The following is a 63,150-nucleotide window of genomic DNA, read 5'->3' as shown; positions in this document are numbered from 1 at the left end:
GCAGGTTTCATAAATCCCCTTGGTCATCACCATCTCTCAAAAATTTCTCTTCCTGGTGTGTTAGTAAGCTTTCTCAGACTAATAATAGCAAACTCTTTTTGGCTCCTGCCATTGTTCTGAGAGCTTTACATGCATTTTACTCATTTAATCCTCACAAGGACTCTATGTGGTGGAAATAGTATTACCCTATTTAATAGATGAAGAGACTGAGGCACAGAGAGGTTGAGTAACTCTCCCAAGGTTGCACAGACAGTGGGTGGCCAAGCCAGGATGCAAACGTAAGCACCATGGCTCCAGAGCTGAGCTCTAACTACTACGTTGCCCATGCCCTCTCAGAGGGGAAAAAAATTTGATTTTAAAAAGCAGAACTAGTACAAGACACTGATAAAGTCCATAAGGCTGATACATTCTCCTTTGCCCCCACCAGAAAAAAGAAAAAACCGATTCTGCTTTGATTTTGCTCTTCTAGCCATCACAGAATCTTAAAAAAAAAAAAAAAAAAAAATCCCTCCAGCTTCTCCCAGATGCCATCTGAATATGATGAGTGCTGGGAAGAGTTGTGCCATTCTGTGACTTTAGGAATTATTCAAATGTCAGATGAGAAACAAGACTTCATTGTATTAATTTCCATATTAATAGCCTATATGGAATTTTAGTTGAAGTTCCAGAAGTTCTCACTCAATTCCAAATTCCCTTTGAAATCCAACAGAAGGAACTAGAACTAGCTGGCTCCATCAAACATCATCAGAATTCAAAGTTCTCACTTGCAGAAAGCTCGAGTTGCCTGGCCCTTGACAAAGGACAGAAGAGCATAGGAGACTCCATGTCAGACCCAGAAAATCACATTTGGCTAGCCTCCAATAGCCAGATAAAATTAGACTTTCTGTTAGGCAGTAAAATTATTTCTAATCTCCAAGCCTCTTGACAAAAATGTTTCTAGTCGGCAATAACTTGTAAGGAGAGACACCTGCAGTGTCTAACAGATCTATGTGGCAAGGAACTGAGGGTGATATCTGGCCAAAAACCAGCTAGAAACTGAGGCCATCAGTCCAGAAGTCCTAGAGGAAATGAATTCTGCAGACAACCACATAAGCTTGGAAGCAGATTCTTCCCCAGCCAAGCCTTCAGCTGAGACCCCAGCCTAGACTGACACCTTGATTTCTGCCTTGAGAGAGACCTTGAAGCAGAGGACCCAGCTAAGCCATGCCCAAGCATGACTTCTGACCCACAGAAACTGTGATATAATGTGTTGTTTTAAGTTGCAAAGTTTGGGGTCGGTCATTTGTTGCTCAGCAATAGATAACTAACACAGGGCCTTAGCACTCTCCAGGGCCAGACATTCTTATCAACGGCCTTCCCCAGGGCATGCTGGAGGTGCTGGAGGAATTGACACCCCAGGGAGTCGGCTCTCAACCTGTGACCATCAGGAGTTAGTGGATAAAGAGCCCGGCTCCCTCCTCTGTAAGTGTGGGGCGGACCCCCTGAGGTGTGTTGTGCATATTTTCCCAGGGGGCCCCAGCAGGACTGAGCCCCAGCTGCCCACAGCATCACCTGCTCAGCATGCATCTTTCATTGTCTGGCTCTTCTTACCTATATCATTTTCCCACTCCCCTATTGGTATTTCCTGGAATTGCCTCCCAGATAAACTATAAATTATGGCCTCATTTATGGAAATCAAATTTAAGACAGGAGAGAGCAGGGAAGACAGGGCTTTCAAAGCAAGACCAAGGGTAAATTCTAAGTCTAGATCTCCTGAAGACACCACTCTCCCAACAAGTAAAAGGTCAGCCAACCCCATGGCTGAGGCCTGCCATGGAAAGAGAATGAAACTTGGGTCCAGGGCCTGGGACTCCAGTCTTGGTCCCATGGACTGTGTGGCCTCAGTAAAGACTCTGACCCCCGGGTCCAGCTGTAAAGTGAGGGTAACAGCACTTGCTCTCTGTTATGGGCTGACTTGAGCCCCCCAACCCAAATTCCTATGTTGAAATCCTAACCCCTAGTACCTCAGAATATGACTGACTGTATTTGGAGTTAGGGTCTTCAGAGAGACAATGCGGTAAATTAATAAGACAATTAAGAGCTTAAAAAACTAGGTCATGTGAGTAAGTCCTAATCCAATAGGATGCTGCCTTTTTAAGAAGAGGAAATGTGGATACAAACTGACACAAGGAGAAGACAGCCGTCTACAGCCAAGGAGAGAGGCATCAAGAAAACAATCCTGCTGACCTCCATCTCTTGATCTCAGATAAATTTCTGTGCTTCAAGCCCCCCAGTCTGTGGTATTTTGTTATGGCAGCCCTAGAAAATGAATAGTCTCCTACCACCCAGGGTTGTCATGGAGACCGAATGGGACAAGTGAAAGTACTTACAGTCTTATTATTGATGCCAAAAGCTCAGCCTCTGTGCACTGGTGCTGAGTCAAATCTCAGTGGCAGAGTTTTGCATGAAGTAGAAAATAATAGCTTTATTGCTTTGCCAGGCAAAGGGGGACACAGTGGACTCGTGCCCCTCCAAAACTATGTGTCCCAACCCAGGAGGATTTAGTGAGGAGTTTTATAGCAATAGTTCAAGGGTGGGGTTGCTGACAAGATTAGGGTGTGTGCAGGGCCTGCACTCCTCTAATCTGGTCTCAGGTAATCTTCCTGATGAGCTTCTCTGGTTCCTTTGATCTGGCCTCAGGTGGTCTTCTCTGGTATGAAGAATGCTGACATCTTCCATTTGTTGGGTTTTAATTCTATAAAGAGTTTAAAGATATTGTTATGTGTATCCCTTGAGGTGGAACCAGGACCCTGCCCCAAGGCTGCACTATTGTTTCTTAGCTGCTCCTCCCCTGTCTCTGCATCCCCTCCCTTCCTGGATGACCAACTGTTCGAGTCTGCCCTTTGGAACTCAGGGAAGGTCCTGGAGGCTGGAGTCTGTTCCCTACAAGAAACGGGGAACACGGAAAGGCTTCCGTGCCCAGGAGCCCCACAGGGTCCTGCTCAGTTTCATTATCGCTGATTAAAATGAGGCCACCAGCAACGGTAACCCCACCCACATGGGAAGAACCACACAGGGCAGGGAGGCAATACACACGATTGGTGTGGAGAGGCCCCAGACTCCAGAGGCAAGGCAATCCTTGTTATAAAGTGGCAAAGAACTTGGCTAAATTGTGTATTAGTGATTTGTCAAAGGTAGAACTTGAAAGGAATGACCTTGGATATTTAGCAGAGGAGACTTTTAGGCAAAATATTGAAGGTGCACCCTGGGTCCTCCTTACTGCTTACAGCAAAATGCAAGAGGTGAGAGATAAATTAAAGGAAGAACTGTTAAACAAAAAGGAACCAGAGCTTAGACATTTAGAAAATTCTCAGCCTATCTCTATTGCAAACGGTGAGAAAGCTTGCTCTGAAGAGAGCACTAAGGGTGTGGCTGAACAACCGTCTGATAAAGAGATCACGGGTGCAACTCATAGACTTAATCAGCTATCTCAACAGAGGCCGGGAAGAGAGGTGGGATTAAGAGCAGCAAAGACACCGCCAATATGAACTAAAGGGGAAAGATAAAGCAGGACAGAATGAAGGAAGGTTGTCAGGACAAGACCACAGAGCTATTCAGTGGCAAACATGCACTGTTCTTCAAGGAAAGGGAAGAATGAGCCGCAGGCGATTCAGAGAGCATCTGGGCTGCCACTCTGACCGCAGGCCCAGGGGGCAAGTCTGCTTCCTGTTAGTTTCAGAGGGCAGGGCCACTGCAGAGAGCTGTGTGGGGTTATGCTGCCATCCCAGTGGACCTGGAAGGTGGGACGCGGAGACAAATAGGATTATTCTGAAACCTTAAAATATAATGGAATTTGCCTTGCTAAGTTCAGGGCTTGCTTGGGACCCATCACCACTTTCTTCCAATCTCTCCCTTTTGGAATGGGAATGTCTATCCTGTGCCTGTTCACCACTATAGTTTGGAAGCACATAACTTGTCTGGTTTCACAGGTTCACAGCTGGAGAGGAATCTTGCCTCAGGATGAATCATACCTCGAGTATTACCCAAAAGTGCTTTAGATGATATTTAGATGAGCCTTTGGACTTTAGAGTTGATGCTGGAATGAGGTAAGACTTTGGGGGCTGTTTGAATGGAATGAATGTATTTTGCATGTGATAAGGGCATGAATTTGGGGAGTAAGGGGTGGAATGCTATGGACTGAACTGTGTTCCCCCAAAATTCATGCACTGAAGCCCTCACTGTGACTGTATTCAACGACAGGGCTTTTAGGAGGCCATTAAGGTTAAATGAAGTCATAAGGGTGGGGCCTTAATCCAATAGGATTGGTGTTCTTATAAGAAGAGGAAGAGAGACCAGAGTTTGCTCCCTCTCTCCACCATGTGAGGACACAGAGAGAAGGCAGCTGTCGGCAAGCCAGGAAAAGCAAACCAAACCCTTCAGGCCTTGATCTTGGACTTCCCAGCTTCCAGAACTGTGAGAAGTTTCTGTTAAGCCACCAAGTCTGTGGTCTAGGTTATGGCAGCCTAAGTGGACTCCACACTCTCTATGCCTCAGTTTCTCCATCTGTAAAGCAAGGATCGTTGTGCCTATCTTGCAGGACTGTTATGAGAACAAATTAACATATGTAAAGTATGGAGAAGAGGCCCATTTATTAAGCGCTAGGTCTTGGTGAGCAGTCGTTATAACGACAGCTGTCTGTGCTCAAGCTGCTTGAGCTTGCCCGAAGGTGCCATATGGCCCTAGCTGGGTGCATGAAATTGAGAAAGTAGAGTCAAGTAAATTTGTGACAGGCAAGGCCATTTAAAGGGTAATTGTTAAACTCTGAATTATGACAATTTTTTTTTTAAAGAGACTCTAAAACTTTCAAGACTGCATTTATTTGTCTGTAGAAGATAGCCCTGGGCCAGCCTTTTCACTTTGCATACTTGAGGGAACCTGAAACAGAAGAGAGCCCATCGTAAATGGCTAACAGACAGTTTAAAAACAAACAAAAAATTAGTTAGTAATCAAAGATGTTTACATTTAAAGATACCATTTTTTGTCCATTACAATTCTATCATTTTAATAGATCTCATCGTTGGCAAGGATATGAAGGGCTTGGCACTCTTACATAGCTGGTAGTATTATAAACTGGAACCAAGTGGGACTTCCCTGGTGGTGCAGTGATTAAGAATCCGCCTGCCAATGCAGGGGACAACGGGTTCGAGCCTTGGTCTGGGAAGATCCCACATGCTGTGGAGCAACTAAGCCCGTGCGCCAAAACTACTGATCCTGCGCTCTAGAGCCCGCAAGCCGCAGCTACTGAGCCCGCGTGCCACAACTACTGAGGCTGCGCTCTAGAGCCTGTGAGCCACAATTACTGAAGCCCACACGCCTACAGCCCGTGCTCCGCAACAAGAGAAGCCACCGCAATGAGAATCCTGTGCACCGCAACGAAGAGTAGCCCCTGCTTGCTGCAACTAGAGAAAGCCCGCGCACAGCAACAAAGACCCAGTGCAGCCAAAAATATATAAATAAGTAAATAAATTTACGTAAAAAAAAAAAATTGGCACCAAGTCACAGATTGTACCTACCTGTGACTCAGTTCTACTTCTGGGAATCTATCCTAAAAACAAAATGAAACACAAAAAAGAGCTAAACACATCAGGTTGAGAACAAAAAACTGAAAACAAATGTCCAACAATTAGAAAACTGTCCCATTTAATGAACCATTAAAACTTGTTATAAAGACTATATAATAACCTCCAAACATGCCAATGATAGAATAAGAAAACAACATACAATGTTATACACCTTATGATAATTTCTTAATTCAGTTGTAGGAAAAAATTTTGCCAGCATAGTAGTAGATTTCTATCTGTGGCTTTTTTAAGATGGTAAGATCACCCTGGGCTTCTCAATTTTCTGAAATCTCAACTTAAATCCATGAGCTAAAAAAATAAAGTCACTCAAATCCTGGTCAGGCACTTCAGAAATGGAAACCTGGATGTATATTAATATGAAATACTGCAAGCAAATGCTTTAATTTAGCTTTAAAAAACATTTATTTACTTCCTAGTCCACTCATTTACATTTCAAGGGTGAGCTCTGTTAGAATGAAAGACCATTAAAAGGTTTAACACTATTTCCCCACATCTCCCAGGCCCAACCCTTTGTCCACACACTGGATGTTGGGCCAGTTACTTAACTTCATTCCTTAGTTTCCTGACATGTAAAATGGGCAAAACTGTTTGTACGTCACAGGACAGTTATGAAAATTAAATAGGTTATTACGTATAAACTGCCAGGAATAGTGCCTGGCACAAAGTAAGTATCAATATCTATTGTTTCTGATCTTGAACAAGTCTTTTCACAATACATGTCATCAAGCTTTCTTTTTTTTGAGTTCAAATTTAGCTTTAGAAGTTTTATTTAAAAATTTTAAAACTTTTTACACAACCAGAATGTTCTAAACCTAGAAGACAATTCATGTATTGCTGTGTTTACCTAGAAGGTTAAAGGATAATTTCATCTTATCAGCCTACAGTCCAGTGTATTACAGATTGTTGTCTTAGTTTCTTTTCTTTTTTTAAGTTAGCTGGGAAATTCCAGGATTGTAATATTTAAGTATCGGAATACAAAAACTCGAAGTTTATTGATGTCTTACTCTCACAGTTCACTTAAAAATGTTGGCCTCATCTAAGTCAAGGAGTTGAAGGTCCAAGAAGAAGGGCGTCTGAGGAATAGACACCCAGCCTGCAGTTCAGCAACTTTACTAAGGTGGGTGTAACTCCTGCTGTTGGTTGTGTAGCTGGATAATCTGACATACTATCCAGTGTACCCTTCCCTCCACCCACTGAGTCAAGGCTGGGGGGGTGGAGTGACGGGGCGGGAAGGGATGGATAGATACCGGCCAGAAGTCCTCAGAGTTCATTTCCAAGCTTAACAACAGTCTGAAAAGCAAGACTCTCATTTGAAAGAGGCCAACTTTGTCGAAAGGGAGAGCTCAGATGGCTGCTCATGGGGTGTCACAGTGCAGGGAGGAGGCAAGATATGCCAGCAGAAAGCCTACCACAACCGAGACGGAGATGAGATTGAAACAGCGGGAGGTGGTTCCTCAGGGAGGACGGACCAGTGTGTAGAAGCTGCCTGACCCCTGGGAAGGGTCCTGTACTGTGCCATCCCGGCCTTGACCAGGGGACAGGGGAGAGTTCCAAAGGTAACAGAACCCAGGAAAGGCAAAGTAGAGTCTGAGGAAAGCAAGGATCAGTACCCACTTCTCAGGATACAGTCTCTCAGAGGAGCTGGTGAGCACTGGCTGAGGGACATCCTTAGGAACATGGGCCTGAGGGCAGCCATACAGCCCATCTGGAGCGGGAAGGCTGGGGATACGAGAAGAGGCCTGGGTTCTGAATGGCGTGGCTTAGACAAGAGAAGCCACAGGGGGGCCATGGACACCCACAGCGGATGTCAGCTCAACCACACCCAAGATCAGGGGCCAGAGAACTAGCTGGGCCAGAGGTGGGGCAACACACGAGGCTCCCACCACAGCCTCTGGAGTGTACACACTCCTCACGGTACCAGAGGAGGAGCAGAGGGAGGAGGGAGATCACTTAGGAGGCAAAGGAGCCCCCACACGGAATATTCTGAACGCTGAACTGACTCTGCTTTACTCAAAGAAGACAGGCCTTAACGGGGCAAGATAAAGAGTTCTCCCACCATCTGCGTCATAAGGGGTTCTCAAGAACAAGTGGAGAACAGTGTAGAAAGTAAAGTGGCATTTCTTCCCATCTAAACTGTGCTCTCATTGTTAATACTGCTTCAGTGTGTGAAAGTCCAGCCAGGACCCAGAGATCAGAATCCAGCCTTGTGGCCACAGCCTCACTGCCTCCTGTCTGGAGGGAAAGCCACACAGATGATCTTACAGCAAATGAAGCTCATTCTGAGCAAGGCTTTGGCCACAAAGCCCCATGTGGTCTGTCTCCTCTCCTGGGGACCTGGCCCAAGTAGCATGAGGCAGGGGGACTCTGCCCCTCGGCGCCTCTCACCTCAGAGCAACCCCAGTGAGGCAGGTGCCCCAGGCCTGTCTTCTACACCAGAGGTACTGGAAGGACGACTCCTGGAGGGAAAAACCTTCCAAAAAGGAAGAGAGCGATCCAAAGAGGACCGGAAGAGTTCTGAACGATAATTGAGTCGTATTTCTAATCCCTTTACCCTCCCACTAAAAGATCTACATTTAATACTGTGTCTTTGGCGTACATTTTATCCCTGATCTGCTCTGGATAGCCCCGGAATTAGAACAGGGGAGAAGGTGGCAGGTGGGAGGATACACTGACCTCCCTCAGGGGCGGGTTTATGTGGTCCGAGCATTTGGTGGTTTTCTGCTGACCCAAAGGAGCTGTCTGTCTCCAGGGAGGTCCCACAGCACATCAGAGAAGTCCTGCCTCTAAGGACGCTCTCAGAGAAGGGTCTTTGAGAGATCCTTCCATCCAATTCTTGCCATTCTCTTCCTTGTTCATGTGGGACCAATGAGGTGGATCTTTCATAAAACTCATATAAATAATCCCTCCAAAAGTCCACAAGAATAGATGAGCACTAACTTCAATTTATTTAATCACCAGACCCATTATGTGTCAGACAAATGGAAATTGCTGGCTTTCTCAAATGACTCTCAGCTCACTGACAGACCCAGGAGCACATACCACATAGAGATCTCCTCAAACACACCAAGCTTCACGTCACACACACTCACATGCATACACACAGACAAAACCCACTTCCATGATTGATTCAATCTTTTGTCCCCATAGAAAAATCTGAGTTACGACAAAAGAAATCTCCCTGTCTTATTTTCACAAAGAAATAAGGATGTGTCTTCCCTGTAACATTTTCTTCTTACTTGATCAGATTGGGCCTTAAGGGTCTTCCTTGGGTGCTGGTTGGAGCTCTTCCTAAGTAGCTGTAGCCTGGGGAACACCCCACCAGAGGTGGCATCACTCCAAAGTTAGATGGATCCTGTCCTGCGTGCACCACATCTCACCTTCCCAAAGTTCCAGACAGAATGACCAGCATTCATATCATCAGAGCACCAACCCCTAAACCCCCGAAGTTCAGAAAACGATAACGTCCCAGAGCCAAATGCAACCACTCGTGCAGCCTTTCCTCTGTGCCCAGTGCCCTTGGTCCATACGGCAAAATTAAATGCCTACACTGGAGATGCAGCATGAGGGGGTGGGGACTGACCAACCAAAGAGCACCTACCCCATCAAAAGGGAAGTTCAATTGTTTAAAACTCATCAGAATATGCCCACTAGGCCACAAGTAAATACTGGGGCAGATAAAAGTGATTCCCAAGGATAAGCCTAGACCTACCCCCTGTCCCGCCACACACACACACACACACACACACACACGCTCTACTATGGTGGAATTCTTGCTACCACACATAACCACTACCTGGAGGAAATGTGAGATGGAAGACAGAACATAGTGCTTCAGGGCTTTCTCAGGAAGCTAATAAATTCATCCCAACTAGCCAGACCATCTCATTTCAGAGCTTAAATTGCTATTAGAAGAAATGTCCCCAGTGGTTAATTTCACACACAGATGACCACAGCCTGAAGGAGGGGTCGAGGAAATCTACCACCCACCAGGCTTCCTTCTCTCAGAAACTCTTTCCAAGGAACGCTCCCATGACAGGCCAAAATTCAGAGGTGTATAATGGCGGCACACCCAGGTCCCGTAACAGGCACCTACGTTCATGCATATAACGCTTTCCAGAGCTCCTCTGGCCCCAGCACAACTGGCATCTCACTTCAACACTGAGGGGGTTCTGTGTCCAGGGACACAGTCTCTACAGGATGACAGGCAACTCTGAGCAAAATTCAGAGCCTTGCATCATGTGAAATGCCCAAGCCATAGCCACGGTGACAAATAGAAGGAATAAACAATGGTGGGTTAGTGAACATCTTGCCACCCAGTAATGTCTAATCCCAAAAGAACAAAATCCTACACCTTGAAAGTCCAATTTTAAACAAGCCTCCCTGGACCTTGACATTAATCCCTATCCCTACCGAGGCCAGATGCATGGCTGGCCCACGTCCTCTCCATCCACACACACACTTATTTGCTGATTCAGTCCCCAAGTGAACCCGCTCTGGCCCGAGCAGTTCATCTCCCGTCCTGCCATCAGCAGATTCTTATGTGCTTCACTGGGGATTTTGCCTCTCAGGAATGTTGTTGATATTGCACAGCCTTTTCTGACCACACCCCCAAGTCCCTCCAAATGCCCATCTCTACCAGCACCAGATTCCACTCCTCAGAGATCCTCTCCAAGAGCAGGAAGAAGGGTGCCATTCCTGCAAACTGAAGCTGGAGGGGACCTGCCTCCCAAATCCTGAGCCCCTCTGTATATGAGCATTTCAGTCCAATGTGCCACATCGGCTGTCCCCAGGTCTCCAGTTAGGGTATCTGGGCAGATCCTGAAACCCTATGTAGTTGCCCTTCAAATAAATGGGAATGACCCCTTATGACGATTGTTTGGCAAATAGAGACCAGTCTGAGCTTTGTTTCCTTGGCCCCTTTATCTTGATCCATCCTAGAGAGGGTTATCATGGAGGGGCAGCCTGTCATGGGTGTTGTTATGGGCTGAACTGTGGTCCCCAAAATACAATGGAAGTCCTAACCCCCAGTACCTGTGACTGTATTTGGAGTTAGGACCCTTAAAGAGGTGATTAAGTTAAAATGAGGCCATTAGGGTGGGCCCTAATCCAATCTGACTGGTGTCCTTATAAGAGGAGGAAATTTGGACACATAGAGGAGAGACACCAGGGCAAGCACACACCCAGGAAAGGCCATCTGCAAGCCAAGGAGAGAGGCCTCAGAAGAAACCAAACTTGCCAACACCTTGATGTTAGACTTCCAGCCTCCAGAACTGTGAGAAATAAATGTCTGCTGTTTAAGCCACTCAGTCTGTGTACTTTGTTACGGCAGCTCTAGCAAACCAACTACAGGTACTAAAGCCCAAGAGGGGTAAGGAGAACAGCCATGCAGGGAGGAGATGGTATGGAGATGGGAGGTGAGTTACCCACTGGATGTCCTTGAAGAAAGTGATTCCAAGGCTGGAAAAGTACAAGATGCTCGAGCTTGGACCATCTTCTGCCAGAAAGGAAGTGATCAAAGAATGATGGTGACATTCAAGTGGAAAGGCAGCCCACTTACAAGGGCTGTCACTGGCCACAATGAGGACAGTTTGAGTAACAAAATAAGTCATGATATTATATGATGATGTAATAATCCACTGAATGGAAAACCACATGTCTATAGTATTAAAAAGTTAATATAGAAACAACCAAAATGTTCTACAATAATCATTAAACTGTGGCACATCCATCCCATGAACTAATACTCACCAATAAAAAGGCAGAACAGACTACTGATACAATAACTTGGATGATTTAAAGCACATTGTGAAAAATAAATAAAGCACATTGTGCTGAGTTTAAAAAGGCCAGTCTCTAAAGGTTTTGCACTGTATGATTCCACTTATACAAAATTCTTAAAATGATAAATTAGAGAGATGGAGACCAGATTAGTGATTGCAGGGGTTAGGGAGAGTGGAGGAGTAGGGGTAGTGGGTGGGTGTGACTATAAAGGGTAGCATGTGGGACAGCTTTATGGTGATGGTTCCACAAAACTACATATGCAATAAAATGACATGGAGGGCTTCCCTGGTGGCGCAGTGGTTGAGAGTCCGCCTGCCAATGCAGGGGACGTGGGTTCGTGCCCCAGTCCGGGACGATCCCACATGCCGTGGAACGGCTGGGCCCGTGAGCCATGGCCACTGAGCCTGCGCGTCCGGAGCCTGTGCTCCGCAACGGGAGAGGCCACAACAGTGAGAGGCCCGCGTACCGCAAAAAAATAAAATAAAATAAAAATGACATGGAACTATACACACATAATACCAATATCGACTTTCTGGTTTTGATATTGTACTATAGTTACATAAGATGCAGCCATAGGGGGAAACTGAGTTAAAGGCAATATTGGACTTCTCTGTCGCAAAATAAAAAGTTTAATAGAATGTTTGATGGGGCTTCCCTGGTGGTCCAGTGGCTAAGACTCGGCACTCCCAATGCAGGGGACCTGGGTTCAATCCCTGTTCAGGGAACTAGATCCCACATGACGCAACTAAAAGATCCCCCATGCCGCAACTAAGACCAGGCCCAGCCAAATAAATAAATATTTTAAAAATAAAACAATAGATATCACTTTAAGAAAAAAAATAGAATGTTTGATGAATAATGAGATCTCTAGATAATTTCAAAGCACCTTCGCACAAAATACAGATTAATTACAAAAGAAAAGGTCTAACTTTAAAGTGGAAAGGCCTGGAAGTCACTACGTTAAGCACATGATCAAAGTGAATATCCTTAGTAATGGGACAAATCAAAATCTGCCCCCCTTTGATAGGGTGCAATGAGTAGAAAACCACAGCACTTCCATATTGCTGCCAAAGATGCATATCTGAATCTAATCAGGAGGAAATAGGCAAGCCCGGATCAAGAAACATTCTACAAAACAACTGGCCTGTAATCTTCAGATGTGTCCAGGTCATAAAAATTACCTGAAGACCAAGGAATTTTTCCAGGTAAAAGGAGGCAAAAGGCAAGGGACAACTAAACGCAATGCATGATTCTTAACTGGGTCCTTTTGCTAGAAAGGACATTTCAAGACTGTTGGCGCTACTTGAATGGGGCCTGAGGATTACATGACTGTAATGCCACATAATCTCCTGATTTAATGGCTGCACTGTGGTCATACAGGTGAACGTCCCCATTTCCCATTTGAAGGAAATGCATGCTGACGTCATTAGGGGCGATGGCCATCAGGTTGGCAAATTACTCTCAAATGGATCAGGGAAAAAGTTCTTTGTACTATACTTGCAACTTTTCTTAAGTTGATTTTTTTCAGAATAAATGTTTTTAATTTTTTAAATGAATGATCTGAATGTCAAAGAATGAGAAACCCCTGACAAAACTGATGAAATCCTAAAATCCTTCTGCAAAAACTGGCACTCTTTACCTTCAGGCCTTGGAAGTCACACTTGACAGAAGTTATACACATACGTAAAAAATCTCAAATACGTGATTCTCTGTTCATTCTAAGAATTAGCACACTCTTCCAATTAACACCTTAGACGTGGTTAGCTAAAAGACTAAAAATTGAGTGTTGTGTTCCCTTTTTAAAACATTTCCAGCCAGAACTTTCCTGTTTCCTACTAGAAAATGATGGTCCCCACTTTAAATCAAGTTACCATAAATTGGCAAATTCAATGATCAATTATCCTTGGAAAAGCAGGACTTCCGTTGTACATCCTTGGCGCTGGCACAGGCCTGCTCTGTACCAGGCCCAAGGGGACTGGCTGGAAGGACTAGCCAGGCACCTCACTGTGAGAATGACATGGTGATGCCTACCTGATAGGGACCAGTGAGGATTAAGTGCAAGCAAGATTCTTGCCTTAATATCTAACACACTAAAACCACATTTGGGGAAGCATTACCATTACTAACTTAGACAGCCAGGTTCAAGGTTCAGTTCACTCTTCTCCTTTTCAGTTTCGCTCTTTGTTCTCAGTCATTCCCTGTCAGCTCATGTAATAGAATAGGAATTCTGTATCCTAAGAGTTGACTGGAGAGGGAAGTTTTAAATCTCAAGTGGCCAGAACTGGAAAATCTAGACTGAGCATGTGCACAAGTGGGATCCTTAGAAAACAGTAATCAAATCAGAAACGAGGCCAGCCAGTCAGCAGAGAGCCTGTAAGACCTCAAACCACAGCGGGGCATTGGCAAGAGCCAAGTGAGAAAACCCAGACCACTTGTTGCAAACAGAATGACAATGCCTGGGGCCCATTGTTGACTGCTCACCAATCAGTACTGACTGCTTCAGAAAGAGAAAAGCAAGTACCGTATGCTAACACATATATATGGGATCTAAAAAAAAAAAAAAAAAAGGTCATGAAGAACCTAGGGGCAGGACGGGAATAAAGATGCAGACCTACTAGAGAATGGACTTGAGGATATGGGGAGGGGGGAGGGTAAGCTGTGACAAAGTGAGAGAGTGGCATGGACATATATACACTACCAAATGTAAAACCGATAGCTAGTGGGAAGCAGCCGCATAGCACAGGGAGATCAGCTCGGTGCTTTGTGACCACCTAGAGGGGTAGGATAGGGAGGGTGGGAGGGAGGGAGACGCAAGAGGGAAGAGATATGGGGATATATGTAGAGCTGGTTCACTTTGCTATAAAGCAGAAACTAACACACAATTGTAAAGCAATTATACTCCAATAAAGATGTTAAAAAATAAATACTGATTGCTCATGGCGTGGCAAGCAGACTTAATAAAGTCCAAGTGAACACTGACATGCCAGGTACTATGCTAGACACTCTGCTGACATGATGTCATTTGAACCTCACAGTTACCTTATGTAGGTACAATTATCATTCCCATTCTACAGATGGGGAAACTGACGGTTGGAAAATTTTAGCAGCTCACTCAAGGTCACACCGCAAACAAGTGGTAAAACCAGGGTTTGAACGTCAGCATTCTGTCTCCAGAGCCTGCACTCAACTGATCTTCTAAACCGCCTCCCACCACCACCCATCATTTGTTACTCCACGGCCCCCACTGTTCCTTATACCACGCTGAGCAACTTGCTTAGTCCCAGACTCCTGCAAGCCTTTCTTGTTTCAGCAGCAATCGTGTTGGAGGATGGAACAAGGGGTCTTGCTTGTGTAACACTGAGACACAGCCAGAGCAAAACGTCCACTCTCTAGACTTGGAGAAGCAGACTGCTCCAGGCAATGGCTTCCTTAGTTTGGCAAGGTAATAAGTGATAATGTTACAATAAACCCCTTTGTTATTACTTAGAAAACTGTGTCTTCCAACAAGGCCAACTTAAAAACAAATGCGCGTGTGTGAGTGCGCATGTGTGTGAGTGAGCGTGTGTGTACATGGGATCACCATTCAGCTTTATGGAGGGCAAGCTACTTCTTTTTCTGGAGACCTCAGAATCCGGAAAACCTTTTGATGTATTAATTAGGGTCGTAAAAAATTAAGCTTAGGTCCCTATTGGGTGATTTTGGAGGAGTTGCCTTCCCCTTGAGCAGCTTTCCAATTAACTTGGGAGCATAATAACAGACCTTTCAAACTAGCAAACTCACCTCCCCACCTAGGTACTTTCACACAATGATCTTGTTTCAATCATGTTTTAACATGGAAAATATCTCATGCCCAAGGGATGCATTATGAGTTTTTGGACATCAACATGACTAAGAAGAAACACTTCACCAGACTCCTGGCTGGAGAGATAACTCCCATTGTAGACATCGCCCCCTGGCGACAAGTGTGTGCCAACTCACCATTGCCGCCATCTGCCCAGGACCCTTCCTCCTCATTCTTCAAGCCCACAGCACAACTGGCGTGTGGTATATTTCTCGATAGCTCTCTAGCCAAGGACATATGTGGTTCAGAAGTATTGTTGCTACAGTTCTGATGATCTGGGTCTTGTTTCTAGAAACCATATTTAGTTGTCAAACAGTATGACAGATTTTAAAGATTTAAATCAATATATTTCAAAGTTCTAATGTACGAAATTGTATTTAAGTAATGAGGGCAATGCTTAAGTTATTATGGAAAGAAAATCATTGCTCAACAGACTGTATTTTGTTCTACTATAACCTTAAAATGTTGTGTGATTGGCAACTGCATTAAAAAGACTATAGCATGGGACAGATTCTATGTTTTATAATGAATGCAGCACAAAACAAAGCACTTCTGCTAGACAATTCACATGCAAGAAAAAACTAAGGCAGCCACCTGCACCTGTCCAGGTATTACGACCATGCCACAACCCAGCCATCCAGTTTGGCCAGTAGGACAATCCATTCCCACCACTGCAAAATGTATCCTCCCAGTAGTCACGTAATTAGGACTAGCAGACAAGAGGAAGAAAACTAAAAAGTACCATTATACACGTGGCTATTTCTGCCCTAAGTTCCTAGAATGAATATGCTTCTCTTCTCTCTACTATCTGTCCTCTTTTGTCCCTAAACAGGATCACATAGCTAATTAGAAAAGGCCTTCATGGATCTAACAACTGTTGTTCTTCCATCCTTTTGATTCTTCTCTCCAGGCTCAGACTTCCAAGTTGAATGAGCTTGAAGTCTGCCACTTCCCTCTGCTTGGATTTCAGATATTTACCACCCACATACCCTCAACGCACAGCAAGGTGACTTCCAGCCACCCCGGCCCCCCTGCAGCTTCTCAAACGACTTCCCATGCTCACATTCCCAAGATGCCCCCTCCCTGATTGTAGGACCCCATCTTGCTTCTCCACCTGCCCCTCTCTGATGGCTCCTCCTTTAGCGCTCATTTCTAAGGCCTCTTCTCTCTTCATAGTTTACCTCCTCTGACGACTAACCCATTTTCAAGCCTTCTGCATTTGCCTCTCCATAGAATGAGCCCATGAAACCAGCCCACACCTTCCACTGCCTAATGGACACCCCTGAGCTATGTGCCCCGGTAATGGTTGTGACATCATGGTGCCTCACAGTTTACAAAGCAGGTTCACTTGTGTCATCCCACTGGATGGTCACGAAACCCCATGAGATCAGCATCACCAGGAAATCAATGAGCTCTCCGGCAGGGTTGCCCCTCAGGGAGGGCCTCTCCCAAGGGACATCCCTCTTCCTTTCTGTGTCCTGCCTGAGGTGCGTCCTGCTGAAGGAAAGCGCTGCCGTAGAGAGGGTTTAAGGAAACTCCTCTCATGCCCCTGCTGTCAAAGTCCCAGTAAAGGCTAAGCAGTTCGGAGCTAGATGCCCTGGACAGCAACAGGAGGTAGGGATACAGATGGCCAGGAACTTGGCTCCAAAGCTTGCACAGACCTAGATTCAGACTCCAGTTCTGACATTTCTTAGCTGTGTGGACTTTACCTGTATTTTGGCATCTTCTTCAGTAAAACCAGGGTCATAAATAGGTCAAAGGACTGTATAAACTAACTAGAACGGACACATCAATTGTCTGGCACCTAGACAGGGCTCAATAAACGGTGGGTATCGCTGTTCTAACTTCTTAAACCTTTACCTCAGAGTCTTTGGCTCCTTCCAAAACATCACTGAGAACTTGTATGTATTCAGCTGCACCTTTGAGGATATCAACTTTGCTAGGCTTCCTGCTTTGGGGAAGAAATGGCACCAGCGTCTTCAGTTTGGCAAAACCACGGTTGAGATTTTTTATCTGGAAAGCAAAAAGGCACAGTGACACACAGGAAGCTAACTTGTAAGGCATCCCCCCAAACCACGGAAGGCGGTTGTGAGGGCTCGTTTCCACAGCTCTCTTGTCTGGGCGGGGAATCTAGGCAGGCACGTGCCGAAGAGCCATCGCTCCACTGGCAGTACACTTCCTGGCAAGGGGAGAGGGAGGGGCATGAACCTGGCAGCAGGGATGGATGGACTGGGAGGCGTGTCTAGGTCCACACAGACCTCCTTCTCTTCCTCTGAGAGCATCCCCACTGCAAGGTAGAGGCGGGCTGGGTAGTGGTTAAAAGCTCTGAGTCAGTACCTCAGGATTTAAAACCCAACTCTACCATTTAGCTTTACAAAACTGTGTAGGATACTTCATATCGCCAAGCCTTGGTCTGTTTACCTGCAAAGTGGAAAATACTCCCCTTGTTGTGGTGTAGCTTTTTTTATGGTGATTAAGTGACATAATTACACACCAAACACTTCCTCCTGGCACACAGAAAGTCTTCAATAAGTTGTACTAACGATAATGAATAAACTGTACAAACACTCGTCTATTCAGGTACTGTGCCAGCAACTCTTCAACCTCTTTCCCAGCGGAGTTGATGATATAGAGTCCAGAGAGTCTGCGCGTTGGCAAGACTTGAAAAGTAGAATGAAGAGCCTTTTTTCCTTCATCTCCAGGGTCTAATTACTTGGCTCTGAAGGCCTAGAATTCTGATGATCAACCCCCCGCTGGAGGACTCAGGCCCTCGAAGAACCGGTTCCCACTACACCATGAAGCCAATATACTCACTCACTTATATTGAGAGCTCTCTCCTACCCCACATCAAAGTGGGCAAAGGACATAGTCAGCCCATTCACAGCAGAATACAGTGAATGTATTTCATAAGTTTACTGGTCATAATGTATTTCATAAGTTTATTGGTCATAAGTTTCAATAAACTTATGAAAATATTCAACTTTAATAATCAAAGAACTACAAATTAAAACAGAAATTAGATACCATTTTTCATGTACCAAGGTGGTAACATTTTTGTTTTGATTATTGTACCCAGCATAGGGGATGGAAAAAGGGAACAGTCCTATAGCCTGCAAAAGGGGATAAAAATTAATAAACTTTTCTAGAAAGCAATTGGGCAACCTGTATCAAAAGTCACAAGATCGTTTATATCCCAGTAATTCCACTTCTACTGTTTTGCTCTACAGCAATTATCAGACATGGGCATAGATCTATGTACCAGTAAAAAGCTGCAAAAAATCATATATGCCCAACACTAGGAGACTGAATAAGTAACAGTCCATTTATATGTTGGACTATGCAGTCAAAAGCTGCTCTGCCTAGAATATGAGGAAATGCTTTTGATAACGTTAAGAGAAAAAAATACAAAGATATGTACTAAACCATAGCAACTTTGTAAGATTATGAATACGCACAAATATAAGTAGAAAAAAGACTAGGAGGATATACACAAGAATGATAGTTCATGGTAGTTATATTTGCATTGTGGGTGTTTCCATTCCCTATTCAGTCATTTCTCTGTCTTCCAGGTGTACTAATTTCATCATTATAAAGAAAACTAAGGTCATTAGTTTTAAAATAGTAGGTAACACCAGGACCCATTCTCTGCAGAAAGCAATTCCTTCCTGGTGGGGAAAGCCCAACTTAAAATGCAAAATATCGGATCAGAATCTTGTTTGAGAGCCACATCAACACATCAGATCACAGGGTTATCATAAAGGGCTCCCAACTTTCCCTTAAGTCTTCTACACCTGCTTGGTCCTTTCTCCTCACGCCCGTACCCAAACAAAGCTCCGAGCTGATTGACTGGGGCTACGTTTCTAAAGGGCCCAGGAGTGTGCAGGAACAGCCCCCAGCAGAACTTCCTCCTCAAGTCCCAGGCCGGAATGTGCGCGCACCCTCTTCCAGCGTTCGCCCTTCCCTCTCTCGGTAGCCTCTGCAGCAGCCCGACCCAAAGACTGCAAAGGGCGGAAAGGAGACGGAATCTCACAAGTTTGGGGCCCGAGTTTAGTTAGTAATACTAAAAGCTACCAGTAGATGGCGCTCCAACTCCGCCCGAGGGACCATCCCCGCGGGTGAACCCGCGTACCCGCCAGGGTGGGAAAGATCCACTTTCTGTCCCCCGCCAGGGGTTTGAGTGGGAGTCTGGGTGCACACCCAGGCTTTGTTTAAATTCTTTGTTTAAAGTAAGGAAAAGAGTAACTTCCATTAGGCTCCCTGTGCCTCGCCCTATTTGTGCTTGGAGGCAGAGCGCTGGGAAAAGGGGACCCCAAGCACCCACCCAGCGCAGGAGGTAGTGAGACGTAAGCGCACTGCCGCCTCTGAGGGTTCAAAGCGCCTGCCAGGGGGAGACGTTTCTGAAGTGGTAAGCGGCCCCCTCGGCCTTCCCCAGACCCGCTTCCCGCACCGGTCCAGGTGGGTCGCAGGTGAGGCGCCATCCCGGCGCGGGTGGAGGCGAACACGAGCGGCCCTCGGGAGGTCGAAGTCGCCCCGGGCCCCCGGGCGGGAAGTGGGCGCCCTGGGCCCCCGAACGTGTCCGAAATGGGTGGCGGGTCTGGGGGGAGCCGGGAGAAAGGCGGCCGGGTCTCGGGACAGGGACCTCGCGGGGCCGGCGCTCACCCGCTCGCGCTCCTTGGCGTTGGCCACGCGCCGCCGCTCCAGCACCAACTGCAGGTCCTCCGTGGACGAGTAGCCGCCCGACGGCAGCCGCTTGAGCCGGCAGACGGCGGCCAACTGGGGCAACGGCCCGAACTGCTCCCGCAGCACGTCTTCCAGCACCTCGGCCGGTGGGGCCCTCAGGAGCGCCGGCGCGGCGTCCATGGCGGCGCGCGGGGGCGGGAGGCCGGGTCTTCCCGCGCGGGTACCTGGGCCACGCGGGGTCGGGGGCGGCGGCGGCCCGGCCACCTGCCCCCATTCCCCTGCGCGCCTGCGTACCTGCCCCGCCCGCTCTGGGGAAACCGCTCCGGGACGCTCGGTTCAATAAGCCCCACAGGTGATTTCCGTGGAGCCTGGATTACAGCGCTGGCTCGCAAATCGGCTGCACACTGGAGTCACCTGGGGAGTTTTAAAAAATCCACCTGCTCGGGTACCAGTCCCCCACATTCTGACTCAACCAATCTGAGTTGGGACCTGAGCGTCTGGACATGTGTACACACGTGTAGGCAAATATACATACGAACATATATACGTTTACCAGAAAAAAATTGATGGATAGGGGCTTCGCTGGTGGTGCAGTGGTTGAGAGTCCGTCTGCCGATGCAGGGGACACGGGTTCGTGCCCCGGTCCGGGAAGATTCCACATGCCACGGAGCAGCTAGGCCCGTGAGCCAAGGCCGCTGAGCCTGCGCGTCCGGAGCCTGTGCTCCGCGATGGGAGAGGCCACAACAGTGAGAGGCCCACGTACCGCAAAAAAAAAAAAAAAAAAAAAAAAAAATAGATGGATACACACAAAACGTTTTTCAATTTCATTTTGAAATAAATAAAAGTTGCAAGAGCAGAAACAAAAAGGTCCTATATCCCCTCACCTAGATTTCCCACTTAACTTTTTTCACATGTGCTCCACCACTACCTTTCTCTCTATGTGTATTCCCGTTTTCATTTTCTAAAGTTTTTCCTTAGTCTTGTCCTGTCTTCATGGCTTTGACAATTTCAGAGAGTAGAAGCCTTTCAGTGTGGAGGATGTCCCTCAACCTGGGTCTGTCCAGTGTTTCCTCATGTCCAGACCCAGGTCCTGCCCTCTTGGCAGGGACTCGATAGGAAAGATGCTGAGCTTTTCTCAGTGCCTCACATTAGGAGGCGTGATGTTGACCTGTCCCACCGCTGGCAATGTTAACTTTGATCACCCAGTCAAGGTGGTGTCTGCCAGGTTCCTTCACCATAAATTGACATTTTTTTCCCTCTTAATTGATAAATATTTTGTGAGGAGATATCCTTAGCATCCATTACTGACTCCTGCCTGAATTAACCGCCACTCTGATAACAGACAAATGGTCAGCATCCTCTTTGAGGAAGAGCTCTCCCTTCTCCCCAGTAAGTGTTTCATTTTGTGTTATGTCAGCATGAGCTCATGAATTTCTATTTTATTCAATAAGATGTAATTCATTCATATCATTTATTTTAATGCTCATACTGTCCCAGATTTGGCCTGTGGGAGCCCCTTCAAACTGGCTCCTCTGTCCTTTTGACATGACCCCTTCATTGTTTGAGCACTTACTTACTTGTGCCAAAAAGACAACATGTTCCAGGCTCATCCCGAATTCTCCTAGCCCCTGCCCTGAAATGGGTCAATTCTCCTTTTAGTGGAAGATAGAATTTAGAAACCAAGTTTGGATGTTCATTCCTTTTGGGATGTCATTACTTCTAGGCTCTTTTTGCAGACAGGAAATAGATGTATGCATGCACAGAAGCAGACGCACACATACAGCTGTATCTATCTCTATATAGATGGACAGATATATTTAAAAAGCATGAGTTCACACTAATACCTCCAGTTCCAATCCAATACCTCAGGTTTCTCTCTAGTTTCCCCCTTTCCCCCTTAATTCCCTTCTTCAACAGTGAGAAACTTCACTCTGGTTACTTATTTGCTCGGTTCCCACATAGAACTAATTTCCTAGCCACATCAGCCACCTCCTCAGCCCCATCTCCATGGCAACTGCCTTCAAGGGCAAGGTGAGGGGAAAAGAAGAGGACACACCAAATGCTCAACCAGGGTTCCCCTGAGCAGTGGGCCTGGGAATGGGGAGCTTTGATCTGTGAATCTCATCTTCTGTGTTGCTTGCATTTTCATAGCATGAAATTACTTTTATAATTTTTAAAATATATTTTTTAAAGAAGGAAAATTATGTGCTCTGAGTTCATTTGGTGCTGTCTGCTGACAGGCAGAGAGAAGGCAGCAAGAGCCAGGTGTGTGGGGATGAAGCTTAAAATGGAGATGGTGGGCTTCCCTGGTGGCGCAGTGGTTGAGAATCCACCTGCCAATGCAGGGGACACAGGTTCGAGCCCTGGTCTGGGAAGATCCCACATGCCACGGAGCAACTAGGCCCGTGAGCCACAACTACTGAGCCTGTGCGTCTGGAGCCTGTGCCCCGCAACAAGAGAGGCCACGACAGTGAAAGGCCCGCGCACCGCGATGAAGAGAGGCCCCCGGTTGCCGCAACTAGAGAAAGCCCTCACACAGAAACGAAGACCCAACACAGCCAAAAATAAATAAATAAATTTATTTTTTTAAAAAATGGAGATGGTTTACCCCTTTACTTAACTTTCCTTGGGCGTCAAAAAGAACATCACCGACATTATTTTATTGCCAAAAGCTCGAGTCGGCAAGCTGGTGTGCGTCAGAAACCCAGTGTGAGAAACCCAGACTTTACTCTTTCAGACCTGCTCCCCTCCATCAACTCCAACTATCATTTTCTGGCCCCTTGGCTGTTTGATTCCTCAACTGAGCCATCTGTTCTGAGGGAGAGCAATTACATACACCAGTCTGAGCTGAGGGGCCGACACCTTTCCATCACACAATAATGCAATGGCCTGATGAACAAAAAGTTTATTTCTCTCGCCTCTAACAGTGTGAAATGTGGAGGTCAGTAGTGCATCTCTGCCCCTCATGGTCACTCAGGGATTGAGATTCCTTCCAAATCACTGCTCCTTCATCATCGCCCCTGGGGGTCATTTCCCAAAATGGAGCTGTCCCGTTTGAGGCTTCTGCCGTGGCTGGTGTCCGACAGGGATCACCTTCACAGCAGCAAAGTCCTCAGGCCACTTGCACCAGTCAAGGTCCAGAAAACTCTTCTAGGGTCAGAAACTCTTCTGGGTATTTCAAGCAGATGCCAAGGGGTTTATAAAGGTGCTTACACAATCAGTGGGAGGGCGGGAGAAGCAGGAGGGGCTCTGAGTCCAAGGACACACCTCCAAAGCAGCAGCCAGGCAGCAGGGAGCCCCTGCCCCTGCAGCTGCCACTCAAGCCTCCGAAGCTGGGGGAGGGGCCCGGGAGACTGCTGCAGAGAAACCCCAATTTCCCATGCCCTGGCATGTCCACAGGAAACAGGTGGTGGGACAGGGAGGGGCGCTCTGCCTCACTTCCATGCTGGTAATCTCACACACCTGTTTCTAACTAAATCTTTTTTTTAATAAATTTATTTAGTTAGTTAGTTATTTTTGGCTACTCTGGGTCTTCGTTGCTGCGCATGGGCTCTTCTCTTGTTGCAGCGAGCGGGGGCTACTCTTCGTTGTGGTGTGTGGGCTTCTCATTGCGGTGGCTTCTCTTGTTGCGGAGCACAGGCTCTAGGCCCGTGGGCTTCAGTAGTTGTGGCACGTGGGCTCAGTATTGTGGCTCGCCGACTCTAGAGCGCAGGCTCAGTAGTTGTGGTGCACGGGCTTAGTTGCTCCGCGGCATGTGGGATCTCCCCGGACCAGGGCTCAAACCTGTGTCCCCTGCGGGCAGGCAGATGCTTAACCACTGAGCCACCAGGGAAGCCCTAACTAAATCATCCTAACTGGCATCCAGAGCCATGGGTACAAGGGGTTCTGGGAAATGGAGCTTCGGCCTTCCTGCCTCTGCGATGCAGAAAGGCACCCTGGAGAAGGGAGTGAGGACAGTCTGGTCCACATTATCTTCCACCCCGAGACAGAGAAATTGCCCCAGCACGTTCACCTCATCAGTCTCTGCCTATTCGTTACCCTGGGACCCAGCTGAGAAGAACACCCCCTCCTGCTGATGGAAACACCCATTGTGGGTGCTTGGAAGCCTCTACCACACCAGCCAGATCGTGGCTCAGACACAGTTCCCTTAATCTCCTTAGGTCAGTCAGACATGAGAGAGCGGTGAAAACCAGCTTTAGTAAGAGAAGGCAAAGAATGACATTTTACAAGGATCAAAAACTCTAAAGGGACATGTTTGCATTGCCCAGAATGCCTATCCAAGTCAATCTGGCAATTTCATATTAGTATTCATTTTCCCATAATGTGTATTATTATTATTACATATTATTTATTACATACGATATACTATTCTACCTCACCACATTCTTGGGACTTAGACTTTACTCTGATGTACAAGTGGGAAGTTAATGCCAGAGAAGTTGAGTACCTAGCCAGGTCATGCTGCTGGTCAGTGGCAGAGCTGAGCCTAGAGCTCGGGCTTGCCGTCTCCGTGGCAGTCCTTTTTCCTCGAGGTCTGAGCAGCCCCCATCCCAAGGGCTCTGGGCCCAGCCCTGTGCCTCCGGTTAGCCTGGTACCCCAGCACCCGGGCCCTGCTCCTGTCCCAAGGTCCTGCTCCCTGTGCCCCACACCTCACCTCCCTTGAGCTCCTCCTCCACCCCCTGGGCATGAGCTGGGGTCAACTTCTTGGCCACATCTTCAGCAGAGGTAACAGTGGGTCAGAAGTGCTTTTCCACCAACAGCGGAGAAGAGGAACAGACCCACGGGCTGTGTCCCCAGGAAGCTGCCTTAAGGTCATTTCCCCACAGGGACCCTCAACTCGTGCCCTTCTCATTTGTGCTGCTGGGCTAAGGCCACAGCCATAGCCTGGAGCTCTGACAAGATGCCAAAGGTGCCTGGCAGCCTCGCAAAGGGGTGGATGGAAGCTTAGGGCCTGTGGGGTCACACGGAAGAGCTGAGACTTAAGCAGGGCCCAGGGGTTCATCGTGGCTCAGAGGGGAAGAGCTTCTGCAGCACAGGGGTTCCTAGGACTTTTGAGCGAGTCATCCAAACTCTAGGCCTCACCTTGCCATCTATAAAGCAGAGATTATAACAGGAGCTTCCTCAGAGTTGTAGTGAGGAGGCCATCAGGCTATTGGTGTAACAATAACAGCTAAACTCTAGGCCTCACCTTGCCATCTATAAAGCAGAGATTATAATAGGAGCTTCCTCAGAGTTGTAGTGAGGAGGCCATCAGGCTATTGGTGTAACAATAACAGCTAAGGCTTATACGGTGGGATCTGGGTGCCATGCACTACTCTAAGCTCAACATATATGCTAATTTTCTAAATTCACACAACAGCCCCAGGAGTAAGGGATTCTCATTTACTCACGGAAGAAGAAATTGAGACACAAAAGTCAGGTAACCGGCTTTCGCAGCTAGAAAGGGGCAAAGCTGGGACTGGACCCAGAGAGTCTGACCACAGAGCCTGGGTCTACAACCACGAACCTCTCTTGCCTCGTGTAACTCCCACCCCATTGGAAGTGATGGTGAGAACAGCAATGATGATTTATGAACCAGATGGAATGTCCAGAAACTCGGCTATTACACAGACAAATCCTAAGTGACCCAGGCAGAGGGATGTTCTGAGCAACAGTGCAGGAACTGCAGTCAGAGCTGGTTGAGGGGCACTGAGGCCCAGGGCTCGGTTCCAGTGACCCTACAGCGAGGATGCCGTGAGAGGCTCAGTGGAGCCACCTTGAAGAGGGCCCAGATTCCTCGTCCTGGGATCTATACAACTGAGACTGGGAAGCTCTTGTCAGATTGAAGAAGGGTAAGATTGCAACAAAAGCAGGGCTCTGGGAGGTTTGAGAGGAAGTGGGATCCAGACTGCTTTGGGGGAGGGTAAGGGGATCTGAGGGGCACAGCTGTGCTGTGGATACCCTGCTGCGTGGACACTTGTCCTGCAGGAAGAAGCCTTCTTGAGGCCCAGCTGACAGCCCCTTGTTCTATCCTAAATCACCACCACCACCCCCAAAAAGCAGCCCATAGCTCCTCACTCTTCTGTGACTCTAACTGAGGCCTGGAGCCTTCATTGGCAGTGCAGGTCCTTGGGGGTGTTTGGCTTTGAGCTGCAGGAATCGCTAGTAGCAGATTGAGGTAGAGCCATTTATAACTGGCCCTTATAAGTGAGAAAATACAAAGAGAGAGGGTCTTCCTAGTAGGCATGGTGTAGGCTTACGGGGAGACCTGGCCAAGGCCCAGGCCCAAATCTGGGCATTGCCCATGGGAGCAAGTGTTGTAAGAGTTCTGGAGCATGGAGGGCTGAGACATTAGTTGGTAGAGCACACTTGGAGTTTACAACTATAATAAGTAGGGGTAGCTTTTCCTCTAAACTAGTGACCTCCATCCTCAAGATGCTGTACCATCTTCCTCCAGAATGCGTTCTCCCTCCCGACTGAGAAATTATTCTAGAAAACTAGGCCTCGAAGGTCATTTCATGACAGCCAGAAAGTCTATGCCTTCCCCTCCCTATGCCAGAGTCCGTCTGTCCCCTAAATCACAATGTGTAGACAGACCCCAGCCTCATCAGGTTGGGTCCTCCTACTGAGGGAGACTGGAAACCATGGCCCTGGGAGACAAGGCTGTGGGCACACACCAGATGGCGGGAATCGTCACAGCCTGCTGTTGCCATCAATGCAATCTGAGTGGAGGCAGAGTGGGACAGGGTGACAAGCTGACTGCTTCCCCCAGGACAACTGCGGATTCACTCTGCCTCCCCAGATTCTCTCTGTTCCATCTACAGAGAACTTAATTCCTCTGCCTTTCTCTTTCTTGGGGAGACTGCAGCTTTCAGAACCTCCTCTAGAGGAGAGAAAGGGCCAGCCCGGGCATAAGAATTGACCCTGGAATGTGAGCAGGAGAGAGTCCTTCAGGTTTACCAGTTCCTGTTCTGTTAGCTCTAGACCACAGACCATGGAGGGCTGGGTGAGCAGCTGCTACTCCAGAAGGTCCCCAGCCCCAGGTTTCAAGCACCACAGGACTCCTTCCTGTGGCTCTGAGAAGGGGGCAGATGTCCTAACCACCTCTCCTCCCTACTGGAATGCCGGCTTCGTGAAGGCTGGAATTTTTATCTGTTTGGTTCGCTGTTGAATCCCCAAAACCTAGAAGAGTGTTTGGTACATAGTGGAAGCACAATAAATAATCCTTGATTGAATGAATATGGATAAAAAGTAAAATTCTTCAAGTATATGTAATGGTTGCGTTTTTTTTTTTTTTTGGCCAAGCCATGCGGCATGTGGGACCTTAGTTCCCCAACCTGTAATCGAACCCATGACCCTGCATTGGGAGTGTGGAGTCTTAACCACTGGACCACCAGGGACATCCCAATGGTTATGAATTTTTTAGACATTAAACAAAGTAACACTGAAATACCTAAATCAAAAGCTATTAGAGGGCAGCTTCACTGGTGGCACAGTGGTTAAGAATCCGCCTGTCAATGCAGGGGATACGGGTTCGAGCCCTGGTCCAGGAAGATCCCACATGCCGTGGAGCAACTAAGTCCATGTGCCACAACTACTGAGCCTGTGTGCGCGCCTAGAGCCAGTGCTCCGCAACAAGAGAAGTCACCACAACGAGAAGGAGCCCACACACCACAGCGAAGAGTAGCCCCTGCTCGCCGCAACTAGAGAAAGCCCGTGCAGCAATGAAGACCCAATGCAGCCATAAAATAAATTAATTAATTAATTTTAAAAAAAGCTATTAGAAATCTGAGAATGTGGCAAAGCATAGATAAATGTGGATAACCGTAGATAAATGTTAAACATGGGAGAGTTAAAATCCTCTCAGAGAAATTTATAGGCTGAGTAGACAGAACATAAATGAGGATATAGACTATCTGAATAATGAAAATTACAAGTCTAGTCTAACAAATATGCCTATGGAACATTCATAAAAAGTGAAATACACTAAGTCACAAGGAAACTCTCAGTAAATTCTAAGAAAGTGGGACATATTATTTAATACCGGCTTCTACTTTTCTTTGTGTAAGCTAGGAAAACCCTAAAAGAAAGAAATGCATACAAATAAAACAATAAACCCATCTCTCTATATATCTATATTGATATAGCTGCAAAATACCAAGGAATCAACTATCAGGAAATCAAATCTAGCAATATATTAAAATAATACGATAACCAAATAGGTTTCTATTCAAAAACTGCAAAGATAATTGATCATTAGGAAATTACTAATGTAATTTATTATACTAACATATAAAAGGATAAGTTTTTTTAATGGTTTATTTATTTACTTATTTATTTTGGCCACACTGCACAGCATGTGGGATCTTAGTTCCCAGACCAGGGATCAGACCCGTGCCCCCTGCAGTGGAAGCATGGAGTCCTAACCACTGGACTGCCAGGGAATTCCCAAAAGGATAAGATTTTAATTAATATTTTGGTATATGCTGAAAACCCATTTGACAAAATTCAGTATCCATCCTTAATTTAGATAACCTCTGGTTATTTGGAATTAAAGGAAATTTCCTTCACTTTATAAAAGGTAATTATCAGAAATCAACAACAAACAACTTAGTGTAAAACTGGAAATAGTCATATTAATGTCAGGAACAACACAAGCATGCCAGCCATCACTACTAGTAGTTAACATTTTTCTGGAGGTCTTACCAATACAGTAGCAAAAGAAAAAGAAATAAGGTATAAATTCCAGAAAAGTACAATTGCAGTTACCATTACTTGCAAATAATGTTTTTTATCCAGAAACCCAATGCAATTAACTAGAAAAAAGAAAGAACTAGAGTTATTACATATGTATTCAATAACATGTTTTATATATGATAAATATGCAAAATTAATAGCTTTCCTTAATACTATAATATCCTATTAGAGAATATAATGAGTTTTCTGTTGAAAGAGGTAGATTCAATGCCCACATTCATGTCTGTTTTCTCTGAAAATCTACTATAATGACAGTAAAGGAATAAAAATAAGAAATATCCACAATGACAAAGAGAATGGAAGAAAAATCAACAGCAGATAAGAAATTTCAACAAAACTTGGAAGCTGGTAGTGGGTGAATGAGTGGTAACTGAATCAGCAGAACTGAGAAAATGGAACTCAAACTGGCACTAGTGAGTAAAGTGAATAAAAATGAGGACAACCCCAGTAAGTTCACAACCCTGAAGTAGCAGTTACCTCTGAAGGCAGGGGTGCAGGGCAGACTAAAAATTGGAGAATCAGTTGAAAGTTTTATGAAGACCATTTAGAGCTTACACATCCCCTCCTCCACCTCCTGTAACTAGGCAATCCCCTGCACTGCAGAAGGGCAGTTTATATCCAGAGAGGTCTGCACAGCCAGACTGAAAGCAGGGGCACTCAGGGGCCATCTCTGTACCAAAGAGTGAGATGCCTAGACCCCTTTCCCCTCTGCGGAAATGCTGGCAGTTGAGCTTCTATTTCCCAAATGTTTGGGGAATTCCTTTCTGAAGAGCCCTCCACAGCCATTGGATTAACTGCAGCAGGGATGCTCCAGTGAAAAGCCCAGCTAACCACCTTATGCCCTTTAGTGAACTCCACCAATAACCAAGCCCCGCCCACAAACGGATCTAAAAATTTTTGAAAAATTAAAGGGGGGACTCGCCCTACTGGATAACAAAATGTATTACAAAGCTACAATAATTAAAGCAATGTGGTTCTCATAAAAGAAAATGAGAGCTCATGGGAACAATGCAATCAAGAAACTTGTAAGTACTCATCAATAGACAATTGGCTTAAGAAGATGTGGTATACTGTGTATATGCTGTCTACAAGACACCCACTTCAGACCTAGGGTCACATACAGACTGAAAGTGAGGGGATGGAAAAAGATATTCCATGCAAATGGAAATCAAAAGAAAGCTGGAGTAGCAATTCTCATATCAGACAATATAGACTTTAAAATAAAGACTATTACAAGAGACAAAGAAGGACACTACGTAATGATCAAGGGATCAATCCAAGAAGAAGATATAACAATTGTAAATATTTATGCATCCAACAGAGGAGCACCTCAATACATAAGGCAAATACTAACAGCCATAAAAGGGGAAATCGACAGTAACACGTCATAGTAGGGGACTTTAACACCCCACTTTCACCAATGGACAGATCATCCAAAGTGAAAATAAATAAGGAAACACAAGCTTTGAAAGATACATTAGGGGCTTCCCTGGTGGCGCAGTGGTTAAGAGTCCGCCTGCCGATGCAGGGGACACGGGTTCGTGCCCAGGTCCGGGAAGATCCCGCATGCCGCGGAGTGGCTGGGCCCGTGAGCCATGGCCGCTGAGCCTGTGCGTCCGGAGCCTGTGCTCCACAACGGGAGAGGCCACAACAGTGAGAGGCCTGCGTACCGCAAAAAAAAAAAAAAAAAAAAAAAGATACATTAAACAAGATGGACTTAATTGATATTTATAGGACATTCCATCCAAAAACAACAGAATACACTTTTGTCTCAAGTGCTCATGGAACACTCTCCAGGGTAGATCATATCTTGGGTCACAAATCAAGCTTTGGTAAACTTAAGAAATTGAAATCATATCAAGTATCTTTTCTGACCACAACACTATGAGACTAGATATCAATTACAGGAAAAAATCTGTAAAAACTACAAACACATGGAGGCTAAACAATACAAGAGATCACTGAAGAAATAAAAGAGGAAATCAAAAAATACCCAGAAACAAATGACAATGAAAGCACGACGACCCAAAACCTATGGATCCAGCAAAAGCAGTTCTAAGAGGGAAGTTTATAGCAATAAAATCCTACCTCAAGAAACAAGAAACATCTCAAATAAAAAACCTAACCTTACACCTAAAGCAATTAGAGAAACAAGAACAACAACAACAACAAAAAACCAAAGTTAGCAGAAGGAAAGAAATCATAAAGATCAGATCAGAAATAAATGAAAAAGAAATGAAGGAAACAATAGCAAAGATCAATAAAACTAAAAGCTGGTTCTTTGAGAAGATAAACTAAATTGATAAACCATTAGCCAGACTCATCAAGAAAAAAAGGGAGAAGCCTCAAATCAACAGAATTCGAAATGAAAAAGGAGAAGTAACAACTGACACTGCAGAAATACAAAGGATCATGAGAGATTACTACAAGCAACTCTATGCCAATAAAATGGACAACCTGGAAGAAATGGACAAATTCTTAGAAAAGCACAACCTTCCAAGACTGAACCAGGAAGAAATAGAAAATACAAACAGACCAATCACAAGCACTGAAATTGAAACTGTGATTAGAAATCTTCCAACAAACAAAAGTCCAGGACCCGATGGCTTCACAAGCGAATTCTATCAAACATTTAGAGAAGAGCTAACACCTATTCTTCTCAAAGTCTTCCAAAATATAGCAGAGGGAGGAACACTCTCAAACTCATTACATGAGGCCACCATCACCCTGTTACCAAAACCAGACAAAGATGTCACAAGAAAAGAAATCTACAGGCCAAGATAACTGATGAACATAGATGCAAAAATCCTCAACAAAATACTAGCAAACAGAATCCAGCAGCACATTAAAAGGATCATACACCATGATCAAGGGGTGTTTATCCCAGGAATGCAAGGATTCTTCAATATACACAAATCAGTCAATGTGATACACCATATTAACAAATTGAAGGAGAAAAACCATATGATCATCTCAATAGATGCAGAAAAAAGCTTTCAACAAAATTCAATACCCATTTATGATATAACCTCTCCAGAAAATAGGCACAGAGGGAAATTACCTCAACATAATAAAGGCCATATATGACAAACACACAGCCAACATCGTTCTCAATGGTGAAAAACTGAAACCATTTCCACTAAGATGAGGAATAAGACAAGGTTGTCCACTCTCACCACTGTTATTCAACATAGCTTTGGAAGTTTTAGCCACAGCAATCAGAGAAGAAAAAGACATAAAAGGAATGCAAATCGGAAAAGAAGAAGTAAAACTGTCACTGTTTGCAGATGACATGATACTATACATGGAGAATCCTAAAGATGCTACCAGAAAACTACTAGAGCTAATCAATGAGTTTGGTAAAGTAGCAGGATACAAAATTAATGCACAGAAATCTCTGGCATTCCTATACACTAATGATGAAAAATCTGAAAGTGAAATTAAGGAAAAACTCCCATTTACCATTGCAACAAAAAGAATAAAATATCTAGGAATAAACCTACCTAAGGAGACAAAAGACCTGCATGCACAAAACTATAAGACCCCGATGAAAGAAATTAAAAATGATACAAACAGTTGGAGAGATATACCATGTTCTTGGATTGGAAGAATCAACATTTTGAAAATGACTCTACTACCCAAAGCATTCTACAGATTCAATGCAATCCCTATCAAACTACCACTGGCATTTTTCACAGAAGTAGAAGAAAAAATTTCACAATTTGTATGGAAACACAAAAGACCCGAATAGCCAAAGCAATCTTGAGAAAGAAAAATGGAGCTGGAGTAATCAGGCTCCCAGACTTCAGACTATACTACAAAGCTACAGTAATCAAGGCAGTATGGTACTGGCACAAAAACAGAAATATAGATCAATAGAACAGGATAGAAAGCCCAGAGATAAACCCATGTACATATGGTCACCTTATCTTTGATAAAGGGGGCAAGAATATACAGTGGAGAAAAGACAGCCTCTTCAATAAGTGGTGCTGGGAAAACTGAACAGCTACATATAAAAGAATGAAATTAGAACACTCCCTAACACCATATACAAAAATAAACTCAAAATGGATTAAAGACCTAAATGTAAGGCCAGACACCATCAAACTCTCAGAGGAAAACATAGGCAGAACACTCTATGACATAAATCACAGCAAGATCCTTTTTGACCCACCTCCTAGAGAAATGAAAATAAAAACAAAAATAAACAAGTGGGACCTAATGAAACTTAAAATCTTTTGCACAGCAAAAGAAACCATAAACGAGACAAAAAGACAACCCTCAGAATGGGAGAAAATATTTGCAAATGAAGCAATGGACAAAGGATTAATCTCCAAAATATACAAGCAGCTCATGCCTCTCAACATCAAAAAGACAAACAACCCAATCCAAAATTGGGCAGAAGACCTAAATAGACATTTCTCCAGAGAAGATATACAGATTACCAACAAACACATGAAAGGATGCTCAACATCACTAATCATTAGAGAAATGCAAATCAAAACTACAATGAGGCATCACCTCACACCAGTCAGAATGGCCACCATCAAAAAATCTACAAACAATAAATGCTGGAGAGGGTGTGGAGAAAAGGGAAGCCTCTTGCATTGTTGGTGGGAATGTAAATTGATACAGCCGCTATGGAGAACAGTATGGAGGTTCCTTAAAAAACTAAAAATGAACTACCATACAACCCATAAATTCCATTCCTGGGTGTATACCCTGAGAAAACCATAATTCAAAAAGAGTCATGTACCACAATGTTCATTGCAGCTCTATTTACAATAGCCAGGACATGGAAGCAACCTAAGGGTCCATCGACAGATGAATGGATAAAGATGTGGCACATATATACAATGGAATATTACTCAGCCATAAAAAGAAACAAAACTGAGTTATTTGTAGTGAGGTGGATAGACCTAGAGTCTGTCATACAGAGTGAAGTAAGTCGGAAAGAGAAAAACAAATACCATATGCTAACACATATATATGGGATCTAAAAAAAAAAAAACAATGGTTCTGAAGAACCTAGGGGCAGGACAGGAATAAAGATGCAGACATAGAGAATGGACTTGAGGACACGGGGAGGGGGAAGGGTAAGCTGGGACGAAGTTAGAGAGTGGCATGGACATATATACACTACCAAATGTAAAATAGATAGCTAGTGGGAAGCAGCCGCATAGCACAGGGAGATCAGCTCGGTGTTTTGTGACCACCTAGAGGGGTGGGATAAGGAGGGTGGGAGGGAGACGCAGGAGGGAGGGCTTACGGGGATATATGTATACGTAGAGCTGATTCACTTTGTTTTACAGCAGCAACTAACACAACAATGTAAAGCAATTACACTCCAATAAAGATGTTAAAAAAAAAAGCGAAGAAACCATAAAAGAAAAAGCCAAAAGAAAAATATGAATAAAAACGGATTAAAGTCCACATTAGCCAAATATGTCATAAAAGAACAGGTTTCTAATTCTGGTCATGATGGAGTCACTGGACCAGCCCTTCTGCTGTAAGCAACCTGAAAACTGGACAAAACACATGCAACTATTGTTTTCAGACATCGGATAACAGGCCGAGCAAAACCAGGATTTGACTGGATGAGCCCAAGACCCTCCCTGGATTTCTTCCTGGTGGATTTTTCCAAACCACAGGGCAGGGGAAAGGGTGCCACACAGGGCGCGGCAGTCTCACTAGGCTGAGGAGAGAAAGATGGGAGTTTGGGGAGACTGAGCATTCCAGAATTGGGGAGCAGAGTGGAAAGGAGAGTAATGAAGAGAAAGAGCTCCAGAACTTTGCATAGCATTCCCTGGGCAGGCCTACGATGCGATTCCAGTATTTGCTGCAAAATAAAATTGGTCTAGAAATTCTCATTCTAAGCTGAGCTGGCAGAAAGCTGAGTCCCTGGAAGGGTGAATGGGGACAGGAAGAGTCAGAGAAATGGCTCTGAGAGTTAAAAGTCCGAAGACAGGATAAAGCCAGCAACCCGAGAGAAATGAGTTTTTGGAGTTATTTAAAGGGCTGGAAAAATCCAGCTCCAGCCCCACCTTCTACAAAGAAAGTACAGAGAACACCTGGGGTGTCTATGACTTTCTGGGAATTCGTACCCCTCCCAAGTCCCTGTAGTTTGTGTTAAACCTCTGCTGTTTTCAACAAACCAACTGGAAGTTCCTAGCTATAAAGCCCTTAAACAAGATATGCCTGTTTCAAGACAGAAGGTACCCCAAGGGAAGGAGAACCAAGGCAGGGAGCAGCAAGCCTGGCAGCTGTCACAGAGACAAGTCTAAACTTTCGTTCATCCGAGTATTTATTGAGGACCTGCTGTCTGACAGGCCTGTGCTGGTTGCCAAGGGAGATACAGAGGCAAAACAAGGCTCTTGCCTTGAGGAGATATTGCTTGTGCTGGGTCACATGAGGTAAACATGTTGGAAAGATTTTTTCAAAAGGACAGGGCAGGAGAAACAAAGGCCAAGTGGAAGGACCCAGAGAGCAAGCTGAGTTCAGAGGCTCCCAAGGCATCCTGGAGAAGGGGCTCAGCTCCGCCTGCCTTCAGGCTACATCCGGCCCATGGGCTTCTTGCAGACCCACTGGTAGAGGGCGGTACAGTACATGTCATTCCACTTCCGCTGCATGTGAACACAGTCTTCCGTATGCCCATTCTCGTGTAGCCAGTTGTCCGGCTGATTCCTGTCCCAAAACCTGGAAACAAGAGGGCTTTATTATGCTAGATGAAAGAAGTGTCCCTTTGCCCTGCTGTGGCATAAGGAGCTGAAGTGACACAGGTCCCTAATACCCTGGTAGCCCCAGGATGGGGCCAGTGGTGTCCTCAGGATGGCTCTGCTGAGGTTGTCCTTAGTTACTGAGAATGGAGGGATGAGAAGGGTGTCTAAAGCTGCAAGTCCCCACCCCAGAATTCATATTCAGATACCTTCAGATGGGGGCAAAGCTCCCTGGGACCAGGCCTAAGTAGTAAGGTATAGGATAGGCAAAAACAAACAAAACACAACAAAACAGAAAGACCCACTCATAGGCTGCCTACCAGTCCCAGGACCTGTCCTGTTCTGATGCCCCCGTTTAGGGGTCCAGGCGAGGATCACAGCTATGCTGGTGTACACACACATCATACACACACCACACACACACATCACACACACAATCATATATACACACACATCACACACACACATCATACACATATATCACACAGAACACTAACACTTCATGGGCAGGGATACACACACAGGACAGAGTCTCTAGCCAGATCTGCCCAAGAGAGTGCCTGGGACGGCACCAGACAGTGGCTGGACTCACGCACTGCTCCCGGCACTGTTGAATGGTGTGCCATCCGCCCAGCGCCAGAAGCCCTGAAAATCGCTGTCAGTGAGCCCAATCCAGTGGTAAGAGGCACTCGTGAACTGTACCAGAAATGCCTGTGGAGGAAAGGCAGGGTCGTGTGACCTCGTGTGAGGAGCTTGTTCACCAGGCCGCATGGAAGAGGAATCCAAGCCACGCCCTCCCTAGTCCCAGGGACATAAAGCCCACTTTCCAGGAGCTGGGCCCCCTCCCTATGCGTTCCATGGTTTTCCAGATCTAGGGCAGCAGCCAGGTCACCTCAGGGAAGTCCAGCTCTCCCATGTTGACCTGGTGAGGAGTGTGGCCTTACTGGGACAAAGACAGATCTGGTCACAGTTTTTTTAAGAAGATGTGTTTTACAAAATAGCATGTCCTTTGGCAGACAGACAAGAACAGTCTCAGGAGAATCACAAGGGTTGGACAGGTCTGTAAGTTAAATTTGACCAAACCTACAGTGGGCCCTTGTCAATAACCTTAGTAACTTCTGATAAGAAGCTTCGGCATATGGGCCACTCTAGGGCTCTATTGCCTTTGGTGGTCCTCAAACTCATATGTGTGTCTGGCCTTCCCAAGAAGCCTGCATCTTCTGCTCATGGACCTTCCATAGCCATTAGAGGAACTGACATTAAAATCAAGATTGACAACTAGAGAGGAAGACTGAGAGAAAAATGAGGGAATGGGGAGGGAAGGTTGCACCCAACACATTAAGGGTGCCACCTCCCTCTGCCCTTCCTCTCTGCTGACTCCTCTGGGTGTCTCCCTCATTCACTAAGGACATTGGGGTTTGCTGTCAGTGCTTGTACGTCCAGAGCAAGATGCTCGTCACAATTCACTAAATATTTGCTCCCTGACTGACAGAGGAGGCATGAAGATCTCCGCCATGCCCACTCCAAGAGGGGGAAGGCCAAAGCACCGAAGTCCCTGATATCCCATCAACCCTTGCAGCACCACCCAAGCCCACAGCTCTGACCTGCTCCTCCTCAGAGGTCACCGAGGCCAGGTGGGCTCCCTGGGACACACAGAACTGCTCAGCCTCCTGCCAGGTCTTCTTGGCAAAAGAAAAGTAATACAAGCTCCCACTGTAGGACTTCCAGCCTTGCAGGATCAGCTGGAGGAGTTGATCTGGAGCAAAGGTAGGGGAGGAGAGAGAACCAGGAGTTGGCTGTGGACCCTGATCTGTCCAGGGACTGACCACTGAGGGTCACAAGCCCATGCAATGCTTGATGCCCAGTGCTACAGGGGCACGGCCTGGGAGGGTTCACCCCCAGCCCACTGCCCAGCAGCGGCTCAGGACATCTGGCTCCATCACTCCGGGGATATTCAGACAGCTCTGCTACCCAGCAATGCTCTTTCGAGGCTCCTGCTTCCTAGCTATACTACCCTCTTTCCCAACTCATTGCTATCACCTGACAGTTCTCTGCACCTCGATTCCTGCCATTTCCCTGGGAGAGTTCGCAGCCAACCTGTAGCGTCCCTCATTTCCTTGATTTCATCTCCATCCACTTCAGCTGCCCACATCCAGGACCACACTTGGGACCTTTTCATCCCCTGGTCTGCCTGACCTCACAATCTCAGACTCTAATAGCTCATCCCGTGAGCACACACCCTGATTCGTTCAGCTGTTTCATCTCTCCTGTCCTGACATTCTCTTTTCTTTAACATCATCCTTATCACAGCTGCTTGAAATGGTGCCAAAATAGACTCACTTATTCATTCATCTATTCTTCTGTTCAACATTCCTCAACTTCTATGGATCAGGGACTGTTATAGAGAAATCAGTAAGACATGATTCATGCCCTCAAGGAAATCACTGTCTAGTAAATGAGACAGATGCTCAAAACGGTGTTGAAGATGCATTGATTGAAAACCATTGCATGTTAGAGGCACAAAAGAGGGTGTGGTCTATTTCACCTGGGCTGGAAGTGGGGCTCAGGAAGGACACCTTAGGTGAGAGGTCACTTGAGCTGAGTCTTAAAAGACTGAGGAAGAGTGTTCCAGATAGGCAGTGCCAAGGAGAGCATTCCAGGCAGGGGACAGAGTAGTCGCAAAAGCATGAAGGCGTGAAAGAGCATGGCATAGCCTGATCTGTTCAAGTACTGGAACGGTCAGTGCACAAGGGATGGGAAATGAACACGGACAGTTTCACCAGCACAAAATCGCACATCCCATGTAAAGGAGTTTGGAAGATTTTTCCTGTGAGCAGTGGGAAGCCCTGAAGGGTTTTAAAGAAGGATCGTTATATGCTTAGATTTGCACTGTAAAAATGTCAGCCTGGTAACGGTGTGGACGCTCAACAGGAAGAAGGCAATCTTAATCGGGCCAGAGACACCGATTACAACACAACTGCAATGTCTGAATAATAAATGGTGAGTGTGTAAACCAGGGGTTCTCAAAGTGTGGTCCCAGGACCGGCAGCATCAGCACCTGGGAACTTGGTAGAAATGCTGATTCTCAGACTCACCCCAGACCCGCTGAATCCAAAATTGTTTTTTGACAATCTGCGTTTTAACAAGTGATTCTGATACACTCCAAAGTCTGAGAAACAGCAGTCTAAACCAAGGACTAGGTAAACTACAGCCTACCAGCAGCTTCTTTTTATAAATAAAGTTTTATTGGAATACAGCCATGCCCTTTAGTTTACAGACTGTCTTTGGCTGCTTCATCATTACAACAGCAGAGATGTTGCAACAGAGACTGTTCGGCCAAAAGCCCAAAATATCGACTGTGTGGCCCTTTAAGAAGAAGTCAAACTAATGGTTCTCAGCCCCGACTGCCCATTAGAACCACCTAGGGAGCTTTTTAAGAAACTCTGATGCCCAGGCTGCATCCCAGAACCACCCCTCTCCCCAAAGAAAAGTCAGAGTTCTGGAGGTTCGTTCATTTTTGAAAAGCTCATTGGGTGATTCCAGTGTGTCCCCAAGGTGGAGAAGCATTGGTCCGTACCAAAGCAGTAGCAAGATATAGGAGGGAGTTAAGAGGACAGCATAGGAGAGCCATTAAGAAGAGAAGACTTCCAGGCTCCTGACAGAGGGCAGCAGAGCAAAACAGTAGAGTTGGTCCTCAGCGCTGTCTGTCAAGCCCCTCATTTGTCAGCCCCATCTTTTCAGCAGATGCTCCAAATGGCCCCCTCCCTCACAATTCCCTCCCTCTTCCCTCACCAGGGACCTCCTGCTCTGCAGAGACACCACTAAATGTCAAGCTCCCTCAGTGTCGTGTACCCACATCTGCAAACCTGGGTGAACATCTACTTCCACACCTCCTCCCCTCCCAGCCTCAGAGGTTCAAGTACTATCCCAACCCTTCAAGGCCAATCGCTCAGCTGTGCATTTCATTCTCTCCTCTCTCTCTCTTTCTGTCTCCCCCCATCCACCACTGTCTCCCCAACCCCACCCCACCCCCCGGGTCTCTCTCTCCTTCAATCTCCTCCCTCTTCGCTGGTGCCTTTTTCTGACCCGCAGATCAAGCCTATCCTAATTTAGAAAAACCCTCTCAAGGAAGTACACCAAAATATTAGCAGTGGGTTCTTATTGTAGAAATGGACATTTTTACAGAAATACAAGTTGTCATAGTCTCATCTTTCTATTTTTCAATATTTGCCACATTGTCTATAATTAATATGTAAGTTTTGTGATATTAGTATGAAAGATACGGGTTGTTTTTTAATCCCCCCTTCTACCCTTCCATCCCCTTCACCTTGGCCTCATCTCTCTCCTCTTCTCAGCTAAGACCCCTGAATGACTTGGGCACCTGATCTCTCATTCACGCCCCACTGACCATGGTCTGGCCTCCAGGCCACATACAACTCTCCACTGAAACTTTATTCCAATGACTTACTAATTGCCTGAAGTTAGCGGTTGCTTATTGATTTTTTTACCTGGCCTCTCTTAGATATTTGCCAGAATTAGCCACTCCCTTCTTGAAATGCTCTCCTTCTTTGGCTTCCCCAACTGCACATCTCTTAGTTCTCCTCCTGCCTCTGAGACTGCCTTCTCCAGTATCCTTCAAAAACACCTCTTTCTCTTCTTGCCACCTAAAGGTTGACTTCCTGTTTCCACCCTCAGCCTCCTCCTCACGAAGCGTTTTATCTCATGCAAACTCCCCACTCCCACTGCCACAACCAGAACCAGCACACCCAGGGCTCCTGCATCTCTCTGCACAGCGGGGCCCCTCTCCTACTCTCCAGACAGCCTGCAGATGATGGCCACTTGAATACCCCCAAAGCATCTCAGACTCAGCATGTCCAAATCTTGCTGCTTGTCTTCCTCTTTTATTCCCTGTCTCAGCCTGGAGACCCATCTAGCCAGCCCCCTTGAAGCCCTTCGATAGATCTTCATTTCCTGAAGGACAAAACCCCAGCTCAGGGACTTCCCTGGTGGTCCAGTGGCTAAGACTCTGTACTCCCAATGCAGAGGGGCTGGGTTCAATCCCTGGTCAGGGAACTAGATCCCACATGCCGCAACGAAGAGTTCGCATGCCGCAACTAAAGAGTCCGTGTGCCACAACTAAGATCCAATGAAGCCAAATAAGTAAACATTTTTTTAAAAATTTAAAAATACATTAAAAAAAAAAGAAATCCAAGCTCAGAGGCCTTCCGCATCTAGCTGGTGTCTCTCCAGGTCTGCCTTCCTTCTTCACATAGTGTTTTTCCAGCCCCAGTCATCAACCCACTAATGGGTTGTACTCAGGTTGTAGGGTTTTTTGGAGAATAGATTATAAAATAATATTTTATAATAATAATAAATAATATTATAAAATATTAAAGTAGATTATAATCTATTATAAATAATAGATTGTAAAATATTACCATTCATGTGGTAAAAGTTTTGCTTTCTGAAATGTGTGTGTGTGTGTGTGAGTGTGTGTGTGTGTGACACATAATTATACTGGGTCACAATGTAAGATGGATTTCATGCTGTAGTTACATTCAAAACAGTTTGAAAGCCACCACTCTGGCCCCTGCCTACTGTCCTTTCAGCCTGTGCCTCATCAACCACCCACTTGCCCACAGTCCAGTCAGACAGAACTGCCTAAAGTTTCTGGAACCTCGTGGTTCACATCTCCATGCCTGTGACCTGCTGTTCCCTTATCCTGTCTGCTTGGCGAGCACCTACTGGTCCTTCAGGACTCAGTTCAAGGGCCAAATTACCATCGAAGCATCTTTTGATCCTTTCTCCCCTGGAAGATTTCCTCCCCCCTTGGAAGATCCTTGTCTACACCAGAGGACATCAGCCCGGTGAAGATCCCTTCTTTTCCTTCTTTTTTGCTCCTCCCCAACCCCAGTTTTTAGACCTGCTCCCAACATAGCACCTTTTACGCCTTTTGTGCAAGGCTGCTCTACCCGCCTGCAAGCTTCAAGGGTAGGCATCACATCTTGTTCATCTTTATGCTCCTGACACATCCTAGGGTCTCAAAACATTTTTGTCAGATGAATGCAAGAATGCTGGGTACTTAGTTAAATGCTTTATATGTGTTAACTCATTTGATCCTCACTGTGAAGCAGATATTAGTGTCTCCACTTTGCAGATGAGAAAAGTGAAGGTCAGAGAAGGTGAACAACTTGAGGAAAATCACAGCATCTGGGCTAGCAGGAAGTCGGAAATAAGGCCCTGCTAGCACACTCTGCCTCTGTTACACACCTCCACCAGATCTCATTTGTTTCCCAGATGTTTGTTTTGTCACTCTGGTCAGATGATAAGCAGGGATTATGCCGCCTTTGGTGGGGTCCAGACCCTCTCCAGCACCCACACTTCTTCCCAGGGGGGTGCATGTAGAAGTAATCAAAAGGCTGAAGGGACAGGAAACTCTACCCTCCCCAGCCCCGCCTCTAACTTACTTTGGGTCCTCTGGAGCTGCTCCTGTGAAGCAGACGCTGCGCGGAGGGTCTCCAGGCTACCCTGCTCCTCCTGGATTTTCGTAGTCATTGCTTTGGTGTTCTCCAAATCCTCTTTCAACCTGTGGACCTCAGCTCTGGCCTCCTGCAGATTTCTCTCTAACATCTGGGTCTTGGAATTTAAGGCCGCAGCATCCTTCATTCCTTGTTTTAAGGTCTGTATCTCTCGGCTGGCGTTTCTCAAAAGACCATCTAACACCTGAATCTTGGAACTTAAGGCAATGGCGCTTTCTAGCTCTGTTTTTAATACTCGCATCTGAGCGTCTGTCTGTTCCAGGCGACCATTTACTGTTTGGGTCTGGGCAGTGACAGTTTCCAAATCTCCTTTTAACAGGCGAATCTCATCACCAGCCCTTTCCAAATGACCTCTTAATACCTGAATCTCAGCACTGGTGTTGCCTAAACTGCCTTTTATAAAGGTCTGGGTCTGGGAGTTTAAAGCATTTGTATTTTGCAGACTTCCCTTTAGCTTCTGCATCTCAGCAGTAGCACCTTCCAAACTACTTCTTAAAACTTTCTGCTGGGCCCTTAAATCATTGACACTATCCAGATCGCCTCTCAAAACATGGATCTGGGCATTAACATTCTTTAAACTACTGTTTGCCAATCGGACCTGAGCATCTGCCGTTTCTAACCCTGCCTTCAACACCTGGATCTCCGTGTTGGCATTTTCTAAGCCTCTGCTTAACATATGGAGCTCAGTGCTAGTGTTTTCTAAACCGCTTCTTAAGAAACTCTGGATCTGGGAATGTGAAGCTTGTGTGTCTTCCAGATCTCCCTTTAGCTTCTGCATCTCAGAAGTGGTCCCCTCCAAGGAACTTCTTAACATCTGGGTCTGGAAACTCAAGGTGCTGGCATCCTTTAAGATGTCTTTTACCATCTGGAGGTCAACACTGGCATTTTCCAGATGACCACCGAGCATCTGGATCTGAGAACTGACATTGTCCACCCTGTACGTCAACATCTGGATCTCCACGCTCCAGGTGCTGGAATTCTCCACATGCCCTTTAAACATCTGGATAGCCTCTTGCAGCTCTGCCTCCCTGCCAAAGTGATAGGGATCTGGAGGGAGGAAATGGAGAAGGCAGCTAAGAGGCCCATTACATAGGGAAGCCATTCATTACATGGGCCAACCAGAGTGTTCTTAAGATTTCCAAGGGAAATGTCTATGAGTTCTCCTCAAGAAGCCTGTAGCCACCCAGACCCTGGGAATGGCCGCCTGAGAATGTAAACCCAAAAACGAAATAAAGGCCTACTTAACTATCCCATGTGAACTGGGGAGCAGAAGGATTGAAATACTTGCCTACTGGATTATTTTGCCATTGTAATTGAACTTGAAAATAACTGATGATATCATTGACAGCTGTTGATGTTTAATTCCACTGAAATTTCACCACTAGATGGGTCATTATGGTAAAGAAAATAGGTAAGAATAAAGCCCATATTTAGTCCTACACTGTATTTGTACACTAAGCGTGAAGCCTCTTGATACACAATTTTTACTACCTAAAAAACATGTAGGCCAGGGCTTCCCTGGTGGCGCAGTGGTTGAGAGTCCACCTGCCGATGCAGGGGACGTGGGTTCATGCCCCACAATGGTGAGAGGCCCGCGTACCGCAAAAAAACCCCACAAAAACATGTAGGCCACAAATATAGAAATTTTAGAAAGTTTCTGATCACAAATCCATGGGGTGAAAAAAACAGAAACAAAATAAAATAGGTACCCGTGGAGGAAGCATTCTGCTCAATCATAAGGCTATGGTGGAAGTCCTCCAGGTGACACTGAACCCTGAGCTGCAACAGCCTTTTAAAGGGCTGGCACCCCCAATGTTATGTAGGGCAAGGGTCCCTATAGAACCATTTGAGGATGTGGGAGACCTGAGTGAAAGGCTTTGGTCATTGGGGTCATTCAAGGAAACTCTGTAGCCCCTTCCATCTGCATGGCTTTTCCCACCAAACCCACCTGCAGCTGTCTCCGGTTCTTCTAACACCCTCTGTGAACCTCATGAGCTAGGACGTAAGTTCAGACATTCATGGTGTGAGGCTCCCATTCCAGCCTCCTTTCAGGAATAGGGAGAAGAACCCAAGTAGGCAAGGACCCTTTCTGGAGGATTCCTGCCCTATTTCTAAAGCCCTGCCTAGGTAAGTGTGTGAGACCTCAGTCACTGTGCTGAGGTAAGACCAGAAGGGCCTTAGATCAATGGAACAGAATAGCGAACCCACACATGTACGGACAATTGATTTCCAACAAAGATACAAAGGAGAAAGGATAATTGTTTCTACAATTGTATACCCATATGCAAAAAGAGAAAATGAACTTCAAACCAAACCTTGCATCATTATTCAAAATATTAACTCAAAATGAATCATAGACCTAAATGTAAAACCCAAAAACTATAAAATTTCCAGAAGGAAACATAGGAGAATGTCTCTGTGACCTTGGTATAGGCAGATTTCTTAATACAGACCAAAAGGACAATCCGTAAAAGAAATAAAAAGTGGATAAATTAGACTTCAGCAAAATTTAAATCTTGTTAAGAGAATAAAAAGACAAGCCACAGACTAAAAGAAAATATTCGCAAATCACGTGACCGATAAAGGTCAAAAAAAGAGTATGTACTATAAATCCTTTTATATAAAACTCTAGAAAAAGCCGAGTAATCTATATTACAGCAAGCAGGTCAGTGGTTGCCTGGGAACGAAAGGAGGATGACAAAGGGTACAAGTGAACTTTGCGGGGACGGTGTTGAATATGTTCATTATCTTGATGGTGATGATGTTTCACGTGTTTATACGTATGTCAAAACTTAGTTTGTAGGCTTTAAATATGTATACTGTATTATGTGCCAATTATACCTCAAAAAATCCATTTAAAGAAAAAGCAAGATAATGCCTTTCTGTGAGGAGCGTGGCCCTGAGGGTATCAAGGAAGAAGCGTGTCCGAAGGGTCTGGGCATCCAAGGTCCCAGCTCCCTCCCACCCACCCCCTACTGTGGCTACTTACAGTCGTGTGCCTTGAGGAACTGCCCAGTACTGTTGTGTTCCGGAAACTCTTGGAGGGAGGCGTATGTCTCCAGTGCAGGTCTTCGGTGCTGTAGAGCTGAGATACCCCATTCCCAGGTCGGCATAATCCCTCAGCACTGAGCCTGGAGGAACAGGCTGCCCTACCTCCACTCAGGGTTCCAGAGGGGATGGGGGAAGACGGCACCAACGACCCCTCAGAGCTCCCCTCATGGGCCTCATCTCTTGGGAGGTTCCGCTTGGACAGGCCTTGGTCAGGTCCCAGGAAAGCTCTGGTTCGGGCCTGGGACTAGAGGTGGAGTGACCCTCCTGGGAGTAGAGGGCATACATCTGGGGCTCTTTGGGACCTTGAGGCAGGAAGGAGAGAGAGTCAGCCGAGTTCGGGTCACCTAGGAGCTTACCCACAACGAAGAGAGCCACAAGAGAGGAGACCACGGTCGCGGCCAGAAAGGCCAGGATGGCCTGCAAACGCCTCGGCATCTTGGGGGCTGCAGGAGCCCCTGCCCCGGGGTCCAGCCCTGCAGGGGAGAAGCCAGGGTCCGGGACGAGACTGTGCTGTGCGGGCAGACAGGCTCCGCCTCTTGGACTCCCTCTCCTGGCTGCCCGCTGGGGCTGAGAACACTTGCCACACTTAACCTTGGGGAAGGGCAATGAGTGCTCGCAGACGTGCACCAGGGCTCGTGGAGGCTGTGGTAGCAACATAAAGGCTAAGAGAAGACCACGGCCTGGAGCCTGGAAGGCGTGCACAGGGCACAGAACCTGGCACAACCAAGGTGTCGTTTGAATGAAAGCAGAAAGAAGGGAGGGCAGGAGACCCAGCAGGAACTCTGACCTCAGCGCCCCAGGGCCAGCCTTTCTCCATCGATCCTGACTGGGGTGAGACGCAGAGCCCTGGGGGGGCTGACATGGGTCAGTCCTGGAGCCTCCCTGGCTGGGTCAGAAAGTCCCCCATGGGTGTCCTAAAAAGGCTATGCCTGGGAGTCTGGGGGCTGAGTGTACAGGGAAACCCACTACAAGGGGGAGAGACGAGTCCCTAAGGCCTCATGGGACCAGCCCAGTGTGCAGAGATGGGATTCAAAACCAGTCCCCCTAAATTCAAAGTTCACTCTCTTTCTCTCGCCAGGTTGCCATCCCCAAGGAAAAGGGTCCAGGGAGATTTCACATGGAGACTGGGTTTGGGCCGCAGGCTCTCTGTCCTCACCTGCCTCACCTTCTGCCCTGCCTGCTAATTCTGGAAGCTGAGCCAGCACTGAGCCTGCCAAGCAGGGGCTGAGGAAACTGGCAGGGGGCTGGGGCCCAGCAGGCCAGTCCCTGGCGAGGACGGGCTGGGGCCCCAGTTTTCTCACCTCGGGAGCACAGGGAGACACTCTGGTTGCCTGTGCAGAAGCGAACCTCGTCACCCCTCATCTCTGCTTCCTTCATCCTCCAGTACTACTCCCTGCCCCGGGCTCCTAAAGGTCACGCTGCGGGCCAGCAGTGGTGGGAAGTGAAGCTGCGATACCCGGATTTATATGCTCCTGAGTCATTCCTAACCAGCTCTGCCTGCCTCCCTCCGCTGCTGACTTTGCAGAAGCGCCCCATCTGGGCTCTTCCCCTCAAGTCTCCCAGGCGCCAGTCTGCACCCCCATTCTCCCGCTCCCTCCGCACCAGCTTCTGCCCTCCCCTCAGGCCCGTCCTCCCCCTCTCCGTGCTCCAGTGTAGCCCCAAACACTAACCTCTGCCTCAATGTCACAGACACTTTTCACCGGCCACTTAGGAGGGGGTCAGGGGTTCTTTCTCAGCTTTGCAGAAAAAACATCCTTGTGACCCATGGCTGACTCTTAATCCCAGCCCCAGACGCTCTTAAATAACAGGAGGCCAGGTAAGGGAGGAGGCTGGGTCAGTGTAAGCAGGTGTTTGCAGGTCAAAGGAAGGGCTGAGGTGACTCTCTGCCCACTCAGGACCTCACACCTGGCATGACAAGAAAGGGATTCTAGTGGAATAAAAAACTTATTTCGTCTCAATCCCGGTCCCTAGAACAGAGCTCCTAAAACGCTTGGAATTTTCTGAGAGACAGGAGTGTCTTTTGTTATTCAAAACAAACCCTTTTCAACAACACTTGAGTTTATGCTAACAAGGGAACTGAGAATACACCCCTAGTTAGCTTCTAGATGGGAGATAGTCTCAGAAAGACTAAACTCTCACCTCTCTTATTGGGTTATAAAAGCTCATAAACACCAAGAGAGATTCAAGGAGTTTTCAAGAAGTTTCCTGGCTGGTGAACACGCCTACATACTAGAAGGGCGTTGCACCCCACCTCCATGGGGACAGAGGCTCCCATGCTGCCAGGCCCCTTCTGTACCTCTGTACCCCTGCATGGGACTCTTCATTTGTATCCTTCATCATAAACTTTAATAGTAATTACAGGGCTTCCCTGGTGACGCAGTGGTTGAGAGTCCGCCTGCCGATGCAGGGGACACGGGTTCGTGCCCCAGTCCGGGAAGATCTCACATGCCGTGGAGCGGCTGGGCCCGTGAGCCATGGCCGCTGAGCCTGCGTGTCCGGAGCCTGTGCTCCGCAACGGGAGGGGCCACAGCAGTGAGAGGCCCGCGTACCGCAAAAAAAAAAAAAAAAAAAAAAGTAATTACAGTGTTTTCCTGAGTTCTGTGAGTCATTCTAGTGAATTATCGACCTGAGACGGGTCATGGGGTTCCCCAGATTTGCCGTCGTCTGGGCAGAAGTGTGGCTGCCTGGAGAGCCTGCTTGCACCTGGCATCTGAAGTTGGGGTGGTCTTGTGGGACTGAGCCCCTCACCTGTGGGGTCTGTGCTAACTCCAGGGGTGAGTGTCAAAATTGAATTGAATTGTAGGACACTCAGCCGATGTCAGAAAACACCACACATCTAGTGTCAGAAGTGATGTCAGAAAACATCAAAGAGGACCTAACGTAATCCAAGATCTCACCTCAAGCTGACTGCATCCGTGCTCCCCTCAGTTGATCAGGTTCAGGACTAACTCAGAAGAAACTGCAGGGTAAGCCAACGTGCTGCTTTACAATGAGACCTGTAACTCCCAGGAGGAACAAACACTGCGTCAGGGGGTTCCTGCTGCTTCTGGACCAAGACCTAGGAGTGAGCCATCCCAGTGGAGCTGTGCAGCCCCAAGTTCCCACCCCCATGGGGGTGACCAGCTGGACAGAATCAGTAGCCCCAATGGCTAGTCAAGGCAGCCCTCCTGAAGTCTGTTCTGAGGATGACGGTAGATTCTCGCTCGTCGGTTCCCCATCAGTCCAGAGTTACAATCTTATCGAAATGGATCACATTTTCTTTATCTCATGAAAATCTAATTATGTCTTTGTCCCCTATCTCACCAGCGGCCCATTTACGAGATGTCAGTTTCCTTGCAAGTTGCTTGTTCCATCCAAATTGTGTTGATTTTTCCCGTTTTCACCTTCAGTCCCTGCATCTTATTCCCACAGTGTTTTCCAAATGCTGGAGTCAGCCTCCCATAGGGCCCCGAGCACCACCTGAGAAGCCCACCGTCCGGCTTCCATGGTGGAGAAGCCACACTGAACGTTGCCTCCTCCTGCGGCCAGTCCAGGAGAGCAGCTTAGGTCCAGCAGGAGCCTGTGTCATGGACGGCCACTGTCAACGCAGCCACAGCCAGCCGGGAGCACAGCTCGTCGGCAGGGCGAGGAGGGGCGTGCCTGCCTACACCCAGCTCCTGATGCTATGGCAGTGTGTGTGTGTGTGTGTGTATATGTGTATATATGTATTGTGTGATATATGTGTGCATGTGTATATTTGTGTATGTGTATATTTGTGTATTGTGTATCCAAATATTGCATATATGGTTATGTGTATTATGTGTATATGTGTGTGATATATGTGTGTATGCATATATGTATGTGTGTATACGTGTGTGCATGAGTATATTGTGCATGGTATGTATGTGTGTGTGTTTATATGTGTGTGTGTATATATGTGTGGTGTGTGTATATGTGTAGGTTTATGTGTGGTGTGTGGTGTGCATATATGTGTGTATGTTTATGTGTGGTGTGTGTGTGTGTGATATGTGTATGTGTTTATATGTGTGTGTATATGTGTGGTGTGTGTATATGTGTATGTGTGTATATGTGTAGGTTTATGTGTGGTGTGTGGTGTGCGTATATGTGTGTATGTTTATGTGTGGTGTGTGTGTGTGTGATATGTGTATGTGTTTATATGTGTATATATGTGTGTGTATATGCGTGGTATGTGTATATGTGCGTGTGTGTGTGTGTGTGTGTGTGTGTGTGGAGAATACAGAGCCACCATCCACAAGCCTGCTACCTCCTGCCAGTTGAAAGCTGAGCAGATAGGAGAGGACACAGGAAAATGTGAAGTCCATAACAGCACTGCCTGAGACCCCAGGAGTGTCCAAGTGGGAGGGGAGCTGCCAGAGGTACCCTCCAAGAGGTTTGTAAGAGGCCCAGGGGAGCAGCAGAAAAGAAAGGGCCTGCCTTGGTTTCTGTTTCCCCACATACAGGAAGGGCCCACGTCAGCCCTCTCAGGAGCTGTTTCCTCCTGGGCCTGAAAAGCTGAGAGAACCTCAAAAGCAGAACTTTGGAGAACCCTTGCTCAGCTAGAAGGGCGAGGTCTGGGCCAGGAAGGGGCACAGTCCTCCAAGCTTGATCAGCAGGACTCCTCCTCTCGCCCCCTTCCCTGTGCCCAATCCCCTCCCCACTCCAGGCTCCCAGCTCTTACTTCTCCCACAAGAACATAATCTGCTAGCAGGAAAGAAGCACCAGGAGGTTTCTAATCCTTGCCGAGAGGTTTCTCTGTTCTCTGGCCAGAAAAAATCAAATGGACATCTTATACATTAACACTTAGAACCACTCATTGGTCAGGACCTCTCACAGGTTGGTTGTCCCTGTCTCTGCTGAATGGTACAGGGCCGTCCTCCTAGAGATGCAGACCCTTAGCTTCAGACACCCCAGAAGTTTTTGATCAGCCATATCAACCCCTGACAACACAGGGTGAACAGCTGGGAGTGGCTAATCCCACAGTTTCGATGGAAGGAAGAGACCCACGGCTGCAAGCAGGGCCCTGGGCAGCTGTGAACTAACAGTCTCGCTCCTTCAGGCATCTCTCCCGGGATTAGTCTTGAGAACCATCCTGCCCTCGTGCTCAGTCTTCTGGCAGGGGTGAGGCTGAGCCCGTACCCAATGTCCAGGATTAAGCCTATGGCTCAATCAACATAACCCATCTCCCTGACCTCCATTACTGCTTCAGGGCTGGGCATGTGACCCAATGCTGGGCTTTTGCTGAAACTATTGGAAAGGGGAAATTCTTTCCTCTGAAGTTACAGAGCTGTGAGGTTCTAAGCTTGGAGCTACCCAGATCACCACTGGGGAGAGTCCGCCTGGCATCAGCGCCAAAGCAGAGGCAGCCAAGGGCAGGGCTGGAGACAGATAGCTTTGTGGCATGATGTGAGAAAGAGAAAAAAAGAAGGAAGGAAGGAAGGAGGGAGGGAAGGAGGGAGGGAGGGAAGGAAGAAAGGAAGGAAGGAAGGAAGAAAGGAAGGAAGGAAGGGAGGGAAGGAGGGAGGGAGGGAAGGGGAGGGGAGGGGAAGGAAGGGAGGAAGGAAGGAAGAGGGAGGGAGGAACGAGGGGAAAGAAGGAAGATAGATAGATACATAGATGCATAGACAAATAAAGCATAAAACAGAAAAATAAAATATTATAGCATGTACCTGCTCACAAGAGCTAGGATCAGTCAGTCAGTAAGAGTGGGTCAAAGATTTTTTCTCCTCTTCTTTGTATTCAAATACAAAAATACAGATTTTTTCAACAGCATTTCATTGCAACATTCAGAGAAGGCATGTCAATCATTGTTAGCCTGCAGAATCAGAAAAAATGTATAATACTATAATAAAATAAATACCCAAGTTGGATGAGACAAAATTCTCACCCATCCTTGGCTCCCAACTTTCCAGCTTATAATGGAAACAATCCTGGAATTTCATTAGACATATTATCGTGTCCATGACCTGAGACAAGGACTAAAGCTCTGTCAATGCTGGACTTCTTGGGTAAGGACCCACTGCCAGCAGAAGGGCAGGTACCCGTGTAGTGACCTCACTGGAGAGGTAAGCCCTGCCTGCGGGGGTAAGTGAGCCAAGGTCACACGGCAAGGCAAAGCAGCAGCCGTCCCAGTTTCCTGAAGGGAGGAGGGCCTGGCAATGCTACACTGGTTGGTTACAGAGTGGGGCACAGCCTCCAAATAAAAATACATCCTCACTGACCCAGGCTCCTTCAGTTTGCAGAAAAAGCAATGAGCAGGGTCATGGGGGCAGGTCGTATCGCAGGATACACGTGCACAGGACCCAGGAGTGTCAGGAGGGCTGGACTGCTTCTGAGGTGATTCCAGGAACCTCAGCAGCCTGGCTCTTGGGCCTTCACTCTGCTGCCCTCCCCTCTGTGTCTCGCCTATTCCCCCCTCTGCACCATTCTCTTTTCTCTGCCAGATATATTCCTCATGTGCTTTGCTTCTCTGCCTCACAGCTTCTGCGTATTCTTAGTTTCTGCAGGTGCCCCATGGTGGCCCCTCCAGCCTTTCTCTAACTCAGGGCCCTTCCAACTCAACTTCTCTCTGTTAACTGCCTCAATCCCTGGGTATTTCCAAGTTCAAATTCTTTTCCAGAGAAGTGTTCAGAGAGTCCCATTCATCCCTTCACATCAGGACCAACCAGAGATTCCTGGCCAGCCTTGTTCTTATCACTTCCTATTTACCCCAGTGGTGAGTGTCTTAGTCAATTCAGGCTGCTATAGCAAAAACATCACAGTCTAAGAGGCTTACACAAGGGAAATTTCTTTCTCACGGTTCTGGAGGCTGGGAAACCCAAGATCAGGATGCTGGCAGACTCAGTCCCTGGTGAGGGCTCTGTTCCTGGTTTGCGGATGGCTGTCTTCCGTTGTAAACTCACAGGATGGAGAGCAGACGGAGAGAGGCAAGCTCTCATGTCTCTTCTTTAAAAAAAAAAAATTTAGTTATTTACTTTGGCCGCACCAGGTCTTAGTTGTGGCCCGTGGCATCTTCGTTGCGGCATGCGGGATCTAGTTCTCAGACCACGGATGGAACCCAAGCCCCCTGCATTGGGAGCATGGAGTCTTACCCACTGGACCACCAGGGAAGCCCCTCATGTCTCTTCTTATAAGAGCACGAATCCCATCATGAGGGCTCCACCCTGGTGACTTAATTACCTCCTACGGGCCCCATCTCCTAATACCAACCCAGTGGGGATTAGGGTTTTAACATATGAATTGTGAGGGGATGCATTCAGTCAGTGAGGGAGGCATCTCCTGCCCCAAATAATACAAGATGGCCAAACACATGACATCTGACGCTGGGCAGATAATATTCATGGCAGTTTACTAGTCACATACTGTCACAGTCCGGAGGAGGACACTGCGTACCATGCAGGGCCACACGGGGGTTACACCCAGGAGCAGAGGGAACCAGCAAGAGCCGTGAGAGGCCGGCTTTGCAGCAACAAGAGGATAGTGTGTCCCTGGTTCTGCAGGAGGATGTGATGGGCTTGTTTGAACAGTTTCTGGACTAGCAGGTTAGCGGAACCCAGTAGGTTGAAGACTGGGTGGAGTGCAGCTGGTCCAGTTAAGGGGAATTGGCCAGGTGCGGGGACATATCCGGTGAGAGCTGGGAAACTCAAAGTCAGGCTTTTTGAGGCCCTGTAAGCCTCAGAAAATATCACGGCAATAAGTGAAATTTTAGGCCTTACAATGCAAGCCTCTGAAACCGCTGCCCTGGTGACAAGTGCCCACCTCAGGGAAGGAGCTGGAGCGTGGGGCAGGGTCACGTGCTACTCAGCGTGGCAGCCCAGACGTGGCGACTAACACGCCAGGCATGACAGCAAGATGGAGAGCAGTGTCATGTTTGGACACACAATGGGATAGTTCCCTAGAGGCAACCCTGAGCCCACAACTTGTATTTCATTTCTACATCAGCTTGTGCTGTGAGCACATAGCCGACACTGGGAAGAAATAACATCCTCCCGTAACTTGCTACTTCGAATTATGAAGAGTAGAAACAACCAAGTATTTCTTAGAGAAGACATAGATGCCTTCCATGCCGACACATCCACCCCTGTGAACTTGCCCGTCTTCACTTCCCTGACGCCCTTGCCCCCTCAGACCTCAGATGTCCCTGGAGCTGGCCTAACAAATGCTCCCTCGTGGACGCCATTGCTGACTGCCCATCCCTCGTCCATCACCATATTTTGAAAACCCCAATTGCCCCATGTTCCTTCAAGATTCCTCCTAATGCCCCTGACCTTAGCCCCGACCCCTTTGCACCCAGAACACCAGGCTGCTGGTCACAGTCACTGAAGGAAAATGTCCCCTCCCCAGGACCCTAAAGAGGACACCTAACTAGGACCCCAAGGAGGGGAGGGCCGCTCTGCTGAGCCCACCCCACACTCACACCGCACCCTTTCTGCTTCCTCTCTGCTCCTCTCCTGTCTGGTGCGGGCCTGGATTCCTGCCTCGGCCCCTGGATGGGGGATTTGGACCCGATGTCTGTGATCACGGTCTCTGTGAAGAGTGGGAAACCTGATGTGTCTCCCCATCGGGAGCAAAGGCAGAGAACAAAAGATGGTCCATGAACATCTGGGAGGAAAGACCACCAGGAGGGTCGTGACACTGCAGACACTGCAGTGCTAGCTCTGCTGCATTTCAATAAAAGCCAGAGATCAGTACTACTCATATTTCATGGCATTTCTGGGGCTGGAACATTCCTACTCTGTTATTTTGAACCCCCAACTGTTTCCTGAGGACACCCCAGAACTTCATGTCCGGAGAGCAGATGTTGTTCCCCGCACATTCACCTGTACCCGCGGGAAGAAAACAACAAAAGAGATTGACCTTTTCCCAGGCAGCATTTTATTCTAATGAAGCTCAGAGGTGCCCTCTTCACTGAAGGCCCCTTCCCCTGCCCTCTGGGGAGAGAGGAGATGCAGAAGAAAGAGGAGGGGAGGCAGAAGGGCTCGGCAGACAGACTCGGTCCCAGAGTTTAGCGAGTGAGGGGGAGGGAGAAGCGCATGGACGCTGGTCCAGCTCTAAGGAGATACATTCCCATGTCAGCCCGAGATCTGAACCAGTCAAGCCCGTCCCAGGGAGGAAGGGTCTCAGATCTCAGAGGATGTGGATGTAGGGGGCGATGGGTACATGACATGAACAGGGTCTCCAAGAGCAGAGCTCTTCCCACTGAGAACACAGCCACCTTAGCAGGCAACTGGGAATTCTGGGGAGTCAACCAGAAAAGCCCTGAGTCTCAGTCTCCAGACAATTGCTTGGGTGGTCGAAGCGACTTTCATGCAGTGAAGATGAGGCTTCTCTGAAGGGATGGGACGCCCCAGGGTGCTCCCCCAGATTGCAGGTTCTGATTCACCTCACTGGGTGAATTAGTGAACTTCTAATCCTCTCCACCCTCAGCTCCCATTTCAACCCAAGATCTCCTTTCCATTTCAGCTGACTCTGTGGGGTCAGAGAACTCCTAGCCAAGGCAGATAGACTCCCGGATGCCTTCAAGACAATTTCGAAACAAGAAAAATTAAAGTTCAAAATCAGCCTGGAGTATGAAGGAGAGAGCCGCATTTCCTTGAATTCAACAAGCATTGGAGTTTAAAGTTCGAGCTTGGGGGCCAGTCCTGACATGGTTCTGATGGCATGTAGGGTCGTTCACAGATAAAAAGAAATTCATTGTCACAGGAGGCATCATTCCATGACTGCGATGAGGACATCTTTATATCGGCACAGTGTTCATTGTTGCCAGTGTTGTTGGGCTCACCTGGAATCCAGAACCTATGAAAGGAAAAAAACAAAGAAAAACGTATTTCCAATGAATAACTGAGAGAGTTCAACCCCAGCTTTGGTGCCGGTTGATAGCATCTCAAGTTTTCCCATGCCTGAGAGGAAGGGGACCAGTGATCTGTCAACCTCTAAGCCTGCAATCACCCCCCAAGTCAGGGCCACACCAGCCCACAACTCTCAAGGCCCTACGGGAACACACAGTGCAAAGACCTAAACTTAGAACGAGGTCCCTGCCAAGTCTGGGTGGACGGCCATGGTGCCAAACCCCAGAGGGCACTGAGAGGCCATGAATTTGTCCCCAGTTTCACGGCCAATTAGTGGCAGAGGTCAGCTAGATCTCTGTTCAATGCTCCTGCCGCCCGAGGATGGGGAAGAATCACAAACCCTGTGGTCAGTAGGAACTATCACTCCACTCTTCATGCCCTGGCCCTGGCCCAAGAAAGTCAGTCTGGGAAGGAGGGTTCTTGGGGCTTACTTCACACTCTGGACCTTGTTGAACAGCGAGTCATCCACCCAGTACCAGTACCCCTCACTCCCTGCTTTGCTCAGGCCGATCCAATAGAGAAGTCCGCCTGCAGTCCTGTAGAGAAACTCCTGCAGAGAGACAGAATGAGCAGAGGTGCTGCCACGACTCCGAGTTGGAGCATCTGTCTCTCTGGGTGTTCTTCACCCATCCTCAGCGACAGCCCCTGAACCCACAGACACAGGGTTAGGACTCTAGACTCTGACTCCAGAGCCCACGATCTCACCTGCTCTGCTAGCCCACCTCCAGATGAAAGGAGCTCGTTCAATATTCTGCCTCAACAGGTACGGGACTTCTTGGGTTAGACAGTGTCATTAATTCTATTCACAAATATTTCTATTTTCTGGGCACATGGAAAGATTGTACTACCCTGCCCTCTTTGAAGCTACAAATACTGCATCATTTATTTGGTCAATGAAATGTGAGCTGAAGCGATGTCCGTTGCTTCGAGCAGAAGCTTTAAGAGCCAACACACAATGTGCCATGTTCCCTTTTCTCACCTCAGCAATTGTGGAAACATATGTTGAGATGAAATCTCCTTTGACCTAAGCCCTGAGTAACCACAGTGAGCAGAACCCTTTGCTGACCCTCATTGGACATGCAGTGTACAAGTGAGAAGTAATTCTGAAGAATTACTGATATTTGGGGATTTTTGTCACTGCAGCATAATCTTGCCCATCCTGCCTGATACAGCTACCAATACACCCCTTTCCTAGAGCCCACAGGACAGCACTCACCTGTTCACTCTCTGAGGTCACTGAAGTCAAGTGTGAATCCCTGGACAAGCAGAACTGCTGGGCACTGTACCAGGTCCTTGTGACTTGAGAAGAGTAATAGAAGTTCCCCCTGAAGTACTTCCAGCCTTGAGAAACCATCTGTAGGATGTCATCTGGAGAACAAGAGTGAAATATGTACTCTGGTGTTCCTGTTTTCTCTGGTGCTGGCTAGGTAGGGATCCTTGAGTGGGATCCCAGAGACAGAGTGAATGGGGCTGGGCTCTGGGGGTCTTTGGGTCCTTGTGTAGGAGCTTGGGGACATTCCCTCAGATCCTGAAAGTCTGACTGAGATTGGTAGAGTCTCTGGGCTCAGAGAGGGGAGAGCGAGAGAGGCTGAATCAGGAATCTGTCTCTCTTGTGAGGAGGAGTAATTTTCCATTGGCCATCACAAGTGTCTGAGCCCCTGGGCTCTAGGTAGAGACTAATGGAAAATGGCTGGCTTTGGATCAGGACAAAGAGACTCCCTAATGCCTTCATATTCTATGCCTTGGTGTGGGAACCCTGGCTGGTCCCTAGTGCCTTCTCTCCTGAACAGCCCCTAAGCCCTCCCCAAACCCAGTGCTGAGCCCTCTCTTCTTAACTTTCCAGCCATGGCTGCCCTGCTCCTCTCTCCCTTCCCTTCACACACACCAGCCCAGTGATGTCATGCCTAAGACTGGCAAGGTCCCACGGGCCACTGGACAACTTGCAACGTTCTTTTCTGAGTCACGTACTTTGCTGTTGCAACAACTGGCTGATATTCTCCAAACCTCCCTGGAGTCCCCGGACCTTTGCGTTTAAAGCACTGGCTTTATCCAAATCTCTTTTTAGCTCCGGGATTTGAGCATTGAAATTATCGACTTCTTCCCAACTACTTGTTAGCATCTGCAGCCATGCATTGGCTTCCTTCACGCTGGTTTCCAACCTCCGGATCTGAGAACGCACACGATCCAGGCTGGCATTCACCATCTGGACCTGAAAGCCAGCTGCCGCCACGCCACCTCTATTCCTCTTTATTTCAGAGCTCAGGGTGCTGATGTTGTCCACACGACCTTTCAGCAACTGGGCATTGGTCTTGACATCCGATACTGTGCCCATAAACCAGGGATCTGGATATGAGACAGTCAAGAGGTCAGCCAAGGGGATCCCCAGGGACTGGAGTGGGGCTGTTGCCAGGGTAATAAAAGGAAGGGGAGGGAAGGGATGGGCTCAAGCTTCCCAAGGACCCAACCCAAGGAGCAGTTGCCTACCCTCCACTCATTCATAATGAATTCATTCAACAAACATGCGATGGGCGCCTTCCGTGCACCAGGAACTCTGGGAGAGGCAGATCATGCAAAGATCGACAAAACACGGGCTCTCTGTTAGAGACTCTCACGGGTAAGCAGAAGAGGGGGTTAGAATCCAGTTCTAAATTTTCTTTGCATGTTCACGGCGCATTTGGTAAAGGGATGCCTTCAAACACCACTTTGTCATATTTCCCATGTCCCTCTAGGCCGCACGGCTTATGACTACCCATAAGCCCCTCGCGGCTATGGAAGGGAGAGCCTATGCAGACTTCTAATCTGGAGGTGATCTCTTCTCCAGAGAATACAAAAAGGGAGAATTACGAAACCACTTCTTCTCTTCCCCTGTCCCACCCCCTGTCACACTCTGTTCAGGCCACAGGCCACAGAGGAAACCAAAAATAAGCCAAGTGGGCTCAAAGCAGAGGAGACTCTGCTCAAGTCCAAGACCAAGTCCAAGTCCAAGACCAAATATGTCCCGAGGCCTTGAAGGGAGAGTGCAGATGTTCCCTCCACCTGCTTTCTGGAGACCTAATGAGAGGAAGAAGAAGCAGAGGCCATGAGGCTTGGCAAAGCCAGAAGAGGGAGAAAGATACATCACACATCCAGTGAAGAAGTAGGAAGTCTCCCTTGACATGACCTTTGTGGGAGCAGGAGAGTGAAGAGAAGGAGTCCTGTGGTGGGGGGGCAGTGATCCCTAACACTAACCCTAACCCTAACCCTAACCTGTTGGCCAGGTTCTCCATCTAATCAGTTAGGGCTGAGGATACAGTTGGGACACCATCCCTTGTGGGGTCAGGAAACATCATGCTCACTGTTGGGGGCTACCCACAAGGCTCTCGATCAAAGGGACACGAAACTCAGAGAGGAAGGAGGAAATGACACAGGATGAAGATGGGCGAACATTTCTTGGGGACTAAAGAGCGTGTCCTAGAGCACAAGCATGCTGATCCCCGTCAGGAAAATCTCCCCAGAATTGTAAAGGAAGGAGCAGCAGCTGATCTTACGGGGGACGGCGGGGGTGTGGAGGTGGGAGGGGACTCTCTGACTGCACGTGGAAAGAGGGGAAACAAGACAAATGAAAAAGCCAGAGGCAGGAGAGACCACCAGAGAGCGGGGGAGAGAGGGAGCCGACTGGCCATGGAGAAGGATGGAGCCCAGGTGGAAGCTGAGGACTTACAGAGAATGGCCTGCAGCAGGACGGAGGCGACCAGGACCAGCATCAGGAAGATGACTGCAGCACGGACTGTGAGAAGTCTTCCCAGAACCAGAGATGGACGCGTCTTGGGAGGAGGCTCTGCAGGAAGAAGAGGAGAGCGTTTGTTGGACCAGCAAACTGTGGGTTTGGGCACAGAGCCCTGAGCAGATTCTGCACCGTAACCCTCCTGGCACAGGTGCTCCCGGCCAGCTCTCTCCCCAAAGTCCTTTTATCTAGAGGAAAAGGGAAGTGACCCCCAGAAGTCATTGTGTTATCCCAAAGTTCCCCATTCCTGGCTTAAGCACCTAGGCTACAGCTCGGTCCTCTCCTCAAGGGCCTGAGCTTTCAGGAAGAGGCCATTTGTCATCTTCTCCAGGGGGTCTATTACATGGGCACTTTAACTACCTTGTCCTCAGGCTAAGCTTTTTCTAAGACGGCTCTCATCCATCTTCCATCCTGCCTTCCATTCACCCCACAAATACATATTGAATGCCTTCTAGATACCAGGCACTGTGCTAGGACTGAGACACAAAGCTGAAGAACTCACAGTCCTTGTACTCAAAGAGCTCACCATCTGGCAAGAAAGACAGACCTGAGCAAATAAATTACAATACAGGGTGATAAGCATAACAATAGAAGAATATGCACAGTTCAAGGGAAATACAGAGACTGGAGTAATTTTAAGAAGTTCCAGGTAGAGGGATTAACATATTGGAAAGTATGGAGTGCCTGGCAAATTATAGGTAGTTTGGCACTGTTGGAGTATAGAGTATCAATATATGACCTGAGCAGGGAGGGCCTGGGCTAAGGAGGCACCTGGGGTCAGATCATAAAGATCCTTTTGGGTCGTGTTAAAGAGCTTGAACTCTGGCTTATAGGTGATGTGGAGCCAGTGAAGGACTTTAGGCAGGAGAGAGACAAGGACAGGAACACTGAAGAAAAATCAGTCTGATCGTGGTGAGGGGCAGAGATCAGGGTGTGGGGAATCTGGAAGCAGGGAGACCAGTAAGCAGACCACTGCAATAAAATATTCTACTTCTGTTTAGGGCATCTTAGATGATAGAATATCCCTCTATAAAATGGGGCTTGGAGATTCAAACTAAATGTACGATTTGGCTTCTCCTCTCTGCTTCCTGCATTTGTGAGGGTCTCAGACAATGTGGGAGGCCCAGCAATATCAGACCAGGAGCTGCTCTTTCATTCATGGGAGATGCTTAGGGCAGAGAGGAGCTGATTTGGGGCTCCATGAGGGACTAAGTTTTCTCCTGGGAAGCTTCTGACACTTTGAAGAAATCTGCCACATCTGAGAAACCTGGTATATAACAGATTCTAAACAAATATTTCTTGGAAGGTAGGAAAGAGAGGAAGAGAGGGAGAAAAGGAGAAGAAGAAGGAAGTCAGTCCAGATAATTGGATGGATTGATGGATGGATGGATGAGTGGATAGATAGATGGAAGATGGATGGATGGAAAATGGATGGATGGAAAATGGATGGATGGATGGATAGAAGATGGATGAATAGATGAAAGAGAAATGAATAGAATAATTGATGGCTGGTCATGACTCAACTCTGAGATTCCAGCCTGTGGACTGGAATCTGTCTTCTGGAAGCTACTGCATCTTTCTGTGGCCTCCAGCAGTTCTCATTCATTCCCATAGTAAAGGCATGAGGCAAGTGTGGTTTTAAACCTTACCCAAAAATGCATAACAACTCTGGCCACAGGACTAGAAACCTGACCGGGCTTCCCTGACCCTGAGCCATGGAGCTGGATGACAGGTTGGTGTCAGGGACCAAGGCTGGAGGCTAAATGGTCAGGGCCAAGGAGATCGCTACCTTTACTTGCAGAGGCTTCTACTGCCTTTGATATTGGAGAGGATCCCAGCTCCCTCTCTGACCAGTTCATTGTGATTACAGACCCATTGCTGCTCCCCTCTCCAGGCTGAATAGGCCTCAGACTAGAGCTGTTTCTCTGACTGGTTGAGGGAAACCAGAGAAGACTCCACACCACCCTTTCCAAGTGTTGGGAAGGAAGCTGGATCACAAGGGGGGTGTTCCTCTCATCCTGTCTCATTTCCTCCCTACCCACATAACGTCCAGGCCCGCCGTCTGCTCTGAGCTTTGACGTTAGCTAACCCCACAAACTGAAGGCCTCACTCCTAATTCACTGCCAGTCTCTGAACATTTATAACCACGCCTGTTCTCTTCAAGCCACTCACCTAGTTGAAGAGCCTTGGTTCTACCAGGGCTCAGAAGGAGTCAGAATGTTCTGTTTCTGGGCTCTCAGGCTTGTTACCCAGCCTAATCCCAGGATCACGTCAGCCCTTCTGCTCCTGGTTCCTGGCCTCACGTCCACGTCCCAGGGCCTGGGGATGGAGAAGAATCCAAGTTACTTTGGATTCTTGGTAGAAAGTACCACTGGGGTCCTGGTCTCCTCCTGAGGCATCTGAGGGAGAGCAGCTGCCACATAACACCTTGGAATGTCTGTCCCCTTCCCTCTCTGTTGAAAAGTTGACTTTCCCCAACCTCTTCTGTTATGTAGCATGAGTGATTGGTAGAATGCCCATGTGCCCTCCCAGTGGTCCCAGGAAAGGATCTGGAAGCCTCGCCAAGCTGGGACGGGACTCACTGCGTAAGATGGGACTGGGCTTGGAGGGCATTTACTCCAAGTGATGGAAATGGAGGCTTCAGGTGAGTGTTCTGCTGAGAGCTGTACAAAAGGCTGATCCAGCATGAGGGAGATAGGCAAGAAGCAACCGCAATCCTGTGGGCCCTCTGGGGTTTCAGAGATGGTTTCTGTAAAAGTCCTGACCATGAGGAGTTTCATTTCCCACTTTGCAGGGTCATGAGCTATTTTCCTCTGGCCATGCTTATCCGCAGGTATTTCCTGAGCAGTCTCCCGGAAAAGACCAAGTGGGAGGTGGGTGCCTCAGCCTCACTTTCCAGCCAGGAAGGAGGGCGATTCTCCCAGACATTTAGGAGATCCCCGCTCTTCCAAACAGAGGAGGAACTTTGGGCCAGATCTAGAGTGACCAAAAATCACCGCTGTGATGAGAGAGGGAAGTCAGTGCTCATGTTTCTGTTGCCCCACTGCCATGCTCCTGGGGTTCTAAGGCCTCCTCTGGATAAGGATAGAGGAAGGAAACAGTTTGGCCGCTCTCCCCTTCTCTGGTTGGGACTCTCCTTATGCTTGGAGGTAGACCATAGGCATAATCAATGGGAGTGGAAAACAGACCACTGTTTGAAATGCCCCAGCAGTGCTGGGGGTCATCTCCAAGGAGTGGTGATCTGAGTCCCTCCATCCAAGGCACAGAGGAAACTAAAGTAGACAACAAACCAGGGAGAGGGGTTGGAGGAGGCTGGGAGGAAGGGAGGGGAGGGGAGAATGAGATGAGAAAGGAGAGAGTTACGACAGCTGGTCAGACTGATTCATAGGGGACTCCTGTATATAATGTGATGCAGTATTTGACCAGCAGGTCCCAGATAACCAAAGGATTCCATGCCACTCTCTGGATGTGTGCCCTGGGAACAGGGGATAGGGCAGAGAAACCAAGAAGAAAGAAATGGTAGGTGGGGCCCTTCAACCATCCTTTCCTCTAGAATGCCTGCTCTGCACCAGCTGCAAAGAGAAAGAAAACCATGGACCCTGCCCTCAGAAACAGTGCTTCTCTTGGGAAAACACGGCATCCATCATCCCAGGGAGAAGGGAAGACTTTCCCAAGACTACAGGGGGCCTCCCCAGCTCTCTCTTGACCCTGGGAATGAGTTCCTCTTTTTTAGAACATTGTGTGAGGGCAATGTTTCTCTGGCACAGTGACAATGGGCTAGACCTCAGTGAACAGGCAGTTACGTCTGGGGCGATCGTAAATAATGTGGTATGGATATGGGGGGCCACCTGGCTGCATGGAAAGATCACTGTGTGCCAGGCAGAGGAGGCTGCTCTGAACTATCAGGGTCAAAGAGCCCTTGCCTGTGTCCTTAGTGAGAGGGCAAACTCATGGCAGGAAAGTAACACAGGGCTCTTGGGAAAAGTATGCGTAGTTTCCTTTTGTATCTTTTATTTCTTTATTAATGATATTCATTATAGAAAAAAATCCAGGTGAGCGAAAAGAAAAAAAAAGTATCTACCATACAGAAAAAAAAAGCTGTACACACAGTTCATTCTTCCTATCTACATGTATGTATATATATATTTACATCTATATCCATAGCTATACCTAACTATAACTGTGTATATATTTATATAAGTATTGAATGGGACAGCTCCTGTATCTTTTCCCCAGCATCATTCCCATCTCCATTTCTGATACGAAGAGTCCCCTTCCTTTGGGAAACTACGCCCCCTTCTCACCCCCCACTTCGCTTGGCTCAGAGCCAGTGTCCACAGGTTGAGTTTTTAACACAACCCATTACTCTGACATTGAGTCTTCTGCTTCCTGCTTCCACTTTTAAGGCCTCTTACATTGGGCCCACCCAGATAATCCAGGATAGTTTCCGTATCTTAAAGCAAGCTTATTTATTTATTTAGCCGTGTCACAAGGCTTGTGGGATCTTAGTTCTCTGACCTGGGACTGAGCCCACACCCTCGGCAGTGAAAGCACCAAGTCCTAACCACTGGACCATC

The 63,150-nt window shown here is 47.3% G+C and overlaps 3 protein-coding genes across 3 annotated transcripts; all 3 read right to left on the bottom strand.

Moving 5' to 3' along the window:
* Positions 1–5,548: 5,548 nt before the first annotated feature.
* On the bottom strand, positions 5,549–20,103 carry FIGLA (folliculogenesis specific bHLH transcription factor). Its single transcript, XM_067703901.1, has 4 exons — positions 19,903–20,103; positions 17,104–17,256; positions 15,310–15,531; positions 5,549–5,584 (listed from the first exon to the last, which is right to left on the bottom strand). Exons 1-4 carry the CDS (start codon positions 20,101–20,103, stop codon positions 5,549–5,551), a joined length of 612 nt encoding a protein of 203 aa, XP_067560002.1.
* A 14,851-nt stretch (positions 20,104–34,954) lies between these two features.
* CLEC4F (C-type lectin domain family 4 member F) lies at positions 34,955–46,408 on the bottom strand. The gene is made up of 7 exons (XM_067703900.1): positions 46,267–46,408; positions 45,322–45,438; positions 44,904–44,999; positions 41,843–42,961; positions 36,980–37,131; positions 35,968–36,086; positions 34,955–35,355 (listed from the first exon to the last, which is right to left on the bottom strand). The coding sequence occupies exons 1-7, from the start codon at positions 46,340–46,342 to the stop codon at positions 35,211–35,213; spliced, it is 1,824 nt and encodes a 607-aa protein (XP_067560001.1). The 5' UTR covers positions 46,343–46,408; the 3' UTR covers positions 34,955–35,210.
* A 7,519-nt stretch (positions 46,409–53,927) lies between these two features.
* CD207 (CD207 molecule) lies at positions 53,928–61,186 on the bottom strand. The gene is made up of 6 exons (XM_067703846.1): positions 61,156–61,186; positions 58,511–58,627; positions 56,779–57,153; positions 56,027–56,178; positions 55,242–55,360; positions 53,928–54,757 (listed from the first exon to the last, which is right to left on the bottom strand). Exons 1-6 carry the CDS (start codon positions 61,184–61,186, stop codon positions 54,520–54,522), a joined length of 1,032 nt encoding a protein of 343 aa, XP_067559947.1. The 3' UTR covers positions 53,928–54,519.
* Positions 61,187–63,150: the final 1,964 nt, after the last annotated feature.

This window comes from Pseudorca crassidens, chromosome 14 (assembly GCF_039906515.1).
Source record: "Pseudorca crassidens isolate mPseCra1 chromosome 14, mPseCra1.hap1, whole genome shotgun sequence".
NCBI classification, from domain to species: domain Eukaryota; kingdom Metazoa; phylum Chordata; class Mammalia; order Artiodactyla; family Delphinidae; genus Pseudorca; species Pseudorca crassidens.
Note: the sequence above shows the minus strand (reverse complement) of the source record. Positions and strands in the feature narration are given on the sequence as shown.

Bases quoted from the DNA above. Each gene is read 5' to 3' on its own strand.
- CD207 (XM_067703846.1), bottom strand. From the start codon at position 61,186: ATGCCCTCCAAGCCCAGTCCCATCTTACGCA. The intron at 57,154-58,510 runs GTAAGTCCTCAG...TCTCATATCCAG, and splicing joins CCTGCTGCAGGCCATTCTCT to ATCCCTGGTTTATGGGCACA. The intron at 56,179-56,778 runs GTACGTGACTCA...CTTGTTCTCCAG, and splicing joins CCAGTTGTTGCAACAGCAAA to ATGACATCCTACAGATGGTT.
- CLEC4F (XM_067703900.1), bottom strand. From the start codon at position 46,342: ATGAAGGAAGCAGAGATGAGGGGTGACGAGGTTCGCTTCTGCACAGGC. The intron at 45,439-46,266 runs GTGAGAAAACTG...TCTCCCCTGCAG, and splicing joins TGTCTCCCTGTGCTCCCGAG to GGCTGGACCCCGGGGCAGGG. The intron at 36,087-36,979 runs GTCAGAGCTGTG...TTTCCTCCACAG, and splicing joins TGACCTCTGAGGAGGAGCAG to GCATTTCTGGTACAGTTCAC.
- FIGLA (XM_067703901.1), bottom strand. From the start codon at position 20,103: ATGGACGCCGCGCCGGCGCTCCTGAGGGCCCCACCGGCCGAGGTGCTG. The intron at 17,257-19,902 runs GTGAGCGCCGGC...TTTGCTTTCCAG, and splicing joins ACGCCAAGGAGCGCGAGCGG to ATAAAAAATCTCAACCGTGG. The intron at 5,585-15,309 runs GTGAAGTGTTTC...TTTTGTTTTTAG, and splicing joins TCTCTCCAGCCAGGAGTCTG to GATAGATTCCCAGAAGTAGA.